General features: G+C 49.8%; 3 protein-coding genes across 5 annotated transcripts in view; 1 reads left to right on the forward strand and 2 right to left on the reverse strand.

Annotated features, from left to right (window-relative positions):
• The first annotated feature begins 1,715 nt into the window (after nt 1-1,715).
• On the forward strand, nt 1,716-34,818 carry trub2 (TruB pseudouridine (psi) synthase family member 2). Of its 2 annotated transcripts, XM_038782191.1 has the most exons (8): nt 1,716-1,956; nt 5,294-5,425; nt 13,224-13,298; nt 14,803-14,864; nt 16,381-16,462; nt 24,784-24,856; nt 26,153-26,289; nt 34,277-34,818. In XM_038782191.1, the coding sequence occupies exons 1-8, from the start codon at nt 1,812-1,814 to the stop codon at nt 34,597-34,599; spliced, it is 1,029 nt and encodes a 342-aa protein (XP_038638119.1). In that variant the 5' UTR covers nt 1,716-1,811; the 3' UTR covers nt 34,600-34,818. The 2 variants fall into 2 exon arrangements, with proteins under 2 accessions (XP_038638119.1, XP_038638120.1); XM_038782192.1 differs by lacking the exon at nt 13,224-13,298.
• A 1,737-nt stretch (nt 34,819-36,555) lies between these two features.
• Nucleotides 36,556-56,376, reverse strand: coq4 (coenzyme Q4 homolog (S. cerevisiae)). 2 transcript variants are annotated; one of them, XM_038782254.1, is made up of 7 exons: nt 56,168-56,372; nt 55,941-56,075; nt 52,315-52,411; nt 50,268-50,370; nt 46,944-47,073; nt 38,949-39,042; nt 36,556-37,069 (listed from the first exon to the last, which is right to left on the reverse strand). In XM_038782254.1, the coding sequence occupies exons 1-7, from the start codon at nt 56,274-56,276 to the stop codon at nt 36,907-36,909; spliced, it is 831 nt and encodes a 276-aa protein (XP_038638182.1). In that variant the 5' UTR covers nt 56,277-56,372; the 3' UTR covers nt 36,556-36,906. The 2 variants fall into 2 exon arrangements, with proteins under 2 accessions (XP_038638182.1, XP_038638183.1); XM_038782255.1 differs by lacking the exon at nt 55,941-56,075 and having other exon boundaries at nt 56,168-56,376.
• Nucleotides 56,377-67,282: 10,906 nt separating this feature from the next.
• The window catches only part of zgc:101858 (uncharacterized protein LOC449555 homolog), a 26,784-nt gene continuing 22,964 nt past the window's right edge, over nt 67,283-71,102 (reverse strand). Inside the window, exon 5 of the mRNA XM_038782162.1 lies at nt 67,283-67,705. Coding sequence (XP_038638090.1) covers nt 67,547-67,705 — 159 coding nt within the window. The 3' untranslated portion in view covers nt 67,283-67,546. The remainder of the gene's footprint in view (nt 67,706-71,102) is intronic.

Consider the following 71,102-nt stretch of genomic DNA (forward strand, 5'->3'; position numbering starts at 1 on the left):
ATCAGTTTAAAAGGGGGCTCATTGTCGCAGTTTGCTCCAGATACATGTCTGAATGTGTCCCCTTCGCTTATCAACATTCAAATGAGAAACCAAGCGAATTAATCACAACAATGACACAAAGTTCATCTTCAGATACCATTGGCATCTATTCAAATCCAGAATTTATTGGTTTCAGCAACATTTAATGAGTTGGAATCGGCGTTTATTTGAGCACAACAAGATCCCACAAACAGCATTGTGATAATGAAGACGATCAACTTTAGATTGTTGGTCATTGAACAAAACTGGGGAGAAGTGCCCTGATTTCCAAGAGGCATGGCATTCCCCTGAGGATGCCTCCCATCGAGTGGCCTGCATCTCTGGCAGTGCGGCTCCGTCTCTGTACTGCATTGGAGTGTGGGCCTGGATTCTGCTGGTCTCAAGTTTTTCGAGTGTGTCTTAAACACCTGATGTTCTGACCTTGATCTGCCCATTGATGTATAATCAGTGGTTTATAAAGTAGGCCTTGTGGTTCATCCCGATCATCCCGATCTCTGGATCAGATACTCCGTGTTCATAGAATCCCAACAGTGCAGAAGGCCATTCGGCCCATTGGGTCGGCACCGAATGGCCGGAAGAGCACCCTACCCAGACCCACTCCCCTGCCCCATCCCCCCCAACCCCACCTAACCCGCACATCTTTGGACTGTGGGAGGACGTCAGTGATTCTGCCGGGACTGCAGAGGGTGCTGTGCAAGGAGGTCAATGCACTGTTGCTTCACAGCGTAAGGGTCCCAGGTTCGACTTGCGGCTTGGGTCACTGTCTGTGTGGAGACTGCCCGTTATCCCCGTGTCTGCGTGGGTTTCCTCCGGGTGCTCCAGTTTCCTCCCACAAGTCCTGAAAGACGTGCTGTTAGGTGAATTGAACATTCTGAATTCTCCCTCAGTGTACCCGAACAGGCACTGGAATGTGGCGACTAGGGGATTTTCACAGTAATTTCATTGCAGTGTTAATGTAAGCCTACTTGTGACAATCAAGATTATTATTATTCGGTCGGGACTACAGAGGGCGCTGAGCGGGGAGGTCAGTGATTCCGCCGGGCTACAGAGGGCGCTGAGCGGGGAGGTCAGTGATTCCGCCGGGCTGCAGAGGGCGCTGCGCGGGGAGGTCAGTGATTCCGCCGGGACTGCAGAGGGCGCTGTGCGGTGAGGTCAGTGATTCCGCCGGGCTGCAGAGGGCGCTGTCCGTGTGGGAGGTTGTCAGTGATTCCGCCGGGACTACAGAGAGCGCTGTACGGGGAGGTCAGTGATTCAGCCGGGACTATAGAGGGCGCTGTGCGGTGAGGTCAGTGATTCCGCCGGGCTGCAGAGGGCGCTGTGCAGGGAGGCCAGTGATTCCGCCGGGACTGCAGAGGGCGCTGTGCGGGGCGGTTCAATGATTCCGCCGGGGCTGCAAAAAGCGTTGTCCGAGGGTGGGTCAGTGATTCCACCGGGGCTGCAGAGAGCGCTGTGCGGGGAGGTCACTTAGTCATCTGGACTGCAGAGGGCGCTGTGCGGGGAGGTCAGTGATTCCGCCGGGCTGCAGAGGGCGCTGTGCGGGGAGGCCAGTGAGTCCGCCGGGGCTGCAGAGGGCACTGTGCGGGGAGCTCAGTGATTCCGCCGGGGCTGCGGAGGGCGCTGTGCGAGGAGGTCAGCGACTGGGGCCCAAACAGCGAATCAACCAATGGGCGCCCAGGTAGGCGGGGCTCAGATTGGCGCCGGCGCAGTGCGGTTGGTCTGAGGTGAGTGATGGGGGTCTCTTTCCCCTCCCCGTGCCTGCACCCTGGTGTCTGATGGTTGTGTGTTTCCAGGCGGACAGGATGGTCAGACTGACATGGCCACTTTTCCAGACTTTGCGCGGTCTCTTTGCTGTGTACAAACCGCCAGGAGTTCACTGGAAGCGTCTTCGAGACACCGTGGAAACCAAACTGCTGAAAGGTGAAAGGCACTGATCCTTAACCGCTCTTTCTGACCCCTAATACTGGCTTCTGACCCCTAATACTGGCTTCTGACCCTTAACTCCAGCTTCTGACCCTTAACCCTTCCTTCTGAGCCCTTGCATTGACCGCAAACCTTGGTCGGTGACGCCTTACCCCCTGCCTGATGTTGAGCCTTACCCCCTGCCTGATGTTGAGCCTTACCCCCTGCCTGATGTTGAGCCTTACCCCCTGCCTGATGTTGAGCCTTACCCCCTGCCTGATGTTGAGCCTTACCCCCTGCCTGATGTTGAGCCTTACCCCCTGCCTGATGTTGACCCTTACCCCCTGCCTGATGTTGAGCCTTACCCCCTGCCTGATGTTGAGCCTTACCCCCTGCCTGATGTTGACCCTTACCCCCTGCCTGATGTTGAGCCTTACCCCCTGCCTGATGTTGAGCCTTACCCCCTGCCTGATGTTGACCCTTACCCCCTGCCTGATGTTGACCCTTGCCCCCTGCCTGATGTTGACCCTTACCCCCTGCCTGATGTTGACCCTTACCCCCTGCCTGATGTTGACCCTTACCCCCTGCCTGATGTTGACCCTTACCCCCTGCCTGATGTTGACCCTTACCCCCTGCCTGATGTTGACCCTTGCCCCCTGCCTGATGTTGACCCTTGCCCCCTGCCTGATGTTGAGCCTTACCCCCTGCCTGATGTTGAGCCTTACCCCCTGCCTGATGTTGAGCCTTACCCCCTGCCTGATGAGCCTTACCCCCACCTGATGTTGAGCGTTACCCCCTGCCTGATGTTGACCCTTACCCCCTGCCTGATGTTGACCCTTACCCCCGCCTGATGTTGACCCTTGCCGTCTGCCTGATGTTGACCCTTGCCGTCTGCCTGATGTTGACCCTTGCCGTCTGCCTGATGTTGACCCTTGCCGTCTGCCTGATGTTGACCCTTGCCGTCTGCCTGATGTTGACCCTTGCCGTCTGCCTGATGTTGACCCTTGCCGTCTGCCTGATGTTGACCCTTGCCGTCTGCCTGATGTTGACCCTTGCCGTCTGCCTGATGTTGACCCTTGCCGTCTGCCTGATGTTGACCCTTGCCGTCTGCCTGGTGCCACCTGACATTGACCCTTACCGTCTGCCTGGTGCCACCTGACATTGACCCTTACCGTCTGCCTGGTGCCACCTGACATTGACCCTTACCCCCTGTCTGGGGACTCCTGACATTGACCCTTACCCCATGTCTGGGGACTCCTGACATTGACCCTTACCCCCCTGTCTGGGGACTCCTGACATTGACCCTTACCCCATGTCTGGGGACTCCTGAGATTGACCCTTTCCCCATGTCTGGGGACTCCTGACATTGACCCTTACCCCCTGTTTGGGGACTCCTGACATTGACCCTTACCCCATGTCTGGGGACTCCTGACATTGACCCTTACCCCCTCTGTCTGGGGACTCCTGACATTGACCCTTACCCCATGTCTGGGGATTCCTGACATTGACCTTTACCCCCTCTGTCTGGGGACTCCTGACATTGACCTTTACCCCCTCTGTCTGGGGACTCCTGACATTGACCCTTACCCCCTCTGTCTGGGGACTCCTGACATTGACCCTTACCCCCTGTCTGGGGACTCCTGACATTGACCTTTACCTCCTGTCTTGAGACATAAGAACATAAGAACTAGGAGCAGGAGTAGGCCATCTGGCCCCTCGAGCCTGCTCCGCCATTCAATTAGATCATGGCTGATCTTTTGTGGACTCAGCTCCACTTTCCGGCCCGAACACCATAACCCTTAATCCCTTTATTCTTCAAAAAACTATCTATCTTTACCTTAAAAACATGTAATGAAGGAGCCTCAACTGCTTCACTGGGCAAGGAATTCCATAGATTCACAACCCTTTGGGTGAAGAAGTTCCTCCTAAACTCTGTCCTAAATCTACTTCCCCTTATTTTGAGGCTATGTCCCCTAGTTCTGCTGTCACCCGCCAGTGGAAACAACCTGCCCGCATCTATCCTATCTATTCCCTTCATAATTTTAAATGTTTCTATAAGATCCCCCCTCATCCTTCTAAATTCCAACGAGTACAGTCCCAGTCTACTCAACCTCTCCTCATAATCCAACCCCATCAGCTCTGGGATTAACCTAGTGAATCTCCTCTGCACACCCTCCAGTGCCAGTACGTCCTTTCTCAAGTAAGGAGACCAAAACTGAACACAATACTCCAGGTGTGGCCGCACTAACACCTTATACAATTGCAACATAACCTCCCTAGTCTTAAACTCCATCCCTCTAGCAATGAAGGACAAAATTCCATTTGCCTTCTTAATCACCTGTTGCACTTGTAAACCAACCTTCTGTGACTCATGCACTAGCACACCCAAGTCTCTCTGAACAGCGGCATGCTTTAATATTTTATCGTTTAAATAATAATCCCGTTTGCTGTTATTCCTACCAAAATGGATAACCTCACATTTGTCAACATTGTATTCCATCTGCCAGACCCGAGCCCATTCACTTAACCTATCCAAATCCCTCTGCAGACTTCCAGTATCCTCTGCACTTTTCGCTTTACCACTCATCTTAGTGTCATCTGCAAACTTGGACACATTGCCCTTGGTCCCCAACTCCAAATCATCAATGTAAATTGTGAACAATTGTGGGCCCAACACGGATCCCTGAAGGACACCACTAGCTACTGATTGCCAACCAGAGAAACACCCATTTATCCCAACTCTTTGCTTTCTATTAATTAACCAATCCTCTATCCATGCTACTACTTTACCCTTAATGCCATGCATCTTTATCTTATGCAGCAACCTTTTGTGTGGCACCTTGTCAAAGGCTTTCTGGAAATCCAGATATACCACATCCATCGGCTCCCCGTTATCTACTGCACTGGTAATGTCCTCAAGAAATTCCACTAAATTAGTTAGGCATGACCTGCCTTTAACGAACCCATGCTGCGTCTGCCCAATGGGACAATTTCTATCCAGATGCCTCGCAACTTCTTCCTTGATGATAGATTCCAGCATCTTCCCTATTACCGAAGTTAAACTCACTGGCCTATAATTTCCTGCTTTCTGCCTACCTCCTTTTTTAAACAGTGGCGTCACGTTTGCTAATTTCTCCTGAGACTCCTGACATTAACCCTTACCCTGTCTGGAGACTTCTAATGTTGACCTTTAACCCTGCCTGGAGACTCCTGACATTGACGCCCGTCCCAACCTGTGCTTGTGAACTCAGCCTTTTTTCTGCCCTGTACCAATTTACATTTTCTCTGATTTGGTGTTCATGATGTGAAGTGTCAGTGATGTGAACTCTCTCTAACTCTCCCATCCCTGTACCAGAACTCAATTCTTTGGAGCAACGAGTTCCTCGGCAGCAAATCCGGTTTCTGCCAAGCTTCACTGAGGGTGAGAACGGAGTTGAAACCAGTCTGACTGTGGCCCAGCTCCCTGTACTGGCTGATCACCCACGAGGTAAGGGGTTTAGGGCACTGAGTGGAGACTCCAATAGATGTGATGTATTTCAGGAATGGAGGTGGAGGGGAATTGAGGGCCTCCCCTGCCTCTTTGAGTGCTCCATCAACAAGTGGTGTTCAACATGGGGGACACAAATTCATCACTGAAAGAGGTAGTAATCAGCAAGAAGTTTCCTTGTTCATGTTGCATCTGATGCCATGAAAATGCTGGTGTCGTTCTGGTGGCGGCAATGCCAAAGGGTGAATATGTCAATTCTGGGGTTTGTGTGGGCGCGGAAGGCCCAGAGAGTAAGGAGGGTATTTTTGAAGCGAAGAAGAGAGGTAGGGGGCCGGGCGCTGCCCAACCTGTGTGGATATTATTGGGCGGTGAACGTGGCGATGATTCGCAGGAGGGTGACGGAAAGGGAGGGTGACGCATGGAAGATATTGGAGGTGGCGTCCTGTGCGGGTACGAGTCTGGAGGCCTTGGTGACGGCCCCACTTCCACACCCCCCGGCAAAGTACTCCACGAGTCCGGTGGTGGTTGCGTCCCTCAAAATCTGGGGACAGTGGAGGCGGCATAGGGGGGAAGTGAAGGCCTCCGTTTGGGCCCCGATACGGGGCAATCACCGTTTTGCGCCAGGGAGAACGGGTGGGGGATTTTGGAGTTGGCATAGGGCAGGCATCAGACAGTTTGGGGACCTCTTCTTGGATGGGAAGTTCGCGATCTTTGGGGTAGCTTCGGAGTCGGGAGTGCAGGAGGCGAGAGAGGGCGGCATTCTGGCCTTTGCGTCTCTAGTAGCCCGGCGCAGGATTCTGTTACAGTGGAGGGATACACGGCCCCCGAGGTCGGAGACCAGGTCAACGACATGGCTGGGTTCCTCAAGTTGGAGAGGATGAAATTTGCCCTGAGGGGGGGTCGGTACAGGGGTTCTTTTGGCGGCGGCAGCCCTTTCTCATTTCCTGGCGAAGGGGTAGAGAGTGGTCGGTCTCGGCAGCAACCCGGGGGGGGGGGGGGGGGGGGGGGGGGGGGAGTGGGTTTGGGATGGTTGGGGTGGTTTGTTTTTGCGGCGGTGGGTTTGTCATGTTATTTTCTTCTTGTATTGCTATTTGTTATTATTTATTTTGGGGGGAGAGTTCTTTTCTTGTTTTGGTGTGGAAGCACGCCTTGTTTGTTTTAAATTGCGGGGGGAAAATTTGTTATTGTTATTAAAAAAACTTGAATAAAAATTATTTAAAAAGAAAAAGAAAATATTGGTGTCTTCATGATTGTGGCCCATGACATGGAGGACTGCGGGACTGCAGCCTCCGGCACCGGGAGTGTGCGGCCTCCTCCACCGGGGGTGTGCGGCCTCCTCCACCGGGGGTGTGCGGCCTCCTCCACCGGGAGTGTGCGGCCCCCGGCACCGGGAGTGTGCGGCCCCCGGCACCGGGAGTGTGCGGCCTCCTCCACCGGGGGTGTGCGGCCTCCTCCACCGGGAGTGTGCGGCCCCCGGCACCGGGAGTGTGCGGCCCCCGGCACCGGGAGTGTGCGGCCCCCGGCACCGGGAGTGTGCGGCCCCCGGCACCGGGAGTGTGCGGCCCCCGGCACCGGGAGTGTGCGGCCTCCTCCACCGGGGGTGTGCGGCCTCCTCCACCGGGGGTGTGCGGCCTCCTCCACCGGGAGTGTGCGGCCCCCGGCACCGGGAGTGTGCGGCCCCCGGCACCGGGAGTGTGCGGCCCCCGGCACCGGGAGTGTGCGGCCTCCTCCACCGGGGGTGTGCGGCCTCCTCCACCGGGAGTGTGCGGCCCCCGGCACCGGGAGTGTGCGGCCCCCGGCACCGGGAGTGTGCGGCCCCCGGCACCGGGAGTGTGCGGCCCCCGGCACCGGGAGTGTGCGGCCCCCGGCACCGGGAGTGTGCGGCCCCCGGCACCGGGAGTGTGCGGCCTCCTCCACCGGGGGTGTGCGGCCTCCTCCACCGGGAGTGTGCGGCCTCCGGCACCGGGAGTGTGCGGCCTCCGGCACCGGGAGTGTGCGGCCCCCGGCACCGGGAGTGTGCGGCCCCCGGCACCGGGAGTGTGCGGCCCCCGGCACCGGGAGTGTGCGGCCCCCGGCACCGGGAGTGTGCGGCCCCCGGCACCGGGAGTGTGCGGCCCCCGGCACCGGGAGTGTGCGGCCCCCGGCACCGGGAAGTGTGCGGCCCCCGGCACCGGGAGTGTGCGGCCTCCTCCACCGGGGGTGTGCGGCCTCCTCCACCGGGGGTGTGCGGCCTCCGGCACCGGGAGTGTGCGGCCCCCGGCACCGGGATGTGTGCGGCCCCCGGCACCGGGAGTGTGCGCCCCCCGGCACCGGGAGTGTGCGGCCCCCGGCACCGGGAGTGTGCGGCCCCCGGCACCGGGAGTGTGCGGCCCCCGGCACCGGGAGTGTGCGGCCCCCGGCACCGGGAGTGTGCGGCCTCCTCCACCGGGGGTGTGCGGCCTCCTCCACCGGGAGTGTGCGGCCTCCGGCACCGGGAGTGAGCGGCCCCCGGCACCGGGAGTGTGCGGCCCCCGGCACCGGGAGTGTGCGGCCCCCGGCACCGGGGGTGTGCGGCCCCCGGCACCGGGGGTGTGCGGCCCCCGGCACCGGGGGTGTGCGGCCCCCGGCACCGGGAGCGTGCGGCCCCCGGCACCGGGGGCGTGCGGCCCCCGGCACCGGGGGCGTGCGGCCCCCGGCACCGGGGGCGTGCGGCCCCCTCCACCGGGGGCGTGCGGCCCCCTCCACCGGGGGCGTGCGGCCCCCTCCACCGGGGGCGTGCGGCCCCCTCCACCGGGGGCGTGCGGCCCCCTCCACCGGGGGCGTGCGGCCCCCGGCACCGGGGGTCTGAGGGACAGGGGCCTCTGACACCGAAGGTCAGCAGGACGGTGGCCTTTGACAGTATTGACAGACAGAGGGATCTGGGTGTACAGTCCAGAGGTCAACTTCGTCGTCCGGGGCATTGAGTATAAAAATTGGCAAGTCATGCTGCAGCTGTGTACACCCTTAGTTAGGCCATACTTGGAATATAGTGCTCAATTTGATTGCCAGAGGGATGTGGAGGTTTTGGAGAGGGTACAGAAGATGTTTACTCGGATGTTGTCTGGTATGGAGAGCATTGGCTATGAGGAGAGGTTGGATAAACTTGGTTTGTTCTTACTGGAATGACGGAATCTGAGGGTGACCTGATCAAAGTCAACAGAAGTATGAGAGACATGGACAGAATGGATAGAAGCTTTTTCCCAGGGTGGAAGAGTCTGGGGGGGACATAGGTTTAAGGTGCAAAGGGCAAAGCTTAGAGATGTGTGAGGGAAGTATTTTTTTACAGAGGATGCCTGGAGCCTCCTGTCAGAGGAGGTGGTAGAAGCAGGTACGATAGTGATGTTTAAGGGTTGTCTTGACAAATACCTGAATAGGATGGTGTGGTGATCACAAGTTAACCAGATGCAACACAACTGAGCGACCACTAGAGGGAGCACGGGAGAGCCATATAAGTAGATCAGGACAGGAAGTGAGGACACTCTACACAGCAGGCAGAGCTAATAGCTGGACACACAGCAGCTAGGATAGCACTGAAGGTAGCCGTACGTAGAGCTCTGAAGAATGAACGAACTCACAATAAAGCATCTTCTCCACATTTGAGACTGCGAGCTTTATTAAGACACGAGGAACAACACATGGTACCAGCAGTGGCTTCAGGACGCTTACTACAGGACAACTCAGCTGCAGATACAGAAAGCACAAAATGGCATGGAAATCTCCTACTGGACATTTGACTGGGGAAGACATCGCTAATTCGAGGATGTGGCATGGATACCCACCTCAGCTGGACACGACTGGTAATGTAAGAAATGTCTGGAAAAGGTTTAAACAAATGTTCGATTTTTATCTCATAGCTAATGATGTAGCAGAAGCCTCAGACAAAATTAAAATAGCAATTCTCATCGAAGGGCCTGTCAATAGGAAAGTGTATAATGGATTTAAATACTCAAAAGGTGAAGACAGGAACAGCTTACAAACGTTACTAAACAAATTTGAAGAGTACTGTGAGAAATTTGAACAGCAAGGCATGCTCACAGTCCAAACTGCACAGAGACTGAGTGATGCAAAACTTAAAAAATCACAAAAAGATCAGGAAATCGCGAATGCACAGTACAGATCAAAAAGAAGAAATAACATGAATTTTTCACAAAGCCAAAACGCTGAAATCCAGTCCAGATCGGAAAGAAAAGGTAACTTACAACTTTTAGAAAGAACAAACGCTGAAATCCGCGATAAAATGGCGTCGGAGCACATTTTGCAGTCTCGGGTAAGCAAAGAACTACAAATCGCGTCTGCGCATGCGCCGGAACCGGAAGTCGCGCATGCGCAATGGACACCGAACTGCACAAGGAAAGAAAGCCGATTTGCGCATGCGCAAGTCATGCCAACGCGTGACATCATGACGTCTGAGAATCCTGACCACGCCCACTTAAAAGGGAAATGCCTGAAAATTGAAACCAAGACACTTAAAGTGGTAAAACCAAATTTTCTTGCCTCAGAACACAGAAAAACGCCTGAACTTAAACCAACAGTGAAAAACAACTTGCACAAAACCTTGGAAAAAGCTGCCTTCACCACACACAGTGAAGCGAACAAAAAGAATTCCGAAACAACAAAAGATGATTTGTTTTTCGACGATTACCTCTCAGACCTGACTGAGTCAGTCGGATATGCTTATCACAGCATCAGCGACACGGTCGCAAAGTACAACACGAACCAACTCGTGGTAGATGAATCAAACCAAAATGCTTTGGTTTTCGAAGAATACTACTCAGACAGAGCTGAGTCAGTCGGATATGCTAATCACAGCATCGGCGACACGGTCGCAAAGTTCAACACGAACCAACTCGTGGTAGAAGAAGCCAACCAAGATGAAATGGCTTTCAAAGAATACTACTCAGACATGGAGGAGTTATTTGGACATGCTGATCACAGCATCAGCGACACCGTTGCAAAGCTCAACACGAATCTACTCATGGTGGATGAATCCAACACCATGGTGCCATGGCAGCTCGTCGATACATTGGATGACAGCAATACCCAAGACGAAGACGACGCCACACAGAGAGCACAGGAAGACTCCACGGAGCGAGCGATGACAGGCTCCACAGTGCGAGTGATGAAAGACGCCAACAGGGATGCAAGCAAACACTCCCGGGCGGACACCAAGCATGAACAAGACCATGAAGGTAAACCCGCTGTACCTGAGCAACCGCAAGCAGACTATGAAAGTCTACCAAGCTCACAGGAACAAGAAGAAAGAGCGGACTATGAAAGTCCAACACGCTCACAGGAACAAGAAGAAAAAGCAGACTATGAAAGTCCAACACGCTCACAGGAACAAGAAGAAAGAGCAGACTATGAAAGTCCAACACGCTCACAGGAACAAGAAGAAAGAGCGGACTATGAAAGTCCAACACGCTCACAGGAACAAGAAGAAGACAATGCACCTCTGCCCACTGCATGCGAAGACAATGACAAGGTGATCACACTCAACGTACAGGATCACAGTGAGACTGACAGTTCTCAGCTTGTCTGTACCGAAGCACAGAGCGAAAACAGTGACAAGGTGCTCGCACTCGACGTACAGGATCACAGTGAGACTGACAGTTCTCAGCTTGTCTGTACCGAAGCACAGAGCGAAAACAGTGACAAGGTGCTCGCACTCGACGTACAGGATCACAGTGAGACTGACAGTTCTCAGCTTGTCTGTACAGAAGCACAGAGTCGGGCCACCCAACAGTCCAGAGAGACGATGCCGAAAGAAAACATGCAGATTTTGACTCCAGAAGAGGAGCACCTGGAGCCCAGAGAGACAACGCCAAAAGAAAACATGCAGATTTTGACTCCAGAAGAGGAGCACCTGGAGTCCACAGAGACAATGCCGAAAGAAACCATGCAGATTCTGACTCCAGAAGAGGAGCACCTGGAGTCCAGAGACATCAAACAAAAAGAAACCATGCAGATTTTGACTCCAGAAGAGGAGCACCTGGAGTCCAGTGAGATAACATCAACAGAAATCATGAAGATTTTAACTCCAGAAGCGGAGCACCAAGAGTCTAGAGAATCCACGTCAACTGAAATCATGCAGATTTGGACTCCAGAAGAGGAACGCCGAGAGTCCACAGACACCGCGTCAAATGTAATCAAGAAGACTTTGACTCCGGAAGACGAGCACCAAGAAAGCAAAGATGCGGAATCCAATTCTCCACAACTGATTGATGTCACCTGCACCGATGCAACATCAGATCATTCGCACCACTCGCGAGAAGACGAGCACCAAGAAAGCAAAGATGCGGAATCCAATTCTCCACAACTGATTGATGTCACCTGCACCGATGCAACATCAGATCATTCGCACCACTCGCGAGACGGAATGCTCAATGACTCAAATTATCCACTCGGGACACTCATAGAGTATAACAAGACCAACAACAATAGCAAGAAGCACAGCAGAAACGAGAACGACAACAGCAAGAATAAAAGCAACATGAAGCGCAACAAGACAAACAACAACGTCAGGCACAAAGATAGCGACAACGACAGAGGCAGAAACAACAAGAATGGCAACAAACACAACAAAGTCAGGAGCAAAGATAGCGACAACAACAAAGACGGAAACGACAAAAACAGCGACAAGTACGGCAACGGAAACAACAAAAACAGGAACGACAGAAACAACAGCAATGAAACAACGACTTGTACACAATGGCACTACTTGGCACATGATGGACGATGCCACAGCACACTGCAAAACGATAACAAGACTACAAACATGTCATGGGATGACAACGAATCGCACAAACTCACGTCTGCTCCAGAACAAGCAAGCACACCAGCATCCAAGGCGGATGAGACAATAAATCAACACCACAAGCACAAAAAAAAAGTCCATGCCAGTCAACATCAGTGATGTGACCATGCAAACACCTCGGGATGACGCATTGGGTACTTAAGATAACAAGGAACACCAACAACATTCACAGCGGACTTGCAATATCAATATCACCACGTCATCAACAACAAAAAGAAAAAAAAAAAAAAGCTCTGAACAAATTCATCAAGTTTGGACTCATAAATGTGTTTATTAAGTTTGGACATATAAATACATTGGCTTTGTTAACTAAGGCAATAGCATCATCACTTGTATAGATACGCATATCATAAGTTACTGTTTTGTATAATTTTCCTTAATGATGTACAGAAACTATGTAATGAGAAAGAGGGGGATGTGGTGATCGTAGATTGACTAGATACAAAAACAACAGAGCAAACACGAGCGGGAGAGCTATAAATACACTGGGACAGGATGTACAATTTTCTTTAACGATGTTCAGAAAATATGTTAAGAGAAAAAGGGGGATGTGGTGATCACAAGTTAACCAGATGCAACACAACTGAGCGACCACTAGAGGGAGCACGGGAGAGCCATATAAATAGATCAGGACAGGAAGTGAGGACACTCTACACAGCAGGCAAAGGCTGGGAGCTGTGGACACAGCAGCAGATATAGCACTGAAGGTAGCCGTACGTAGAGCTCTGAAGAATGAACGAACTCACAATAAAGCATCTTCTCCACATTTGAGACTGCGAGCTTTATTAAGACACGAGGAACAACACAGATGGGAATAGAGGGATACGAATCCCGGAAGTGCAGAAGGTTTTAGGCACAGGTTTGGAGGGCCGAAGGGCCTGTTCCTGTGCTGTACTTTTCTTTGTTCTTTGGGGCACTGCGGCTTGTCACACAGATGGTTACTTATTGTTTGATGCTCTGTTCCAGTTAAAGGCCCTACGTTTGTTGGTCTGAAGGTGGGGGCTGGTCATCGCCTGGATTTGCGATCGTCTGGAGTCCTGGGTGAGTGTGTGTTACTGAGCCTCTTTGAAGGCAACAGCACTGAGGTTATGGAACTACCAACCATTTGGTAGAGAATGTCGGTGATTCAATTGCAATGAATTTAATCCTGAAGCTGTAGATTAACAGATCATTTGAATCAAGGTGGACTGGAGCCTGAGAAACATTTTGACAGTGTTTAGACATCTCCTCAATATGCACATAGAAACATAGAAAATAGGAGCAGGAGGAGGCCATTTGGCCTTTCAAGCCTGTTCTGCCGTTCGTTATGACCATGGCTGATCATCCAACTCAATAGCCTAATCCCGCTTTCCCCCCATAGCCTCTGATCCCCTTCATCCCCATAGCCTTTGATCCCCTTCATCCCCATAGCTTTTGATCCCGTTCACCCTAAGTGCTACATCTAACTGCTTCTTAAAAATATACAATGTTTTGGCTTCAACCACTTGCTGTGGTAAGGAATTCCACAGGCCAACCACTCTTTGGGTGAAGAAATTTCCCCTCATCTCAGGCCTAAATGTTCTACCCCCGTATCCTCAGACTGTGACCCCTGGTTCTGGACACATCCACCATCGGGAACATCCTTCTAGCATCAAGGCTGTCCAATCCTGTTAGAATTTTGTAGGTTTTTATGCGATCCTCCTCATTCTTCTGTCTCTCCTCATGCATCAGTCCCGCTTTCCCAGGAATCAGCCTGGTAAACTTTCGCTGCTCTCCCTCTAGAGCAAGAACATCCTTCCTCAGACAAGGAGACCAAAACTGCACACAGTATTCCAGGTCTGGTCTCATCAAGGCCCTGTATATTTGCAGTAGGACATCCCTGTGCCTATACTCAAATCCTCTCACTTGAAGCCCAACATACCATTTGCTTTCTTTAACACATGCTGTACCTGCACGATTACCTTCAATGCCAGGTGTACGAGGACACCCGAATTTTATTGCACATCCCCCACTCCTAATTTATGGCCATTCAGATAATCTGCCTTCTCGTTTTGCTCCAAATTATACTGCATCTGCCATTCATTTGCCCACTCACTCATATGAAGTTAGTCAATCCCTTGTACTGCTTGTCTCCCTGCTCCATCATCAGCACTGGTTACAGATGGCTCAGTACCACACACAACATTATCGGTAACCATTGGGTCACTGAGCAAACCCACTAATAAAACTGACCCCAGTGCACCTTCCAACTGTGTATGTGCAGTGGGGCCTATTCGGTGATTTAAGGATTTTTGGAAGGGTGAGTCAGATGGGCTGAATGGCCTCGTACGTTGCGGTAGATACATTGACACACATTAATGAGGGCTGGGAAGTAGACCATCTACCTTTGGACAGCCCAGCAGTCTCCAATACATCACCAGTGTTACACAGCCCCCGATATTGTGTGCTATTGAAACAAGTGTAACATTACAGTGTAGACCTGCTGAGGCATTGCCTCCAGCGTGGAATAGCCTTGTAAGATCGGGCTGAATCTCTAACAGACTGTTTACGGTTTTATCTCTTACAGTGCTGGGAGTGGGAAATGGAAACCAGCAGCTAGTCTGTCTCCACAACCGGCACCTGACTAAGGTAACACCACTCGGGCCTCTGTAAGAACAGGCTTAACTCCTGCACCAATACATAGCCTGTGGTCAACCAGCACCTCTCCTTCAACGAACTTCCGCTTCACCCACACTAGCTACTCACTGCTTAGCTTGGCACGGTAGCTGCTCTCAAGAGGCCAGCGGGTCAAACCCCATTCCAGAGTTTCAATTCATTCATCAGGTTCTCTGACAGTACCGAGGGAGTGCCGCATTGTCAGAGGGTCAGTACCGAGGGAGTGCTGCACCATCAGGGTCAGTACCGAGGGAGTGCCGCATTGTCAGAGGGTCAGTACTGAGGGAGTGCCGCATTGTCAGAGGGTCAGTACTGAGGGAGTGCCGCGTTGTCAGAGGGTCAGTACTGAGGGAGTGCCGCATTGTCAGAGGGTCAGTACTGAGGGAGCGCTGCACCATCAGAGGGTCAGTACCGAGGGAGTGCTGCACCATCAGGGTCAGTACCGAGGGAGTGCCGCATTGTCAGAGGGTCAGTACTGAGGGAGTGCCGCGTTGTCAGAGGGTCAGTACTGAGGGAGGGCCGCATTGTCAGAGGGTCAGTACTGAGGGAGTGCTGCACTGTCAGAGGGTCAGTACTGAGGGAGTGCTGCACTGTCAGAGAGTCAGTACTGAGGGAGCGCTGCACTGTCAGAGGGTCAGTACTGAGGGAGCGCTGCACTGTCAGAGGGTCAGTACTGAGGGAGTGCTGCACTGTCAGAGGGTCCGTACTGAGGGAGTGCTGCTCTGTCAGAGGGTCAGTACTGAGGGAGTGCTGCACTGTCAGAGGGTCAGGACTGAGGGAGTGCTGCACTGTCAGAGGGTCAGGACTGAGGGAGTGCTGCACTATCAGAAGGTCAGTACTGAGGGAGCCCCTCGCTGTTGGAGGGTCAGGACTGAGGGAATTCCTCGCTGTCAGAGGGTCAGGACTGAGGGAATCCCTTGCTGTCGGAGGTCTAGGACTGAAGGAACTTCAAACACTCACGGTGCTCTGAGCGAATAATTTCCTTCTCAACCCCATCCTAAACGGGAAACTCTTATTTGAAACTGTGCCCCACTAACTCTAGATTCCTCCAGAGGGGAGCATCCCCCTGTGAAGTCTCCACAGAATCTTATACAATTCAATCAGGTCACCTCTCATTTTCTAACTCCAATGAGTACTGACCACTGTCATAAAACAATCTCTTCATCCCAGGAATGAGCCTCGTGAACCTTCTCTGAACTGTTTCCAATGTGAGTCCATCCGTCTTCCGGTAAGGAGACCAGAATTGTACACAGTATCCAGATGTGGTCTCACCAATGCCTGTACAGTTGTAGCAAGACTTCCGACTTTTACACCCCAAACCCCTCCCCCTTCCATTAAATCATTGAGTTCCTAATGGTTTGCTTTATCTGCATATTGACTTTGTGCCATTTGTATTTCTGTGTGTGAATCACCAGTTGCTAAATGAGTCTCTCTCGATCTGTCTCAGTGGATGGATGCTATTCAGCTTTTGCTGGTTTTAATTTTTCAGGAATACACAGTTCAAGGCAGCTTCGGAACAGCAACTGAGGATTTCTCCGACACGGGCAGACTGATTGAGAGAACAACATATGGTGAGGATTGGAGATTCGGAGAGCTCAGCAGGACAGGGAGCCCAGGGCTCTGCATGTACACAATCAGCGGGAGGTATACCAGCTAATGAGTGAATAATGGAGCTCTGCATCCTGACACTCCCACTGGAATAGTGGAGTTTTGCATCCTGACACTTCCACTGGAATAACGAGTCAGGGTGGGGCGGTGTTTAAGGAACACCTCATCAGCATGGTCTCACTACAACTCCCACCTGCCCACCCTGTATCCCTCAATCCCACCTACCACCCTCTCCTCGTATCCCTCAATTCCACCTACCACTCTCTCCTCGTATCCCTCAATCCCTTCAATATGCAGGTGGGCTGAGAAATTCAGGTTGGTAGTGGATCCCAAGAAATAGCTCAGGTCAGACCCCATTTGGAGTATTGTGTGTAGTTTTGGGCCCCATATCTAAGGAAGGATGTGCTGGCTTTGGAAAGGGTCCAGAGGAGGCTCACAAGAGTGATCCCTGGAATTAAGAACTCGCGTATGAGGAACGTTTGAGGACTCTGGGTCTGTACCCGTTGGAGTTTAGAAGGATGAGAGGGGATCTTATTGAAACTTACAAGATATTCCGAGGCCTGGACAGAGTGGACGTGGAGAGGATCTTTCCACTTGTAGGAAAAACTACAACCAGAGGACACCATCTCAGATTAAAGGGACGATCCTTTAAAACAGAGATGAAGAGGAATTGTTTCAGCCAGAGGGCTTGAATCTTTGCTGCAGAAAGCTGTGGAGGCCTCGCACTGTGTCAATTCACATAGATAGGTTCATGATTAATAAGGAAATCGGGTTATGGGGAGAAGGCAGGAGAATGGGGATGAGAAAAATATCAGCCATGATTGAATTGCGGAGCAGACTCGAAGGACCAAGTGGCCTAATTCTGCTCCTATGTCTTATGGTTTTATAATCCCACCTACCACCCTCTCCCCGTATCCCTCAATCCCACCTACCACCCTCTTCCCATATCCCTCAATCCCACCTACCAGCCTCTCCCCGTATCCCTCAATCCTACCTACCCACCCTGTCCCCATATCCCTCAATCCCACCTACCACCCTCTTCCCGTATCCCTCAATCCCACCTACCACCCTCTCGCCGTATCCCTCAATCCCAGCTACATTCCCTCTCCCCGTATCCCTGAATCCCACCTACCACCCTCTCCCCGTATCCCTCATTCCCATCAACCACCCTGTCCCTGTATCCTTCAATCCCACCTACCCTTCCTCTCCCTATAGCCCCCTTGACACCAACCAGTCTCAGTTCTGCACCTTGATTCCCTCGGCCTGATATTTACTGTGTCTTGTCATATATTTTCACACTAAAATGTTTGAGGGAGTGTCTCTGATGTCCAAATGATTTAAGTTGGTTTGCTGTCCATGGTCTGTTTAATAGATTTTCTACAGTTTGCTGCATTACTGTGCGAGGAGGCCTGTGCTGAGGAATTAATTCCTCTGCGGCTCAGTTAGAAAATTGCATTTATTATATGAAATTAGGTTTGCAATCCTGTTGCTGAATGCTCCAGCCCTGTGATAGGATACTGCTGTCATCTACTTTATTTTAATTCATTTACAGGACGTGGGTGTTGTTGGTTAGGCCACCATTTATTGCTCATCCCTAGTTGCCCTTCAGAAGGTGGTGGTGAGTTGCCTTCTTGAACTGCTGCAGTCCTTGGGTGTAGGTACACCTACTGCTGTTAGGGAGGGAGTTCCAGGATTTTGCCCCAGCAACAGTGAAGGAACGGCGATATGTTTCCAAGTTCCCAGGTATCTGCTGCTGTTGTCCTCCTAGATGGTAGCGGTCGTGGGTTTGGAAGGTGCTGCCTAAGGAACCTTGGTGTGTTACTGCTGTGCATCAGTGCATCTTAGGGCAGCATGGCCGCATTGTGGTTAGCACAGTTGCTTCACAGCCCCAGGGTCCCAGGTTCGATTCCCGGATTGTGTCACTGAGCGGAGTCTGCACGTTCTCCCCGTGTCTGCGTGGGTTTTCCTCCGGGTATTCCGGTTTCCTCCCACAGTCTAAAGATGTGCAGGTTAGGTGGATTGGGCATTCTTAGTGTTCAAAAAAGGTTAGGTTGGGTTACGGGAGTAAAGGGGATAGGGTGGACGTTTGGGGCTTAAGTGGGGTGCTCTTTCCAAGGGCCGGTGCAGACACGATGGCCGAATGACCTCCTGCACTGTAAATTCAATGTTTCTATGTTGCAGATTGTACACACGGCTGCCACTGTTCGTCAGTGGTGGAGGGAGTGAATGTTTGTGGAAGGGGGAGCAATCAAACAGGCTGATTTGTCCTAGATGGTGTCGAGCTTCTTGAGTGTTGGAGCTGCACTCATCCAGACAGGTGGAGAGCATTCCATTACACTCCTGACTTGTGCCTTGTCGATGGTGGACAGGCTTTGGGGAGTCAGGAGGTGAATTACTAACCGCAAGATTCTCAGCCTTTGACCTGCCCTGGTAGCCACAGTATTAATGTGGCTGGGTCCAGTTCAGTTTCTGATCAATGGTAAACCCCCCCCCCCCCCCCCCCCCCCCCCCCCCCGCGCGTCCGGTTGTTGATTGAGGGGGGTTCAGCGATGGTGCTGCCGTTGAATGTCAAGGGATGATAGTTAGATCCTTTCATAGGAGCTGGTCATTGCCTGGCACTTGTGTGGTGCGAATATAACAGGTAAGGCAGATGAACTCAGAGCTTGGATTAGTACTTGGAACTATGATGTTGTTGCCATTACAGAGACCTGGTTGAGGGAAGGACAGGATTGGCAGCAAAACGTTCCAGGATTTAGATGTTTCAGGTGGGATAGAGGGGGATGTAAAAGGGGTGGAGGAGTTGCGCTAGTGGTTTGAGAGAATATCACAGCTGTACTGCAGGAGTATACCTCAGTGGCTATATGGGTAGAGATGAGGAATAAGAAGGGTGCAGTCACAATGTTGGGGGTTTACTACAGGCCTCCCAATAGCCAGCGGGAGATAGAGGAGCAGATAGGTAGACAGATTTTGGAAAGGAGCAAAAGCAACAGGGTTGTTGTGATGGGAGACTTCAACTTCCCCAATATTGACTGGGACTCACTTAGTGCTAGGGGCTTAGACGGGGCAGAGTTTGTAAGGAGCATCCAGGAGGGCTTCTTAAAACAATATGTGGACAGTCCAACTAGGGAAGGGGCTGGACTGGACCTGGTATTGGGGAATGAGCCCGGCCTGGTGGTAGAAGTTTCAGTAGGGGAGCATTTTGGGAACAGTGACCACAATTCAGAACATTTTAAAGTACTTTTGGACAAGGATAAGTGTGGTCCTAGGGTGAATGTGCTAAATTAGGGGAAGGCCTATAACCTAGATTGGGGGCAGATGTTTGAGAGTAAATCAACATCTGACATGTGGGAGGCTTTCAAATGTCAGTTGAAAGGAATTCAGGACCGGCATGTTCTTGTGAGAAAGAAGGACAAATATGATAAATTTCGGGAACCTTGGATAACGAGAGATATTGTAGGCCTCGTCAAAAAGAAAAAGGAGGCTATTGTCAGGGCTAGAAGGCTGGGAACAGACCAGGCCTGTGTGGAATATAAGGAAAGTAGGAAGGAACTTAAGCAAGGGGTCATGAAAAGTCATTGGCAAATCGGGTTAAGGAAAACCCCATGGCTTTTTACACGTATATAAAAAGCAAGAGGGTAGCCAGGGAAAGGGTTGGCCTACTGAAGGACAGGGGAGGGAACCTATGTGTGGAGCCAGAGGAAATGGGTGAGGTACTAAATGAATACTTTGCATCAGTATTCACCAAAGAGAAGGAATTGGTGGATGTTGAGTCTGGAGAAGGGTGTGTCATCTTGAAAAATATTAAAGTAGATAAGTCCCCAGGGCCTGATGGGATCTACCCCAGAATACTGAAGGACGCTAGCGAGGAAATTGCTGAGGCCTTGACAGAAATCTTTGGATCCTCATTGTCTTCAGGTGATGTCACGGAGGACTGGAGAATAGCCAATGTTGTTCCTTTGTTTAAGAAGGGTAGCAAGGATAATCCAGGGAACTACAGGCTGGTGAGCCTTATGTCAGTGGTAGGGAAATTACTGGAGAGAATTCTTTGAGACAGGATCTACTCCCATTTGGAAGCAAGTGGACGTATTGTCGGGAGGCAACACGGTTTTGTGAAGGGGAGGTCGTGTCTCACTAACTTGATAGAGTTTTTTGAGGAGGTCACAAAGGTGATTGATGCAGGTAGGGCAGTGGATGTTGTCTATATGGACTTCAGTAAGGCCTTTGACACGGTCCCTCATGACAGACTGGTACAAAAGGTGAAGTCACACGGGATCAGAGGTGAGCTGGCAAGGTGGATACAGAACTGGCTAGATTATAGAAGGCAGAGAGTAGCAATGGAAGGTTGCTTTTCTGATCGGAGGGCTGTGACTAGTGGTGTTCCGCAGGGATCAGTGCTGGGACCTTTGCTGTTCGTAATATATATAAATGATTTGGAGGAATATTTAACTGGTCTGATTAGTAAGTCTGTGGAAGACACAAAGGTTGGTGGAATTGCAGATAGCGATGAGGACTGTAGGAGGCTACAGCAGGATTTAGATCGTTTGGAGATTTGGGCGGAGTGATGGCAGATGGAGTTTAATCCGGACAAAAGTGAGGTAGTGCATTTTGGAAGGTCTAATGCAGGTAGGGAATATACAGTGAATGGTAGAACCCTCAAGAGTATTGACAGTCAGAGAGATCTCGGTGTACAGGTCCACAGGTCACTGAAAGGAGCAAGACAGGTGGAGAAGGTAGTCAAGAAGGCATATGGCATGCTTGCCTTCATTGGCCGGGGCATTGAGTATAAAAATTGGCAAGTCATGTTGCAGCTGTACAGAACCTTAGTTAGACCACACTTGGAGTATAGTGTTCAATTCTGGTCGCCACACTACCAGAAGGATGTGGAGGCTTTAGAGGGTGCAGAAGAGATTTACCAGGATGTTGCCTGGTCTGGAGGGCATTAGCTATGAGAAGAGGTTAAATAAACTCGGTTTGTTCTCACTGGAACGACGGAGGTTGAGGGGCAACCTGATGGAGGTCTACATAATTATGAGGGGCATAGACAGAGTGGATAGTCAGAGGCTTTTCCCCAGGGTAGAGGGGTCAATTACTAGGGGGAATAGATTTAAGGTGCGAGGGGCAAGCTTTAGAGGAGATGGATGAGGCACGTTTTTTTACACAGGTTAGTGAGTGCCTGGCCATCGGAGGAGGTGGTGGAAGCGCCGCCGGAGGAGGTGGTGGAAGCAGGGACAATAGTGACGTTTAAGGGGTGTCTTGACAAATACATGAATGTATGGGAATAGAGGGATACGGACCCCGGAAGATCTGTGTAGAAGATTTTAGTTTAGACGGGCAGCATGGTCAGCGCAGGCTTGGAGGGCCGAAGGGCCTGTTCCTGTGCTGTACTTTTCTTTGTTCTTTTCTTTCTTTGAATGTAACTTGTCAATTGCCAGCCCAAGCCTGGATATTGTCCAGGTCTTGCTGCTTTTGGGCATGGACTCTTTGTTACCTGAGGAGTCGCGAATGGTGCTGAACATTGTGTAGTCATCTACAAACATCCCCACTTCTGATCTTATGATGGAAGGCAGGTCATTGATGAAGCAGCTGAAGATGTTTGGGCATAGAACACTACCCTGAGGAACTCCTGCAGTGATGTCCTGGAGCTGAGATGATTGACCTCCAACCACCTCAACCATCTTCCTTTATGCCAGGTATAACTCCAACCAGTGGAGAGTTTTCTCCCCGATTCCCATTGACTCCAGTTTAGATAGGGCTCCTTGATGCCATACTCAGTCAAATGCTGCCTTGATGTCAAGGGCACTCATTCACCTCTGGCATTCAGCTCTTTTGTCCATGTTTGAACCAAGGCTGTCATGTGGTCAGGAGCTGAGAGACCCTGGTGGAACCCAAACTGAGCGTCTGTGAGCAGGTTATTGCTGAGTAAGTGCCGCTTGATAACACTGTTGATGACTCCTTCCATGACTTTGCTGATGATGGAGGGTAGACTGATAGGGCGGTAATTGGCTGGGTTGGATGTGTCCTCTTTCTTGCTGGGTAGATGCCAGTGTTCTAACTACTGGGACAGCTTGGCTAGGGGTGCGGCATGTTCTGGAGCACATGTTTGCAGCACTATTGCTGGAATATTATCATGACCCACAGCCTTTGCAGGATCCAGTGCTTTCAGCCTTTTCTTAATATCACGTGGAGTGAATCGTATTGGCTGCAGACTGATGTCTGTGATGCTGGGGACCTCAGGAGACCGAGATGGATCATCCACTCGACACTCCTGGCTGAAGATTGTTGCGAATGCCTCAGCTTTGTCTTTTGCAGGCAGCACAGTGGCACAGTGGTTAGCACTGCTGCCTCACGGCGCCGAGGTCCCAGGTTCGATCCCAGCCCCTAGGTCACTGTCCGTGTGGAGTTTGCACATTCTCCCTGTGTTTGCGTGGGTTTCACCCCCACAGCCCAAAGATGTGCAGAGTAGGTGGATTGGTCTCGCTAAATTGACCCTTAATTGGAACAAAATGAATTGGGTACTCTAAATTTTTTTTAAATATTGCCTTTTGCACATATATGTGCTGGGCTCCTCCAACATTCGGGTTGTGGATATTTTTGGAGCTGCCTTCTCCAGTGAGTTTAATTGTCTACCACTATTCACGGCTGGATGTGACAGGACTACAGAGCTTAGATCTGATGTGTTGGTTCTGGAATCGCTTAGATCTATTACTTGCTGCTTATGCTGTTTGACACACAAGTAGTCCTGTGTTGTATCTTCACCAGGTTGACACCTCATTTTTCGTTATGTCTGATGTTGCTCCTGGCATGCTCTCCTGCACTCTCCATTGAACCAGGGTTGATCCTGTGGCTTGGTGGTAATGGTAGAGTGGGGGATGTGCCGGGCCATGAGGTTGCAGATTGCGGTTGAACACAATTCTGATGCTGCTGATGGCCCACAGTGCCTCGTGGATGCCCAGTCTTCAGTTGCTAGATCTGTTCGAAGTCTAACCCATTTAGCATGATGGTAGTGCCACACAACACGATGGTGTGTATCCTCAATGTGAAACATAGACATAGAAGACGGGACTTTGTCTCCACAAGGACGTGTGGTGGTCAGTTCTCCCGATACGGTCAAGCAGCAGGCAGATGAGGTCAAGTATGTATTTCCCTCTTGTTGGTTCCCTCATCACCTGCTGCAGTCCCAGTCTAGCAGCTATGTCCTTTTGGACCTGGCCAGCTCGGTCTGTGGTGGTACAACTGACCCACTCTTCGTGATGGACATTGAAGTCTCCCAGAGTATAGTCTGTTCCCTTGCCACCCTCAGTGCTTCCTCCAAGTGGTGTTCAATATGGAGGAGTATTGATTCATCAACTCCCTCCCGACTGTCTATCACTGTGCCACCACCTCTCCTTAGTCTATCCTGCCGGTGAGATAGGACATTACCAGGAAGGATGATAGTGATGTCTGAAACACTGTACGGTATAGTTCTGTGAGTATGACAAAGTCAGGCTGTTGCTTAACTACTCTGTGAAACAACTCTCCCAACTTTGGCACAAGCCCCTGATGTTAGTAAGAAGAACTTTGCAGGGTCGGCAAGGCTGGGTTTGTCGTCATTTCCGGTGCCTGGTTCGATGCCGGGTAGTCCGTCCGGTTTCATTTCCTTTTTGTGTTTTGTAGCAGTTGAATACAACTGAGTGGCTTGCTGGGCCATTTCAGAGGGCATTTAGGAGTCAACGTTGCTGTGGGTCTGGAGTCAAATGTAGGCCTGACCAGGTAAGGACAGCAGATTTCCTTCCCTAAAGGACATTAGTGAACCAGACGGGTTTTTACGACAATCGACAATCATTTCATGGTCATCATTTGACTTTTAAGTCCAGATGTTTTATTGAGTTGAAATTCTACTACCTGCCGTGGTGGGTTCGTACCCGGGTCCCCAGATCATGATCCTGGGTCTCTGGATTACTAGTCCAGAGACATTACCAGAGTGTCCCAGCATTTTCACCCCCCCCCCCGACCCGAGTCGACCCTGCCCTGACCCAGACCTCTAACATGTATGTAGCAGCAGTTTATAACCAGATTGTGATGAACACTAGGAACCTTCCCCTACCCAGGGGCACTGGCAGTAACCTACCAACCCCCATCTCGGCACAGGGTGACCAGCACAACCCACAGCCGAGGATCCTACTGGCACCTTACCGCCCACTCCCTGAACTCCCTGAGGCGATTCTGCAGGGAAATGAGCTCCTGATTGGGTTCTGGTCACTCTGGGAGCCTCGCCTGTACTGAGACTGGATAATTTGTATTGCAGATCACATCACGTTGGAGAGGCTGGAGCGCATCATTGCAGTGATTCAGGGAATCCATCAGCGAGCGCTGCTAACGTACGTATGTGAACCAGAGGGTACAGAGGACAAGGCAAACTCCTGTTGTCAGCCCCTCACTGGGCTATTATTGAGTAGCCCAACTGATGGTACTTCCCAGGGTAATGCAAGTTCCTCTGACTATAGCAGTGAAAATTGTAGAGTTCCCAAAGGATGTCATTCAGCCAATCATATCTGTGCTAGCCCTTTGAAAGGGCTATCCAATTAGTCTAACTCCCCCGTTCGATCCAGATAACTGTAAATTTCTCATTCTCCAATTCTGTTCTGTAATGTTAACTGAATCTGCTCCTTACTGTGAGAATTCTCATCGGCACCTCTTCGCCAATTCCCTTCAGCCTGTTCTCTCTGGCTGCTGCTCACCTTCGTTAATCGATCAAATCGTCTTGTCATTTAGAACACTTATTAAATCTCTCCTTAACCTGCTTTGCTCAAAGGACAATCCCAGTCTCTCCGCATTCACTGAGTCTCTCATTCCGGATCCCATTCAAAATGAAACAGGAGATGGTGAAGAACTCCGTGTGAGATATGCCCGGTGCTGAAAAGTTCCTTGTGTGGGATCAAGGACCCTGGTCAATTTCTGTCCCACCTCAGTTATCCTGGGACACTAAGCCTTGTTGTATCGCTCCACTGCGACCCAGCAGAGGATGTAAACCTGGACCCTGCTCCCTGATGACACAGTGGGCGTAAAAGGTAGTTCTAGGGCAGCACGGTGGCACAGTGGTTAGCATTGCTGCCTCACGGCGCCGAGGTCCCAGGCTCGATCCTGGCTCTGGGTCACTGTCCGTGTGGAGTTTGCACATTCTCCCCATGTTTGCGTGGGTTTTGCCCCCACAACCCAAAGATGTGCAGGGTAGGTGGATTGGCCATGCTAAATTGCCCCTTAATTGGAAAAAATGAATTGGGTACTCTAAATTTATAAAAACAAAAGTTGGTTCTGTCGAAAACACAGCAGGCCCTCAATGTGGCTGGGCTGGGCTGCACACTGGGCTAAATCGCTGGCTTTAAAAGCAGACCAAGGGCAGGCCAGCAGCACGGTTCAATTCCCGTACCAGCCTCCCCGAACAGGCGCTGGAATGTGGGGAATAGGGGCTTTTCGCAGTAACTTCATTTGAAGCCTACTTGTGACAATAAGCAATTTTCATTTCATTTCATTTTCATTTCATGTGAGAACTGTGTGACTGATGCTGGTGGGGGTACCAGTGTTCTGGTGCCAGTGCACACTGGGTTAGTGGCAGAATAGTGAGCTGGTTGGATTAATGATTATTCTCTCAGTGCAGTAACTGTTTTCTGTTCCAGGTATTCCGGAATCGATTTGAAAAGCCAAGAGGCGTATGAGCTGGCGTCCCGTGGGTTGTTACGGCCAATGCACAAATCCCCTCCCATCATCACAGCCATTCGATGTGTACACCTTTCCCCTCCGAAATTTACACTGGGTACGTCAGTACAGTTCAGTACAGTCCCACTGAGCCAGGGGTTTGAGCTGGTTCCTCTCAGCGTCTGCATTTCTCACTTATTTTGCATGTTGTTTTCCTCCTGCCCTGAAGGAGCAGATCTTTCCTGCATTACAGACAAAAGATTCAATCATACTGCCTCACAGTTCATTCACCAACACAGCACAGACCAATCACCGCTCCTCGACTGGCAGCCCGTTCTGTGACCTGCTTAGCACACACTATCACTGGGGGAGGGGGGGTAGTGTAAGGACAGCCTCCTTCCCAACCCTGTATTTAAAAAGATGAACGAGGGAAGATTCACTATTGGATCTAGTAATGGGGAATGAACCAGAGCAAATAAAACAAGTAAAAGTAAGAGAACATCTGGGTAATAGCGACCATAATATAATATACTTTGAGATAAATGAGAAATATAACAATGAATAATGAGTCAGCATGGATTTCAAAAGAAAAAAGCCTTGTTTCACTGACCTTATTGAATTTTTTGAGGAGGTAATTGAGAGAGTGGACAATGGGTCATGCATTTCAGTAATATCAGCCACTTTTGCCTCTTTCCCAGCCCACTGTAATGCCCCCCATGCTCAAGCTCTGAACCCCATGTTTCTCTCCGATCTCCCATCATGTCCTCTTTGAGCTTGCCTTGTCTATACCAATCTCCAGCTCCCTTGATCAAATTCCAACTAAACTGGTCATCATCCAACTCTCCTTTCAACTACCACCCACCTCCAACCTCCCGAATGTCTTGTTGCCTCCCGCAACTCCATGTTTAAATCCATCCAATCAGGTTTACTACTCCTGTCACAGTATCAAAATAACTCTTAACATCACAAATGATATCCTGTGTGACTGTGACAAAGGTCAACTTTTCACCCCTCAGCCTTCTCGACCTGCTTGCTGCCTTTAACATGTTGACTATGCCATCCTCTTCCAACATCTCTCCATTGTCGTCCAGCTGGCTGGCACTGCTATTCTTTTCTATGTAATTGTAGCCAGGGGATCACGTGCAGTGGCTTCTCTTCCCTGATCCCGCACTGTTACCTCGATGTCCAAGAGCCTGTCGTTGGGACCCCTCAATGACACCATCAGAAAGGTGTCCGTTTCGATGTATAATGCAAACACCCAGCTCTACCTTACCTATCACTTCTCTCAACTCCACCACTGTCTTGAAACGATGAGACTGATGAAGAGAAATACCATTCGGAAAACTGAAGCCATCCCTGACAGCTAGAAACTTAATTCATCCCTCTCCCTAGCAAGAGTCTGAGACTAAACCAGTTTGTTGCAAATTTAGTGTCATGTTTGAACCCTGAGATGAATTTCTGACCACATCGGCACCATCAATAAGGCTGCTTATTTCCATCTCTAATATCACTTAGCCCAGCTTGGCTCATCCGCTGCTGAATCACTCACCCATCCCTCGTTAACTGCTGGACTAATTTATTCCAATGGATTTTTGACTGCTCCCCCACATTCTTCCCTCTGTAAACTCCAGCTAACCCAAACACTCCTGCCCCAAGTCCTGTTCGCTCATTGATCTACACTGGCACCGAGTTGAACATTACCTCCGTTTTAAAATTCCCATTCTTGTTTTAAAATCCTTCCCTGGCCTCACCCCTCCTAATTTCTGTAATATCATCCAGCCCCACAACCCTCTGCGATATCTGTGCTCATCTAATACTGGCCCCCTTGAGCATTTCCCATTTTAATTGTTCCACCAATAGTGGCTTTGCCCCCAGCTGTCTGACTCCTAATCTCCAGATTCCCTCCTTAAATCTCGGGACGTCTTTTGGATTGGATATGTTCATTGTCATGTGTACCGAGGTACAGTGAAAAGTATTTTTCTGTGAGCAGCTCAAACAGATAATTTAGTACATGAGGGTCATTTAGGATCTGATAAGAGCAGGGAAGAAGCTGTTTTTGAGTCTGTTAGTGCGAATTCTCAGACTTTTGAAAAAAGTTGGAAGAGTAAGCCAGGTGGGAGGGGTCTTTGATTATGCTGCCCGCTTTCCCCCGGCAGCGGGAGGTGTAAATGGAGTCAATGGATGGGAGGCAGGTTCATGTGACAGACTGGGCGTTGTTCACGACTCTCTGAAGTTTCTTGCAGTCTTGGGCCGAGCAGTTGCTATACCAGGCTGTGATGCAGCCAGATAGTGGTGCATCAGACACTCCTTAACTCTTTTTAACCAAACTTTTGTCATCCTAGTCAGTAAAGTCTTCATAGGCTGCCTTCCCCTTTGAGGAGGTGGGGGGGAGAGAGAGAGAGACAGGTGGTGACTTAACCTGAGGATCACCACACTTCAAGCGAGGGGCAAGGTTGAGTAGGCAACCTTCATGAATAACCTGAGCCGGCACGGGAATTGAACGCACGTTGCTGGTCTTGCTCTGCATCACAAACCAGTTGTCCAGCCAACTGAGCTAAACCAGCCACCCTTCTAGTGTCACTTGTGGCTTGATGTTCAATTATGTTTTGTAAAGTTCCTGTGCACTTCTTTGGGAAATATCGGTGTGCTGCATTAAGGCTGAACTGTTCAGAGATCTATGTCATAGACTCATAGGATCTCTAGTGCAGAAGGAGGCGCCATCGAGTCTGCACCAACCATCTGAAAGAGCACCGAGGCTCACTCCCCCAATCCCTGTAATCCCACCTAACCTGTACATCCCTGGACACTAAAGAAGTTTTATCATGGCCAATCTACCTAACCTGCACATCTTTGGACTGTGGGAGGAAACCGGAGTATCCGGAGGAAACCCACACAGACATGGGAGGAACGTGCAAACTCCAGTCACCCGAGGCCGGAATTGAACTCGGGATCCTGGAGCTGAGAGGCAGCAGTGCTAACCACTGTGCCACCATGAGGGTTACAGCACGAAAGAAGGCCATTCAGACAATCTTGTCCCAGCTCTCTGAAAGATAAATTAACCATGTCCCCTTCCCTGTAGTTCTGCACATTTTTTCCTATTCAGATTTCCCTTTCCAATTCCCAATGAAAGCCTTGATTGAATCTGCCTCCAGGCATCCCAAACCCTATCCACTCGATGGATCAAAAGTTTTTCAAGACTCGATGAGTCGAATGACCTCCTTCTGCACTAGAGATTCTAGGAGTCTATGACACAGATCTCTGAACAGTTCACCCTTAATGCAGCACAGTGATATTTCCCAAAGGACTGCACAGGATCTTTACAAAACATAATTGAACATCAAGCCACACAACACTAGCAGCTTTGACAAAGGGTCATCGAAACGTTAGCTCTTTTCTCTCCCTGCAGATGTTGCCAGACCCGCTGAGATTTTCCAGCATTTTCTCTTTGGTTTCAGATTCCAGCATCTGCAATAATTTGCTTTTATTAAGAAGTTTTTCTTAATGTCCCATTGCTGCTTTTGACAATTATCTAAATCTGTCTCTTCCGGTCCTTCCACCAATGGGAACAGTTTCTCCCTGTTTGCTCCGTCCAGCCACCCTCATGATTGTGAACATAGAACATTACAGCGCAGTACAGGCCCTTCGGCCCACGATGTTGCACCGTCCTGTGAAACCCTTCTAAAGTCCCTCTACACTATTCCCTTATCGTCCATATGCCTATCCAATGACCATTTGAATGCGTTTAGTGTTGGCGAGTCCACTACTGTTGCAGGCAGGGCATTCCACGCCCTTACTACTCTCTGAGTAAAGAACCTACCTCTGACATCTGTCCTGTATCTATCTCCCCTCAATTTAAAGCTATGTCCCCTCGTGCTGGACATCACCACCCGAGGAAAAAGGCTCTCACTGTCCACCCTATCTAATCCTCTGATCATCTTGTATGTCTCAATTAAGTCCCCTCTTAGCCTTCTTCTCTCTAACGAAAACAGCCTCAAGTCCTTCAGCCTTTCCTCATATGATCTTCCCTCCATACCAGGCAACATTCTTGTAAATCTCCTCTGTACCCTTTCCAATGCTTCCACATCCTTCCTATAATGTGGCGACCAGAACTGCATACAATACTCCAAATGCGGCCGCACCAGAGTTTTGTACAACTGCAACATGACCTCATGGCTCCGAAACTCAATTCCTCTACCAATAAAAGCTAACACACCTTACGCTTTCTTAACAACCCTCTCAATCTGGGTGGCAACTTTCAGGGACCTATGGACATGGACACCGAGATCTCTCTGCTCGTCCACACTACCAAGAATCTTACCATTAGCCCAGTACTCTGCCTTCCTGTTATTCCTTCCAAAATGAATCACCTCACACTTTTATGCATTAAACTCCATTTGCCACCTGTCAGCCCAGCTCTGCAGCTTATCTATGTCCCTCTGTAACTTGTAACATCCTTCTGCACTGTCCACAACTCCACCGACTTTAGTGTCATCTGCAAATTTACGCACCCATCCTTCTACGCCCTCCTCCAGGTCATTTATAAAAATGACAAACAACAACGGCCCCAAAACAGATCCTTGTGGCACACCACTAGTAACTGGACACCAGTCAGAGCATTTCCCATGAAATCCCATACCTCTGTATTTTCTGCAATAGCCTACCGTGGGGAACCTTATCAAACGCTTTACTGAAATCCATATACACCACATCAACTGCTTTACCCTCATCCACCTGTTTGGTCACCTTCTCGCAGAACTCAATGAGATTTGTGAGGCACGACCTACCCTTCACAAAATCATGTTGACTATCTCTAATCAAATTATTCCTTTCCAGATGATCATACATCCTATCTCTTACAAACCTTTCCAAGACTTTTCCCACAACAGAAGTAAGGCTCACTGGTCTATAGTTACCGGGGTTATCTCTACTCCCGTTCTTGTACAAGGGGACAACATTTGCTATCCTTCAGTCCTCTGGCACTATTCCTGTAGACAGAGATGACTTAAAGATCAAAGCCAAAGGCTCAGCAATCTCCTCCCTAGCTTCCCAGAGAATCCTAGGATAAATCCCATCCGGCCCAGGGGACTTATCTATTTTCACACTTTCCAGAATCGCTAACACCTCCTCCTTATGAACCTCAAGCCCTTCTAGTCTAGTAGCCTGTATCTCAGTATTCTCCTCGACAACTTTGTCTTTTTCCTGTGTGAATACTGACGAAGAATATTCATTTAGCACCTCTCCTATCTCCTCGGACTCTACGCATAACTTCCCACTACTGTCCTTGACTGGCCCTACTCTTACCTTAGTCATTCTTTTATTCTTGACATACCTATAGAAAGTTTTAGGGTTATCCTTGATCCTACCTGCCAAAGACTTCTCATGTCCTCGCTTGGCTCTTCTTAGCTCTCTCTTTAGAGCCTTCCTAGCTAACTTGTAACTCTCAAGCAACCCAACTGAACCATCACGTCTCATCTTCACATAAGCCTCCTTCTTCCTCTTGACAAGTGTTTCAAGTGCTTTAGTAACCCATGGCTCCCTCACTCGACCACTTCCTCCCTGCCTAACAGGTACATACTTATCAAGGACACGCAGTAGCTGTTCCTTGAACATGGTCCACATTTCCATTGTGTCCATCCCCTGCAGTTTTCCTCTCCAGGCGATGCATCCTAAGCCTTGCCTCATCGCATCATAATTGCCTTTCCCCCAGCAATAACTCTTGCCCTGCGGTTTATACCTGTCCCTTTCCATCGCTAAAGTAAACATAATCGAATTGTGGTCACTATCACCAAAATGCTCACCTACCTCCAAATCTAACACCTCTCCTGGTTCATTACCCAGTATCAAATCCAATACGGCCTCGCCTCTTGTTGGCCTATCTACATACTGCATCAGGATACCCTCCTGCTCACATTGGACAAAAACGGATCCATCTAAAGTACTCGAACTATAGTGTTTCCAGTCAATATTTGGAAAGTTAAAGTCCCCCATAACAACTACCCTGTTATTTTCGCTCCTATCCAGAATCATCTTTGCAATCCTTTCCTCTACATCTCTGGCCTATAGAAAAGCCCTAACAGGGTGACCTCTCCTTTCCTGTTTCTTAACTCAGCCCATACTACCTCAGTATTCGAGTCCTCATCAAATGTCCTCTCAGCCACCGTAATACTGTCCTTGACTAACAATGCCACCCCTCCCCCTCTCTTACCACCTTCCCTGAACTTCCTGAAATATCTAAACCCCAGCACCTGCAACGACCATTCCTCGCCCTGCTCTATCCATGTCTCCGAAATGGCCACAACATCGAAGTCCCAGGTACTAAGGAAGGCTCAAGAGGAAGTTAGCTAGAAAAGCTCACCCACCTTATTCCGGATGCTCCTGGCATTGAAGTAGACGCACTTTAGACCACCTTCCTTCCTGCCGGTACACTCCTGCAACTTTGAAACCTTACTCATGACCTCACTACGCTCAGCTTCTTGTGTACTGGAGCTACAATTCAGGTTCCCAATCCCCTGCTGAACTAGTTTAAACCCTCCCGAAGAGCATTAGCAAACCTTCCCCCGAGGATATTAGTACCCCTCTGGTCCAGGTGTAGACCATCCTGTTTGTAGAGGTCCCACCTACCCCAGAATGAGCCCCAATTGTCCAGGAATCTGAAACCCTCCCTCCTGCACCATCCCTGCAGCCACGTGTTCAACTGCTCTCTCTCCCTATTCCTCGACTCACTAGCACGTGGCACGGGTAACAACCCAGAGATAATAACTCTTGTTTGTTCTAGCTCTAAGTTTCCACCCTAGCTCCCTGAACTCCTGCCTTACATCCCTATCCCTTTTCCTACCTATGTCGTTGGTACCTATGTGGACCACGACTTGGGGCTGCTCCCCCTCCCCCTTAAGGATCCCGAAAACACGATCTGAGACATCTCCAACAAACCTCTCAATCTTCTCATTTCCAAGGAAAAGAGTCCCAACTTGTTTATCCATATAACTGATGTTCCTCATCCCTTGAACAGTTCTGAATTATTCTGCAGTACTTTCACTGTCTTCCTGACATGTAGCACCCGGAACTGGGCACAGCACTCCAGCTTGTACTCCCTGCCCCTATTTCTAAAGCCCAGGAGGACGCTGCTTTATTGACCACGCTTTAAAGCTTATCCTGTCAATGCTTTGTGTACCGATATCCCCAGGTCTTCCTGCTCCTGAACCCCCTTTAGAATTGTACCTTTTATGTCTCATCCAACTAAAATGAATCACTCTGTTCCTCTGCATTAAATTTCATCTGTCATTTGTCCACCTTTTCCACCAAATAGTCTATTGTCCTCTTGTATTTTATGTAGAACTCCTCACAGTTCACTACTTCCAAGTATCATTTCAGCTGCAGATTCTGAAATTGTGCCCTGTACACCAAAGTTTATGTCATTATTTATATATCAGGAAGAACAAAGGTCCTAACGCTGACCCCAGGGGAGCTCCATCAGCCCGAACAGCCATTAACCACAGCAGTTTCCTGTCACTCAGAATTCCGTATCCACGTTGCTCCTGTCGCTTTTAATCCCTTTTCTCGCAAGTCTGTTGTGTGGCACTTTATCAAAAGCCCGTCGGGAGTCCCATCTTCATCACATCAACCATATGACCCTCATCAACCCTCTCTTCAAAAAAACTCTCCAAGTTGATTAGATGCTATCCATGCTGGCTTTCCTTCATTAATCCACACTTCTCCAAATGACAATTAATTTTTCCCTGAATTATCGTCGGTAAAAACTTCCCCACCATCAATATTAAAACTATTTGCGGGCTTATCTCCACACCCTTTTTTAAATGAGGGTTGTAACGTTTGCAATTCTCCAGTCCTCTGGAACCACCTGAGACTAAGGTGTGGAGGATTATGGCCAGTGTCTCTGCAGTGCCTTATCGGCCTTGAGTATAGCCAGCATATCTAATACCTCCTCACTCAATTTTAAACCCTTCTCCTGTCTGAATTACCTCCTTTCACTATGGCCTCAGCAGCATATTTTTCCCTCCCTCCAGGCATAAATCTCCTTTCTGGTCCCGAATCCACTCCGCTCCTTTTACCAGTAGATGCTGATAATGTTTTCCCTTTTTCCTCAGCGATCCAGTGTCTACACGAGACCCAGCAGTACTTGCGAAAGATGGTTCATGAAATAGGTTTGGAGCTGAAGTCGTCAGCAGTCTGTACCCACGTGCGGCGAACACGTGATGGTATTTTCACAGTGGAAGACGCATTGGTCAGGACACGGTGGGACCTGCAGAGTATACAGGCTGCAATCCAAGACAGCCGCTCAAAAGTAAACGCCACACTTGGAGAGGACAGCTCGGGCTACAGTGCCATCCTGGGGGAAGACATGCCCACTGGGGTCAAAGGCCAGGAGAGGAGGAGCAGGCGTTCTGGACCCAGACCAGTGGGGGACTGATGTGGACCCTCTCCTGGGTTGCCGTATGCACTGTCCATGGATTTTAGTTTGCTTACTGAAGGAATTGGTCGGTAGAGTTGATTTTAAATAGGAACTGCCGGATTTGTGTACGAGAAGAAACAGGAATGTTTCAAAATGCGTTCTTTATACAAAGGAGGAGTAGCTACGTAAATTGTTAAGTTATTATGTTGAAGCAATAAAAAGACTTTCGGACACTGGTGCAGAGTGCTGTCCACGAATACACCTTGAAGTTAAAACTCACCACTATTCTTAGAATTCCCCTATACCAAAAAAGGGTCGATATTCTAAATGGTGAACAGGGATTCTCACTCCCCGACTCCGATGCAGGCTTTGGTGGGTGCTATTCAGGTCAAACTATATTTTCGAGTTATCCCCCAGTATAACCCATACCTTCACCGAAGAATTTTACCTACTTACCCCTTAGTAGCATCGATGTCCTGGGTCCTGCGTTGCTAAGTGAGTAAAGTAGGCTAATAACCACTGTTTCAGGTTAATATTTTTAAGTTATTTTATTATTATTTTTTTTTAAGCTGTAAACACTTTCTTAACAGAAAGGTAAAAAGATCTTGCTTCTGGATCCTTCCTGTTGGTTGAAGGGACCTTCAGGCCCACCTTGACAATCAATCTTCTTTAAAGTCTGGTCTTCTTGAGTTGTATTCGCTGGTGAACTCGGTTGCTGTGTCCTATCCTTCCCATGTACCGAGCTGTGAGAACTGGCTCTGCTGGCTGTCCCCTTTCTTCGGGTTTATATTCTCTTTCGAAGAGTTATTAAGTTTTAATGACGTTATTGTAAATGAGGTTGTTTCACTTTTATTGTTAAAAAGTATCTTTGATGTAAACATTTGAATACAACTAATTATTCATTTTGGGCATAACGTCACCTCTCATGTGATTTAAAAACAGTAAGAAGTCTTACAACACCAGGTTAAAGTCCAACAGGTTTGTTTCAAACACGAGCTTTCGGAGCACGGCTCCTTCTTCAGGAGCCGTGCTGAAGTAGAAGGAGCCGTGCTCCGAAAGCTCGTGTTTGAAACAAACCTGTTGGACTTTAACCTGGTGTTGTAAGACTTCTTACTGTGCTCACCCCAGTCCAACGCCGGCATCTCCACATCGTGATTTAAAAAGGCTTTGGTTTCAATAGGTGTTACTTTTATTTCTGTGATTTCGAATTGTTTAATTTTCCAATTGTCCCCAGCTCATAACTTTGCCTTTGATTTTGACTTTAAATTATGTCTCTCGTAGACAGGTCGTCTCCAATTTTCTTTTAATTGACTTGATGTTCGTAGAATTTTACACTTAGAATTGACACCAAATTCAACTGAGCATCATCCATCCTTTCCAGCTGTTTACTAAGAGAGTTTATTTCAATTAAGGTGTGAGACTTTGCTTTTAGCTGTATGCTAAAATTTTACTTGGTTATGACTTGAAAGACCTGCCTGCTTTAAACATTCGTCACTTAATTCAATTGAAACTCTCATGAAATGAAATGAAAATCGCTTATTGTCACGAGTAAGCTTCAATGAAGTTACTGTGAAAAGTCCCTAGTCGCCACATTCCGGCACCTGTCCGGGGAGGCTGGTACGGGAATCGAACCGTGCTGCTGGCCTGCTTTATAAGCCAGCGATTTAGCCTTGTGAGCTAAACCAGCCCCTTTCATGCCTTTCTAGATGCTTCCTGAGATAGTTACATTCAATGAAGGCGAGAGCCATTGTTTTAGCTTACCACAAGGATCCTGTGTGTTTGATAAGCCTGCTTGTTGAAACGAATCTGAATTTTATAATCCTGCTCTTTGCAGCTGCTATTAACCTTTTGTGGGATCTTTCCCTGTATCCTCTCAGACCAGATATTGCCAGACCTTTCCATGTTTCAAATGACCCATTTTTCTGTATTTTCAATTACAACCTGTAGATGGCAGTCAAGAACCAACACTGGGAACAGCAGACAATCAGGTGTCAGTTTATTCAGCAGTAACCAGTCTTGAGACAAACTGATATAATCTGTCCCCCAGCAGCCTCTGAAGGAGAAGGTGTGAATGTCAGTGTTATATTTATTCTCGAAGCAGTCCTGCAGATGTCCAACAGATACAGTAAGCACTCAATCCACAGGGGCAGCCTGAAGGGAGTGAATTACTTGGTTAGTTCCTTCCTCAACAGGAAGGACTGGGTCTGCTTGTGTCTGTCTCGGTCCTCTGCCCCAACACCCCCTCCCTCAGTGACTGCTGGAAGGGATTCACGTTTAATAGCAAAATTAAGTTCATCCTCTGTCTTTGTTATCTGCACCTGGCTGTTACGTTTGAACAGGGGGACAAGGTAGAATCCCAATCTCTTCCCTCAGTGACTCCAGGTTCTGTTCCCATCGATTTTCATAGTAGAAGTTCATCACACAATGAGCAGACCTGCCACATCGCACAGCCCACGGGATTAAGTCTGTTACCAAAACCTGGATATTCCTGTTAGGGAAACGAGAATGAGTAAGTTATCAGCAATCGAGTGTGTCCTCGCCTCTAACTCTGTACTTGACCCTTGCTCTCCCAGTCCTGTCGGTGAAGATTCTCGCACTATTTTTGAACACATGACCATGGCCTCACGGTAGCATGGTGGTTAGCATCAATGCTTCACAGCTCCAGGGTCCCAGGTTCGATTCCCGGCTGGGTCACTGTCTGTGTGGAGTCTGCACGTCCTCCCCGTGTGTGCGTGGGTTTCCTCCGGGTGCTCCGGTTTCCTCCCACAGTCCAAAGATGTGCGGGTTAGGTGGATTGGCCATGCTAAATTGCCCGTAGTGTAAGGTTAATGGGGGGGATTGTTGGGTTACGGGTATACGGGTTACGTGGGTTTAAAGTAGGGTGATCATTGCTCGGCACAACATCGAGGGCCGAAGGGCCTGTTCTGTGCTGTACTGTTCTATGTTCTAAAACCTAACTGGTGGTGTTCAATGTGGCCAATACAAACCAATTCCATTCTGAGACCCTTGCGCTGTGAAGCCACAGTGCTAACCACTATGCTACCGTGCTGCCGAGGTTAAGAGTGCCACGCATTTGAGAATGAATTTCATACTTTTTAGAAGACCAGTCAGACCAGTGGTCTGATTAGCAAGTTTGCAGATGATACTAAGATTGGTGGAGTTGTAGATAGCGAGGAGGACTGTCAGAGAATACAGCAAAATATAGATAGATTGGAGATTTGGGCAGAGAAATGGCAGATGGAGTTCAATCCAGGCAAAGCAAGGTGATACATTTTGGAAGATCTAATTCAAGAGCGGACTATCTGGTCAATGGAAGGGTCTTGGGGAAAATTGATGTACAGAGAGATCTGGGAGTTCAGGTCCATTGCACCCTGAAGGTGGCAATGCAGGTCGGTAGAGTGCTCAAGAAAGTATACAGCATGCTTGCCTTCATCGGACAGGGTATTGAGTACAAGAGTCGGCAGGTCATGTTACAGTTGTATAGGACTTTGGTTCGGCCACATTTGGAATACTGCGTGCAGTTCTGGTCGCCACATTACCAGAAGGATGTGGATGCTTTAGAGAGGGTGCAGAGGAGGTTCACCAGGATGTTGCCTGGTATGGAGGGTGCTAGCTATGAAGAAAGGTTGAGTAGATTAGGATTGTTTTCGTTGGAAAGACGGAGGTTGAGGGGGGACCTGATTGAGGTCTACAAAATTATGAGAGGTATGGACAACAAGCTTTTTCCAAGAGTGTAAGTCAGTTACAAGGGGCCACGATTTCAAGGTGAGAAGGGGAAAGTTTAAGGGAGATATGCGCGGGAAGTTTTTTACGCAGAGGGTGGTGGGTGCCTGGAACGCTTTACCAGCGGAGGTGGTAGAGGCGGGCACGATAGCATCATTTAAGAAGCATCTAGACAGATATATGAACGGTGGAGAACAGAGGGAAGTAGATCCTTGGAAAATAGGCGACAGGTTTAGATAAAGGATCTGGATCGGCGCAGGCTGGGAGGGCCGAAGGGCCTGTTCCTGTGCTGTAATTTTCTTTGTTTGTTCAGTTCAAGGGCTCCTGCTTCTGGTCTCGACATCCAGTAACAACTGGATCATTATCCATTCGACAAGTATGGCTGCAAGGCCAGGACCAGAGCGAGTGAGCTGCGAGTCTCCCTCTGCTCCAGGACTGAGAATTATTAATAGTAGAGATGCTCTGTGTAACTATACAGGCAAAGAGCAATACTTCTCAAGATAAAGAGGAATGCAGTGGGATGCCTCAGCAAGGATCGTTAGTGACTGGAACAGTATCTGGAAAACGCCAAGCCTCCCTTCAGGAGGAGGTCTAACTCACACTCGCAAATTTAAACAGATTCTCAAAAACCAAAGAATACTCACCTGGCAGAAAGGTGCAGTGGGCCAAACACAGCTCCCAGAATGCACATGGGCAGACCAGTCTGCACTGCCTCAAACCATTTCACTGCAACCTCACCTGTTAAATACAACAAAAGGACAGTGTCACAGACAGTGAACAGAGAGTATCGGGGACAGGGACCGGACAATGTCGGGGGCAACGAAAGGACTGAACGGACAGTGTCGGGGACAGTGAATGGACAGTGTCGGGTGGAGGGAATGGACAGTGTCGGGGACAGTGAATGGACAGTGTCGGGGAGAGGGAATGGACAGTGTCGGGTGGAGGGAATGGACAGTGTCGGGGACAGTGAATGAACAGTGTCGGGTGGAGGGAATGGACAGTGTCGGGGACAGTGAATGGACAGTGTCGGGGACAGGGAATGGACAGTGTCGGGGACAGGGAATGGACAGTGTCGGGGACAGGGAATGGACAGTGTCGGGGACAGTGAATGGACAGTGTAGGGGACAATGAATGGACAGTGTCGGGGACAGTGAATGAACAGTGTCGGGTGGAGGGAATGGACAGTGTCGGGGACAGTGAATGAACAGTGTCGGGTGGAGGGAATGGACAGTGTCGGGGACAGTGAATGGACAGTGTCGGGGACAGGGAATGGACAGTGTCGGGGACAGGGAATGGACAGTGTCGGGGAGAGGGAATGGACAGTGTCGGGGAGAGGGAATGGACAGTGTCGGGGAGAGGGAATGGACAGTGTCGGGGACAGTGAATGGACAGTGTCGGGGACAGTGAATGGACAGTGTCGGGGACAGTGAATGGACAGTGTCGGGGAGAGTGAATGGACAGTGTCGGGGAGAGTGAATGGACAGTGTCGGGGACAGTGAATGGACAGTGTCGGGGACAGTGAATGGACAGTGTCGGGGACAGGGAATGGACAGTGTCGGGGAGAGGGAATGGACAGTGTCGGGGACAGTGAATGGACAGTGTCGGGGACAGTGAATGGACAGTGTCGGGGAGAGGGAATGGACAGTGTCGGGGAGAGGGAATGGACAGTGTCGGGGACAGTGAATGGACAGTGTCGGGGACAGTGAATGGACAGTGTCGGGGACAGTGAATGGACAGTGTCGGGGACAGTGAATGGACAGTGTCGGGGACAGTGAATGGACAGTGTCGGGGACAGTGAATGGACAGTGTCGGGGACAGTGAATGGACAGTGTCGGGGAGAGGGAATGGACAGTGTCGGGGAGAGGGAATGGACAGTCGGGGAGAGGGAATGGACAGTGTCGGGGAGAGGGAATGGACAGTGTCGGGGAGAGGGAATGGACAGTGTCGGGGAGAGGGAATGGACAGTGTCGGGGAGAGGGAATGGACAGTGTCGGGGAGAGGGAATGGACAGTGTCGGGGAGAGGGAATGGACAGTGTCGGGGACAGGGAATGGACAGTGTCGGGGACAGGGAATGGACAGTGTCGGGGACAGGGAATGGACAGTGTCGGGGAGAGGGAATGGACAGTGTCGGGGAGAGGGAATGGACAGTGTCGGGGAGAGGGAATGGACAGTGTCGGGGAGAGGGAATGGACAGTGTCGGGGACAGGGAATGGACAGTGTCGGGGACAGGGAATGGACAGTGTCGGGGACAGGGAATGGACAGTGTCGGGGACAGGGAATGGACAGTGTCGGGGACAGTGAATGGACAGTGTAGGGGACAATGAATGGACAGTGTCGGGGAGAGGGAATGGACAGTCTCGGGGAGAGGGAATGGACAGTGTCGGGGAGAGGGAATGGACAGTGTCGGGGAGAGGGAATGGACAGTGTCGGGGACAGTGAATGGACAGTGTCGGGGACAGTGAATGGACAGTGTCGGGGACAGTGAATGGACAGTGTCGGGGAGAGTGAATGGACAGTGTCGGGGAGAGTGAATGGACAGTGTCGGGGACAGTGAATGGACAGTGTCGGGGACAGTGAATGGACAGTGTCGGGGACAGTGAATGGACAGTGTCGGGGAGAGGGAATGGACAGTGTCGGGGACAGTGAATGGACAGTGTCGGGGACAGTGAATGGACAGTGTCGGGGACAGTGAATGGACAGTGTCGGGTAGAGGGAATGAACAGTGTCGGGGAGAGGGAATGGACAGTGTCGGGTAGAGGGAATGGACAGTGTCGGGGACAGTGAATGGACAGTGTCGGGGAGAGGGAATGGACAGTGTCGGGGAGAGGGAATGGACAGTGTCGGGGAGAGGGAATGGACAGTGTCGGGGAGAGGGAATGGACAGTGTCGGGGAGAGGGAATGGACAGTGTCGGGGAGAGGGAATGGACAGTGTCGGGGCAGTGAATGGACAGTGTCGGGGACAGTGAATGGACAGTGTCGGGGAGAGGGAATGGACAGTGTCGGGGAGAGGGAATGGACAGTGTCGGGGACAGTGAATGGACAGTGTCGGGGACAGTGAATGGACAGTGTCGGGGACAGTGAATGGACAGTGTCGGGGACAGTGAATGGACAGTGTCGGGGACAGGGAATGGACAGTGTCGGGGACAGTGAATGGACAGTGTCGGGGACAGTGAATGGACAGTGTCGGGGAGAGTGAATGGACAGTGTCGGGGAGAGTGAATGGACAGTGTCGGGGACAGTGAATGGACAGTGTCGGGGACAGTGAATGGACAGTGTCGGGGACAGTGAATGGACAGTGTCGGGGAGAGGGAATGGACAGTGTCGGGGACAGTGAATGGACAGTGTCGGGGACAGTGAATGGACAGTGTCGGGGACAGTGAATGGACAGTGTCGGGTAGAGGGAATGAACAGTGTCGGGGAGAGGGAATGGACAGTGTCGGGGACAGTGAATGGACAGTGTCGGGGAGAGGGAATGGACAGTGTCGGGGAGAGGGAATGGACAGTGTCGGGGAGAGGGAATGGACAGTGTCGGGGAGAGGGAATGGACAGTGTCGGGGAGAGGGAATGGACAGTGTCGGGGAGAGGGAATGGACAGTGTCGGGGCAGTGAATGGACAGTGTCGGGGACAGTGAATGGACAGTGTCGGGGAGAGGGAATGGACAGTGTCGGGGAGAGGGAATGGACAGTGTCGGGGACAGTGAATGGACAGTGTCGGGGACAGTGAATGGACAGTGTCGGGGACAGTGAATGGACAGTGTCGGGGACAGTGAATGGACAGTGTCGGGGACAGTGAATGGACAGTGTCGGGGACAGGGAATGGACAGTGTCGGGGACAGTGAATGGACAGTGTCGGGGAGAGGGAATGGACAGTGTCGGGGAGAGGGAATGGACAGTGTCGGGGAGAGGGAATGGACAGTGTCGGGGACAGTGAATGGACAGTGTCGGGGAGAGGGAATGGACAGTGTCGGGGAGAGGGAATGGACAGTGTCGGGGAGAGGGAATGGACAGTGTCGGGGAGAGGGAATGGACAGTGTCGGGGAGAGGGAATGGACAGTGTCGGGGACAGTGAATGGACAGTGTCGGGGACAGTGAATGGACAGTGTCGGGGAGAGGGAATGGACAGTGTCGGGGAGAGGGAATGGACAGTGTCGGGGAGAGGGAATGGACAGTGTCGGGGACAGTGAATGGACAGTGTCGGGGAGATGGAATGGGGAGAGGGAATGGACAGTGTCAGGGACAGTGAATGGACAGTGTCGGGGAGAGGGAATGGACAGTGTCGGGGACAGTGAATGGACAGTGTCGGGGAGAGGGAATGGACAGTGTCGGGGACAGTGAATGGACAGTGTCGGAGACAGTGAATGGACAGTGTCGGGGACAGTGAATGGACAGTGTCGGGGAGAGGGAATGGAGTGTCGGGGACAGTATACAACAGCTCCAGGTAGCCCAAATACTTTGTAAATTCCAGATTAAACCAGCCAGCAAACACTTGAGGGACATTCCTTCATTGAAGGCATATTGATATTAATCTCCCAAAGGAGTGATCGTTCAAAGAGAGATTGCTAGCGACATGATGAAATTGGAACAGCTTTCTGTGCTGCACCCAGCCATCCTGCAAAATGCCCACATTTGTTGTACCAGCCAGCAATGTATAAAAGGAGCCTCACTGACTTGTATTAAATCATCTATCTCACCCCTCCGAGAGTGCCAACTGTGTCTTTCTATAACTCCGGGGATGTTGGCTCCAACACCGTGAGAAATTCCTTGTGTCAATTTCTCTGGATGCATCGAGGAATTTCCTGATGTCAGGTCCTAAATTCATCTCCACTAGTTTGAACTTGTCCTGTTCTTACAATATAAGATATTGTATCTCCAATTCCTTTCACAATTTCGTTTCTCTATCAAAACACATCCATGTTTCCAAAATGAATCATTGTTTCTGCAGCTTTCCCCAATATCACACTCCGAACACTGACCATCTTTGTCTGATTAGCAACATTCAGAAATTCAACAACTTACAGGATGTTTCTGAGTCTGTATACGGGTATACTGCTGCCTGCTCCCAGCCGTGAAGCTTAACACTGGGTATTCCATACACCAGCCCACCTCTTTTCCAACTCAGTACACTCCTCACCTTTCATTCTTCTCCCACTAAACCTTTGCTCTTACTCCTCCACCACCCCCAACCCCAATAAACTACTCTTAGGCCAGCACACTGTCTTCATTGTTTTCTCTGCCTCCAGAGAGCTGCTCAGGGTGGATAAAGTCCAGAATTGGATCCTGTGCTCAGATCAGGGACTGTCCAGACCTGGACCCAGTGCTCTGGGTAGGGACTGTCCAGAACTGGACCCAGTGCTCTGGGTAGGGACTGTCCAGAACTGTACCCAGTGCTCTGGGTGGGGACTGTCCAGAACGGGACCCAGTGCTCTGGGTGGGGACTGTCCAGAACTGGACCCAGTGCTTTGGGTAGGCAATGTCCAGAACTGGACCCAGTGCTCTGGGTGGGGACTGTCCAGAACTGGACCCAGTGCTTTGGGTAGGCAATGTCCAGAACTGGACCCAGTGCTCTGGGTAGGGACTGTCCAGAACTGGACCCAGTGCTCAGGGTGGGGACTGTCCAGAACTGGACCCAGTGGTCAGTGGCCACTGAAACTGTATAGTTAAAGATTTTCGTTTTCTGATACTAGTTCCACATATGGTTAGTTTTGTTGGTTGGTGTTCTGTTTAGTTGAACTTGTTAAAACGTTGTCATCTTGGACTTCTTAGTTCCTGCAAAGAACAAAGAAATGTACAGCACAGGAACACGGCCTTCAGCCTTCCAAGCCTGCGGCGACCATGCTGCCCGTCTAAACTAAAACCTTTTACACTTCAATGGTCTGTATCCCACTAATAATAATAATAACCTTTATTGTCACATGTAGGCTTACATTAACACTGCAATGAAGTTACTGTGAAAATCCCCTAGTCGCCACACTCCGGCGCCTGTTCGGGTACACTGAGGGAGAATTCAGAATGTCCAAATCACCTAACAAGCACATCTTTCGGGACTTGTGGGGGGAAACCGGAGCACCCGGAAGAAACCCACGCAGACACGGGGAGAACGGGCAGTCTCCACACAGACAGTGACCCAAACCGGAATCGAACCTGGGACCCTGGTGTTGTGAAACAACAGTGCTAACCACTGTGCTACCGTGCTACCCCAACGTATTCATGTATTTGTCTTTTTATTTTTTAATTTTAAATTTTTTAAAATATAAATTTAGTGCACCCAATTCATTTTTTTCCAATTAAGGGGCAATTTAGCGTATTCAATCCACCTACCCTGCACATATTTGGGTTGTGGTGGCGAAACCCACGCAACCATGGGGAGAATGTGCAAACTCCACACGGACAGTGACCCAGAGCCGGGATCGAACCTGGGACTTCGGCGCCGTGAGGCAACAGGGCCACCGTGCTGCCCTATATTTGTCAAGACGCCCCTTGAACATCGCTATTGTACCTGTTTCCACCATCGCCTCTGGCAGCCAGTTCCTGACACTTATCTTTTGTGTAAAAAACTTGCCTCACACATCTCCTCTAAACTTTGCCCCGAATTCATCCTGAATTATTTCACTGTCCAGATTGTGTGTGTGTGTGTTGTTCATTTCTCCTTCTACACATCAGCCTTGGTCAGTAGTTTATTATCCCTGGTCTGCCCACTCACATATTTTATCCAATTCATTCTGTGATGCCTGAAATCCCAGTTTGACAATTAGCCAGAGTCCACAAAAGACCATGGGAATCTCTCTCCATTCGAGAAGACAATTGTTTTTTGATATCTTGAGGGAATCACCACTCTGGAAACATAGGACAAAGCGAGGAGGCCGGGTCTCCACGAACTCCCACAGCCGGCACCGGTATTAAACCAGTGCTGCTGGCGTGGTTCAGCATCATGATCTAGTCAGCTTAACGAACTGACCTCAGGCTGCTATCATCAGTAATATTTACCACTTTGCTCTGAGCTTTGCAGTCAAGCTCACTGATGTCAATTAGATACAATGCTGACTTTGTCTGGGTTGTGTAGCTCTGTTCCTCCAGTCTCTCTTATCCTGTTTCTTCACATCTCCTATCATTACTGTCATTGAACTGGCTCCTATTTTACACCAATCACTATCCTTGTGCACCATTTATGATTTTATTTTCTGTCAATTACTTTCTTTTTCTAAACCTGGAAGGTTTTTGGAGTTTCGATGAAGAGGAGTGTCTGAACTTTGCTCCAATGCAGTCACTGCAGTGACCTGTTTCAGCTTCCCTGTAGCTGCTTGGTTTTGTTGCTTGCCCCTGTCTGTTTTGTCTCCTGCTTCAGGATCACATTGTCCGATCGCCAATATGCCACTGCCGCCTCAGTCTCTAGTAATTTGCTCATAGTATCATAGAATATACAGTGCGGAAGGAGGCCATTGGGCCCATCGAGTCCACATTGGAAAGACCAACCCACCTAAGTCCACACCTCCACCCTATCCCCATAACCCAGTAACCCCACCTAACCTTTTTGACACTATGGGCAATTTAGTATGGCCAATCAGTGTCAGGACCTCACAACTCTCTCGTTCGCCTTCACCAGCATTAATCCCATCTCTGCCTGGACATTGATTTGTTTACAACTGATGAGCCCGTCAAGAACTTTGATCTCAGACATGGAGGTTGCTGATTATGGTGTTCGTCAGCCTCCTGTTTGGACTAAGCGAACATTCACTGTCTCTTGAGCTTTGAATCTGGTTCCATCTGCCTTTACTTTGACTGCTCGTCTGGTTGTGGGTGCGGGAGGAATGTTATAACAAAGAACAATACAGCACAGGAACAGGCCCTTCGGCCCTCCAAGCCTGGACCGGTCATGATACCACCCTTGTCCAAAACTCTCAGCACTTCCTTGTGCCGTATCTCTGATGTTTCGCTTCTGCTGTTCCTGGCTCGCCTTTTTCCTCTTTTAATGCATTTCTATGTTTTCTGGAATTTATGCCAGTCGCTTAATCGCTGCAGGAAGTCTCTAGACTTTTCAATCTGTTGTTAATCATTTGTTTAGTCTGATTTTCTGCATATATTTGCCCCGTTTTCTTGAAATTATACTTTTAACATCGTTTCACACATGCGCTACTCAGGCTTTGTTCAATGACTTCCTCCAATCTATTGCCTTTCATTGTTCCTATAACCCCTTACAACCAGCAGAGAAAGGGGATTTTTAATCCATTAGTTTTCGCTGCCATTTCAATCCACGAGATAGAAAACTGGCACAATTTTGTGGCCTATCATTTATAATTGCTAATTAGGATATGGATGGAGTTTGAAAGACTCTCTGTTAAAGGCTAAGGAAGAGTTTATTGCAGTTAACTATCAATGCAGGTACTCAAAGTTAGTTAACCTGAGAAATTATCTTACAAGAAGGTCATATGTTCTAATCCTGATCAATAGAAGGTTGTCTTCTTGAGTCAGAAACATTAGGGACCTTCAAGTGGCTATTGGTTAGGTACATGGATTACGGTAGAATGATGGGGTATAGATTAATTTGTTCTTAATCTAGGACAAAGGTTCGGCACAACTTTGTGGGCCGAAGGGCCTGTTCTGTATTTTTCTATATTCTATGTCTCAGATGATCAGACTTACCGAGTATGTTAGTGGGCATGCCCAGCAATGTGTGCATGAAGTCATGTACTTCGCGGTACCGCTGGATCACATAGGCAAGTTCCTCGTCATCAACAAACTTCACAGGCATCCGACTGTCCGGAGTGACTCGCTGGAAAACAAAAAGGAACTGATGTGTGCTGACGATCCGCGATAGACCCAGCGGGCACACCACCGCCACGGACCCAGCGGGCACTCCTCCGCCACGGACCCAGCGAGCACGCCTCCGCCACGGACCCAGCAAGCACGCCTCCGCCACGGACCCAGCGGGCACGCCACCGCCACGGACCCAGCGAGCACGCCTCCGCCACGGACCCAGCGAGCACGCCACCGCCACGGACCCAGCGGGCACGCCTCTGCCACGGACCCAGCGAGCACGCCTCCGCCACGGACCCAGCGGGCACGCCTCCGCCACGGACCCAGCGAGCACGCCTCCGCCACGGACCCAGCGAGCACGTCACCGCCACGGACCCAGCGGGCACGCCTCCGCCACGGACCCAGCGAGCACGCCTCCGCCACGGACCCAGCGAGCACGCCTCCGCCACGGACCCAGCGGGCACGCCTCCGCCACGGACCCAGCGGGCACGCCTCCGCCACGGACCCAGCGGGCACGCCTCCGCCACGGACCCAGCGAGCACGCCTCCGCCACGGACCCAGCGAGCACGTCACCGCCACGGACCCAGCGAGCACGCCTCCGCCACGGACCCAGCGGGCACGACACCGCCACGGACCCAGCGGGCACGTCACCGCCACGGACCCAGCGAGCACGCCTCCGCCACGGACCCAGCAAGCACGCCACCGCCACGGACCCAGCGGGCACTCCTCCGCCACGGACCCAGCGGGCACGCCTCCCCCACGGACCCAGCGGGCACGCCACCGCCACGGACCCAGCGGGCACGCCTCCGCCACGGACCCAGCGGGCACGCCTCCGCCACGGACCCAGCGGGCACGACACCGCCACGGACCCAGCGGGCACTCCTCCGCCACGGACCCAGCGAGCACGCCTCCGCCACGGACCCAGCGAGCACGCCTCCGCCACGGACCCAGCAAGCACGCCTCCGCCACGGACCCAGCGGGAACGCCTCCGCCACGGACCCAGCGAGCACGCCTCCGCCACACACCCAGCGAGCACGCCTCCGCCACGGACCCAGTGGGCACGCCTCCGCCACGGACCCAGCGAGCACGCCTCCGCCACGGACCCAGCGGGCACGCCTCCGCCACACACCCAGCGAGCACGCCTCCGCCACGGACCCAGTGGGCACGCCTCCGCCACGGACCCAGCGAGCACGCCTCCGCCACGGACCCAGCGGGCACGCCTCCGCCACGGACCCAGCGAGCACGCCTCCGCCACGGACCCAGTGGGCACGCCTCCGCCACGGACCCAGCGAGCACGCCTCCGCCACGGACCCAGCGGGCACGCCTCCGCCACGGACCCAGCGGGCACGCCACCGCCACGGACCCAGCAAGCACGCCACCGCCACGGACCCAGCGAGCACGTCACCGCCACGGACCCAGCGGGCACGCCACCGCCACGGACCCAGCGAGCACGCCACCGCCACGGACCCAGCGAGCACGCCTCCGCCACGGACCCAGTGCGCTGGTCACATACAGTAAACCCGTCTTGGAGTTGCAATATAATAACAATCTTTATTGTCAGCCCCTAGTCGCCACATTCCAGCACCTGTTCGGGTACACAGAGACAATTCAGAATGCCCAAATTACCATACAGCACGTCTTTCGGGACTAGTGGGAGGAAACCGGAGCACCCGGAGGAAACCCAGGCAGACACGGGGAGAACGTGCAGACTCCGCGCAGACAGTGACCCAGCCGAGAATTGAACCTCGGACATTGGAGCTGTGAAGCAACATTGTTAGCCAATGTGCTACCGTGTTGCACCTGATCTGAGAATTGTAGATGAGCCAGGCAATACAGCCCATCTAAATTCATCAACCCAGAGTCCACCACTCCACATTGCTACCTGATCCTCTTCAACCACATTTTTCTGTAGTTATTCTTCTCAGAAATGCCATCCTCTTTCATCTGCCCAATATTTTACAGTTTGTTTCATGGGATGTGGGTATTGCTGACAGGATCATTCCTGAGCCCTGGGCCATTTCAGAACACGTAAAGATGTCAGCTTTCCTTCTCTAAAGGACCTCACTTTATTACGATAATGGATGGTAGAACTTTATATTCCAGATTTACTGACTGAATTTTCACCAGCTGCCGTGGTGGGATTTGAACTAGGGTTCCCAAAGAATTAGCCAGAGCCTTTGGATTATTGGTACAGTGACATTATGGGCTGCACGGTAGCATAGTGGTTAGCACTGTCGCTTCACAGCTCCAGGGTTCCAGGTTCGATTCCCAGCTTGAGTCACTGGGTTTCCTCTGGGTGCTCAAGTTTCCTCCCACAGTCCAAAGACCTGCAGGTTAGGTGGATTGGCCATGATAAATTGCCCTTAGAGTCCAAAAGTGTTGAGTGGCGTTGCTGGGTTGCGGGGATTGGGTACAGGTGTGGGCTTAAGTGGGGTGCAGATTCGATGGGCCAAACAGCCTCCTTCTAGTCTAGGCCACCTAACCTGCACAGTCCAAAGACGTGCAGGTTAGGTGGATTGGCCATGATAAATTGTCCTTAGTGACCAAAAAGGTTAGGGAGGGGTTATTGGGTTACGGGGATAGGGTGGAAGTGAGGGCTTAAATAGGTTGGTGCAGACTCGATGGGTGAATGGCCTCTTTCTGCACTGTATGTTCTCTGCTCTATACTGTAAATTCTATGATTCTATGATTAGCACGAGGCCACAGTCTCCCCCTAGCTTTGAGCCAGTTCTCTGTTATTACCACCATATCGAAGTCCAATGTGGTGACTTGTGCCTGCAGCTCTTCCAGCTTATTGAGAATGCTCCAGCAATTTACATTTCTTCACTCCCTCCCATTTGCCCGCTCTGATCCCTCTTATTTCTTTAGAGCTGTCTGCTTATCGCAGTATTCTGTGCATCTAGTTTCTGCTGCCCAAGCCTCTGCCAAATCAGATTAAACTTTCCCCATTCTCTCTCTGACATGCCGAGCAGAAACTATTAGATAGATAATACACCCTTCACTGAAACTTGCCCTATGTGGTACAGATGTATGTGTACACTGCAGTGACTTGATGCCTATCCTCTATGAATATTACAGTAAGCGCTCATTTTTTATTTACAAAGCCACTTATCCAGCTAAAGTTGGTAATGGTGACTGGTGCTAGATACAGTAGCATTCTCTCACTTCCCCAGGTAGGTTTGGGACTGGTCAGGAAAACATCACACTCACATTAACATCAAGGAAGCGGACGTACTCTTTGCCAAACGTTCCTTCAGGTAACTCTCTCAGGCTGGCCAAATCCAATGTGGATGTACTGATCCGAGGTCTCTCCCTACAAGCAAGAACGCCAGGGTCACAGTAAAATCCTGACCTTGGGAATGGAGTGAACAGCGTGGAATGACGACAATACACTGTGCTGACATTGAGACCCAGTTACCCAGTCTCCTCTCCCCTCAATCACTACCTTATCAATGTGAATATACATTTTCTTTTATAAATTTAGAGTACCCAACATCATTTCTTCAAATTAAGGGGCAACTTAGGCATGGCCAATCCACCTACCCTGCACATCTTTGTGTTGTGGGGGCGAAACCCATGCAAACACGGGGAGAATGTGCAAACTCCACACGGACAGTGACCCAGAGCCATGTAGCCATCTGGGATGGCCACTTCCAGAATACAAAATGGATGTTTGCGAAGACTATAGCTTTAGCATTAGAGATAGTTTAGTCTGGAGTATTTCATGCATGAGTAGATATTGCTGTGTGTGTAAATAAATAGTATTGACTTTGAACTAACTGACGTATTGTCTCTTTGATCAGTATCCAGTATCGAAAGATACCTGGCGACTCTAAAGCAAACGTAATTAGGGTTAAGGAAAGCAGCCATATTGACCGCCATATTTAGAACCAGAGAAACAGAGCAACAGCCAGGATCGAACCTGGGACCTTGGCACTGAGAGGCAGCAGTGCTAACCACTGCACCACCGTGCTGCCTTCAATGTGAATATACGTAACTCCCTCTGTTCCCGAGGAGATCGGAAGCTGCAATCCTAACATATTCTCCTCCCTCTGCTGAAATCCAAAGAAACATGCTCGCTTCACCGAATGTCAAACTATGGCATCTTTCACCTGAATCATTGTCCGGCCCTCTGACCCCTGTACTCACTCAGTGTCCTGTCCTCTGACTCCTGCTCTTCACCCAGTGTCCAGCCTGCTGACCCCGTACCTCACGCTGTGTCCTGCCCGCTGACCCCTGTACCTCACGCTGTGTCCTGCCCGCTGACCCATGTACCTCATGCTGTGTCCTGCCCGCTGACCCCTGTACCCCACGCTGTGTCTTACCCGCTGACCCCTGTACCTCACGCTGTGTCCTGTCCTCTGACTCCTGTACCTCACGCTGTGTCCTGTCCTCTGACTCCTGTACCTCACGCTGTGTCCTGCCCGCTGACCCCTGTACCTCACGCTGTGTCCTGCCCGCTGACCCCTGTACCTCACGCTGTGTCCTTCCCGCTGACCCTTGTACCTCACGCCGTGTCCTGTACTCTGACTCCTGTACCTCACGCTGTGTCCTGCCCATTGACCCCTGTACCTCATGCTGTGTCCTTCCCACTGACCCTTGTACCTCACGCTGTGTCCTGTACTCTGACCCCTGTACCTCACGCTGTGTCCTTCCCGCTGACCCCTGTACCTCACGCTGTGTCCTGTCCTCTGACTCCTGTACCTCACGCTGTGTCCTGCCCGCTGACCCCTGTACCTCACGCTGTGTCCTTCCCGCTGACCCTTGTACCTCACGCTGTGTCCTGTACTCTGACTCCTGTACCTCACGCTGTGTCCTGCCCACTGACCCCTGTACCTCACGCTGTGTCCTGTCCTCTGACTCCTGTACCTCACACTGTGTCCTGCCCGCTGACCCCTGTACCTCACGCTGTGTCCTGCCCGCTGACCCCTGTACCTCACGCTGTGTCCTGCCCGCTGACCCCTGTACCTCACGCTGTGTCCTGCCCGCTGACCCCTGTACCTCACGCTGTGTCCTTCCCGCTGACCCTTGTACCTCACGCTGTGTCCTGTACTCTGACTCCTGTACCTCACGCTGTGTCCTGCCCACTGACCCCTGTACCTCACGCTGTGTCCTCTGGTTCCTATCCCGTTTTGCATTCTTAACTCCTCCTGCTTCCGTTTCAGCTTCTCACTGTTACAGAGAATCAATAAAAGCACCTGTGCATTTTAGTGTCTCTAACACCTTTACCCCAGTCTGGATATCCAGTTGCACTTACTGCAGAATCTGGTTTCCCTCTGGATGGTTTTGCATCCTGTTCCTCAGTTTCTGGATTGCAGGCAGCCCTGTGGTTTCTGCCAGGACAGCCACCATATCTGCAACAAAAAAGAGAAGAGACCATATTAAATAACAGGCGTGGATATGACGTGCCGACACATTGACTGTGCTGCACAATAAATCCACAGGGAAACTAGGGGCAGCACGGTAGCATTGTGGATAGCACAAATGCTTCACAGCTCCAGGGTCCCAGGTTCGATTCCGGCTTGGGTCACTGTCTGTGCAGAGTCTGCACATCCTCCCCGTGTGAGCGTGGGTTTCCTCCGGGTGCTCCGGTTTCCTCCCACAGTCCAAAGATGTGCAGGTTAGGTGGATTGGCCATGATAAATTGCCCTTAGCGTCCAAAATTACCCTTAGTGTTGGGTGGGGTTACTGGGTTATGGGGATAGGGTGGAGGTGTTGACCTTGAGTAGGGTGCTCTTTCCAAGAGCCGTTGCAGACTCGATGGGCGAAATGGCCTCCTTCTGCACTGTAAATTCTATGATAAATCTATGATAAATCCCTTCGGCATAGTCACACTCCAAACCTTCGACAACAAAATCCAGGCTGATACCCCAGTGCACTCCTGAGGTAGCACTGACTGTCAGAGAGTCAGTACTGAGGGAGTGCTGCACTGTCAGAGGGTCAGTGCTGAGGGAGTGCTGCATTCTCAGAGGGTCAGTGCTGAGGGAGTGCTGCATTCTCAGAGGGTCAGTACTGAGGGCGTGCTGCACTGTCAGAGGGTCAGTACTGAGGTAGCACTGACTGTCAGAGAGTCAGTACTGAGGGAGTGCTGCACTGTCAGAGGGTCAGTGCTGAGGGAGTGCTGCACTGTCAGAGGGTCAGTACTGAGGGAGTGCTGCACTGTCAGAGGGTCAGTACTGAGGGAGTGCTGCACTGTCGGAGAGTCAGTACTGAAGGAGTGCTGCACTGTCAGAGGTTCAGTACTGAGAGAGCACTGTGGGTATCGGGAGGGTCGCGGAGCGATTGGTTGTGGCGTTCCCGATCGCGGGAAAAAAGTTCTCAACCGGCATTTAAGAATGCTGGCGGCAGGCAGTCACCAATTGACTGCGCCGTTTGTGGGGGCAGGCGGCGCAAGTCTGGGCCGTGTGCTGGTCACCGCGCGCAGAGTGGTGGGGGGAGGGGGGAAATGGGCTGATAGGCATCCACTGGACGCAATGCTAACAGTGGTGGCCCCAGCTTGGAGCTCTGCTCTATTGCTCATCCTTTGCGCGCTGCTCGGCTCGTCCCCAGCCACCGATTGGCAGTATGCAACCTGCGGCTACTTGGTCCATCTGTTCAACGGCCAGCACAACGTCCTTTTGCACTCCCACAACAGTAAGTACTGGTCGGGAAGTACGGTTACTGGGGTGGATACAGTGGAAGCCAGGCCAGGTTTGTCAGAATACTGATTAAACAAGGGCTGATATATGTGAATACCGAAACCTACAGCCATCACTTAGTGTCGACACTCTCTGGAAAGCAGGAAGTAAGTGATTTTGGTGAGGCTGGAGCAGAAGGTGACTTGGATGTGGAACCAGTAAGAAATAGTGTGACATTGTGTGTGTTTGACAAGTTACTTCATCTCCCCTAAAGTCGTAGTTTGTAAAGTAAAACCAAGATTGTATGTTTTTGTACAATTGGTTAATTTTCTAAAGAAATGGAAATATATTTAAAACAAAGTTGGTGTGTAAATGTAAGGATACACATGTTCAACTGACATTGTTTTAATTTTAGCAGTAAAAAGTCATAAATTTGGAAAAATTAGGTCTTAGAAATAAAGTTTCAAAGTAAAAAAAAGAATGCCGGCCACAAACGGCCTTTAAATATGAATGATGGAGCCTTTCTGCCAGAGGCAGTGGCAGAGAGAAGGTCACGCTTTGGGTACAAAATCATAGAGGTGAGATTCCTCCATTTTGTAGCTTCCAGCAAGCAAGCAACAGGACTGTGTGAAGAACTGAAGATGGGTAATTTATTGATAATAAGGTAGAGAGGGCCAGAATACAAACAGACCAGGATCTCTCAACTAAATCTGCAGGAAAGAGCTTCACAGGAGAGTCCACTGTAGGACTCCCTGGTGTGAGCTGTATTCCGAGCTCCAGGGCCTCTGGTGAACGAACAATTAAGAACAAACTGAAATCGGGAACAAAGCAGTCTGAAGATGATTACTTGAGGTGTGGCTTTAATTTTGCCAATGCAAATCAGGATGCAATGCTCATGTGTGTTATATGCAGGGAAGCATTGACAAATGAAGTTTAAAACCCTCAAATCTTCAAAGGCATTTGAAGACGAAGCATGGAGAGTGTGAGGACAAACATCTTGATTTTTTTCAAAGCATGCAGCAAGAAGTCATCAGCTGAAGTCCTTAGCAGAAATGTAACATTGAATGACGAAGCGAGAGATCGTGAGGACCAAGCAGACCCACCTGCCACATTAAAAGTAAGCAATAATGGTGTTTCGCAAAGGTCGACCAGAGTGGGTCGTAAACGTCAGCCGGCATGTCTCGCGAACGTCAGCCAGTATGGATCTCGAAGGTCCACTAGTTGGTAAAAGTGGGTGCCGGGGAAAAAAGTTTGAAAAACACTGATCTCGAAGAGCAGCAGATACCTGTGAACACCATCACCTGGAGGTTCCCCTGACTTGGAAATATATCGCTGTTCCTTCTGTGTCATTTGGGGAAACATCCTGGTATTCCCTCCCTAACAGCACAGTGGGAATACCCGCACTTTAAGGACTGCAACGGTTCAAGTAAGCAACTCACCACCACCTTCTGAAGGGCAACTAGGGAAGGCCAATAAATGCTGGCCTTACCAGCAACACCTACATCCCATAAATTAATAAAATGTGTGACCTCTCACCCCGGCTAGTCCACAAGCAGAGTGATCCCCTCACCTCATCTAGTCCAGGCTCAGAGTGAGTCCCTCACCCCGGTCTAGGGTCAGTGTGACCCCCTCACCCTGGTCCAGCGTCAGTGTGACCCCCTCACCCCTGTCCATGGTCAGTGTGACTCCCTCACCCGGATTATTCCTCACCCCGGTCCAAGTTCACAAGTTCAGTGTGACCCCTCACCCCGGTCCAGGGTCGGTGTGACCCCCTCACCTCTGTCCATGGTCAGTGTGACCCTCACCCGGTCCTGGGTGATTCCTCACCCCGGTCCAAGTTCAGTGTGACCCCTCACCTCTGTCCATGGTCAGTGTGACTCCCTCACCCGGTCCTGGGTGATTCCTCACCCCGGTCCAAGTTCAGTGTGACCCCCTCACCCTGGTCCAAGTTCAGTGTGACCCCCTCACCTCTGTCCATGGTCAGTGTGACTCCCTCACCCGGTCCTGGGTGATTCCTCACCCCCGGTCCAAGTTCTGTGTGACCCATTCACCGCGGTCCAGGGTCAGTGTGACCCCGGCAAGTCCAGGATCAGTGTGACCCCCTCACCCCTGTCCAGGGTCACTGTGACCCCGGCAAGTCCAGGATCAGTGTGACCCCCTGAACCCTGTCCAGGGTCACTGTGTCCTCCTCACGCCAGTGCCGCTCAGTGGGGGTGAGGCTGACTCTCGCCCCAGGCTCTCCCATCTCCCTCCCCCGGGCTCTCACCGTGCCGGTACGGGTTGTAAAGCGCCATGAGGGCGGATCCTGAGGCCAGCAGTAGTTTCTGGAGCGGGCTGCTGTCGATGTGACTCTGGTATGGGCGGTAATGGTTGTCCTGAGCAGCGGCCTCCTCCCCGGCACCTGTGGAGACAGAGAGTCCGGTCAATGGAGCGGCTGAAGCGGCGGCGGGGGAGAGGTTGCGGGAGACCCGGCCCGGCCCAGGCCTCACTTACCGTGGGAGAGCGCGGCTCCGGGCCACACAGAACCTCCCCCCGGCCGCGGGCCAGGCCTCCCGCTCACAGCCCGCAGAGCCCGGGCCCCGCTCCTCAGCACCGGCAGCATGACTGCTCCCTCCCTCCGCCTCACCAACCGGTACTGGGAGCGCCCTCGGCACCGCCCACTGCCAGTGTCCAGAGCAACTTTACAGTGCTCCGAGGAACTGTCCAGTGTTAGAGGAACTGTCTAGTGTTAAAGAAACTGTCCAGTGCCCAGAGGTGCCTTCCAGAGGAACTGTCCAGTGTTAAAGGAACTGTTCAGTGCTCTGAAGAACTGGCCAGTCTTAAAGAAACTGTCCAGTGCCCAGAGGAGCTTTCCAGAGGAACTGTCCAGTATCCAGAGGAACTGACAGTACTAGTATCCAAGCTAACTGCCCAGTACCAAGGCTAATAATAATGTTTTTATTGTCACAAGTAGGCTTACATTAACACTGCAAATGATGTTACTGTTAAAAGCACCTGGTCACCACATTCCAGCGCCTGTCCGGCTAACTGTTCAGTCCCAGTGTCCAATCTGTGCCCTGTATCAGGTTAACCATCTAGTGCCAGTTTCCAGACTGTGCCCAGGATTACTGTCTATGCCAAACATGTTTCTGCAACTTCCCTTTACACAAATAAAACAAAATAAAAACTGCTAACATTCTGAAATAGAGAGGGGTTTATCCTGATATTAACAGTGGCACAGTGGTTAGCACTGCTACCTCCCGGGTTCAATTCTGGCATTGGGATGACTGGACAGTAAGAAGTCTTACAACACCAGGGTAAAGTCCAACAGGAGCTTTCAGAGCACTGCTCCTTCCTCAGGTGAATTCCTTCGGAGCAGTGCTCCGAAAGCTCGTGTTTGAAACAAACCTGTTGGACTTTAACCTGGTGTTGTAAGACTTCTTACTGTGCTCACCCCAGTCCAACGCCGGCATCTCCACATCATGTCTGTGTGGAGTTTGCACTTTCTCCCCGTGTCTGCGTGGGTTTTCTCTGGGTGCTCCGGTTTCCTCCCACAGTTCAAAGATGTGCGGGTTAGGTGGATTGGCGATGCTAAATTGCCCGTAGTGTCCGAGGAAGTAAGGTTAAGGGGGGTGGTTGTTGGGTTAAGGTTATAGGGTGGCTACATGGATTTGAGTAGAGTGATCATTGCTCGGCACAACATCGAGGGCCGAAGGGCCTGTTCTGTGCTGTACTGTTCTATGTGACGGTTCGGTGGATTGGCTATTCTAAGTTACCCATATTGTCCAAGGATGTGCAGGTTAGCTGGGTTATGGGGATGGAGCAGGGGTGTGGGCTTGAGTAGAGTGCTCTTTTACAGAGTTAGCGCAGACACAATGGGCCGAATGGCCTCCTTCTGCACTTTAGGGATTTTAATTCTCTGGTACAGGGGCTGCTCATCCTGGGAGACAGAACAGTTACAGGAACAATTTCCTGATATTTTTCCATCATGTGTGGTGACCAGGGCAATGGATGAACAAAATCCAGCATCAGAAATTGAAGTCACGCCACCATTGGATGGTAGAATAGCTGAAACTTACATTGAGGACGAGGATAATTCCGAGGAAATGTTTGGGAGGACTTCATTAAATGAAGCCCATGTGGTATATCCAGAGATACATGGACCACCACAGTCGGCTCTCACAGAAGTTGAGGCTGAGGAGGGTTCCAGAATGCTCTTACATTAAGAACAGAGTTCTGATGAGGAAGTAGAAAAATTCTCATAGACCTGCGGACGAGGAATGGAAGGCTGTTGATCAGATAGTGATACCACCTAAATATCGTAGGGAAGTTACTGCGGATTGCACATGAGATACAAATGGCAGGACATGTGGGAATTCGGAAAACTCGGGCAACAGTCAACAGGCATTTCTGGCTAAGACTGCATACGAATGTAGTGTGATGCTGTAGAACCTGTCATACATGTCAGGTAATAGGTAAACCGCAACATTGGATTTAAGCAGCACCATTACTAACCATATCAGATTTTTGGGACATTGGAACCGGTTCTGGGGACGGTGGGACCATTACAAATCGGACGGTCTACACCTGGGCAGGACTGGAACCAAAGTCCTAGGGGGTGCCTTTGCTAACACTGTTGGGGAGGTTTTAAACTAATGTGGCAGGGGGATGGGAACTAGATTAGGAAGTTAGAGGTCAGTAAAGAGGCAGCAACTAAAGCCAGTAAGGTACTAGATAATAAACTCAATATGACTAAGGGGAAGAGTAGACAGGGGAGAGATGATGAACGCAAATGGACAGATGGTCTGAGGTGCATTTGTTTTAATGCAAGAAGTGTAGCAGGTAAGGCAGATGAATTTAGGGCTTGGATTAGTACCTGGGAATATGATGTTATTGGTATTACTGAGACTTGGTTGAGGGAAGGGCAAGACTGGCAACTAAATATCCCAGGGTATAGATCATGGGTGGGCAAACTACGGCCCGCGGGCCGCATGCGGCCCGCCAAAGGTCTTTATGCGGCCCACTAAGATCAAGTCATTAAAAAAAAAATGTTTTTTTATTTTTTTTAAATTAAGGTTAATGGGGTGGGCTGTTGGGTTACTGGTATAGGGTGGATACGTTGACTTGAATAGGGTGATCATTGCTCAGCACAACATGTGATTCATGTGAAGTTTCTACTTTAAAATATTAATTAATAAAAATTAATTGCTTTTTTTTCTTTAAACTGAGTTACTTTGTTTTTCAAATAAATGTGTTTCATGTAAAGTTTCTACTTTAAAATATTAATTAATAAAAATTAATTGCTTTTTTTTCTTTAAAATTGTGAATTTCTGAATGTGGCCCTTGCACAGAAAAGTTTGCCCACCCCTGGTATAGATGCTTCAGGGGGGATAGAGAGGGCGGTAAAAGGGGTGGAGGAGTTGTATTACTGGTTAGAGATGATATCACAGCTGTGATTAAGGAGGGCACGATGGAGAATTGAAATGAAATGAAAAATGAAAATCGCTTATTGTCACAAGTAGGCTTCAAATGAAGTTACTGTGAAAAGCCCCTAGTCGCCACATACCGGCGCCTGTTCTGGGAGGCTGTTACGGGAATTCGAGCACTGAGGCAATATGGGTAGAGCTAAGAAATAGGAAGGGTGCAGTAACATTGTTGGGACTTTACTATAGGCCGCCCAAAAGCGAGTGTGAAGTACAACAAAGAACAAAGAAAATTACAGCACAGGAACAGGCCCTTCGGCCCTTCCAGCCTGCGCCGATCCAGATCCTTTATCTAAACCTGTCTCCTATTTTCCCTCTGTTCCCGCCCGTTTATATACCTGACTAGATGCCTCTTAAATGATGCTATCGTGCCCGCCTCCAACCACCTCCGCTGGTAAAGCGTTCCAGGCACCCACCACCCTCTGCGTAAAAAACTTCACACGCACATCTCCCTTAAACTTTCCCCCTCTCACCTTGAAATCATGACCCCTTGTAACTGACACCCCCACTCTTGGAAAAAGCTTGTCGCTATCCACCCTGTCCATACCTCTCATAATTTTGTAGATCTCAATCAGGTCCCCCCTCAACCTCCGTATTTCCAATGAAAACAATCCTAGTCTACTCAACCTTTCTTCATAGCTAGCACCCTCCATACCAGGCAACATCTTGGTGAACTTCCTCTGCACCCTCTCCAAAGCATCCACATCCTTCTGGTAATGTGGTGACCAGAACTGCACGCAGTATTCCAAATGTGGCCGAACCAAAGTCCTATACAACTGTAACATGACCTGCCGACTCTTGTACTCAATACCCCGTCCGATGAAGGCGAGCATGCTGTATGCCTTCTTGAGGTAGAGGTACAAATATGTAGGAGCAATAGGGTGGTCGTGATGGGAGATTTTAACTTCCCCAACATTGAATGGGACTCTTGTAGTGTTGGAGGAGTAGATGGAGCAGAATTTGTAAGGAGCATCCAGGAGAGTTTTTTAGAGCAGTATGTAAATAGTCCAACTCGGGAAGGGGCCATACGGGACCTGGTATTGGGGAGTGATCCTGGCCAGGTGTTTGAAGTTTCAGTCGGTGATTACTTTGGGAATAGCGTTCACAGTTCCGTAATTTTTAGAATACTCATGGACAAAGAAGAGAGTGGTCCTAAAGGAAGAGTGCTGAATAGGGGAAAGGCCAAGTATAACAAAATTCGGCAGGAGCTAGGGAATGTGGATTGGAGCAGCTGTTTAAGGGTAAATCCACATTTGAAATGCGGGAGTCTTTTAATGAAAGGTTGATTAGAGTGCAGGACAGACATGTCCCTGTGAAAATGAGGGATAGAAATGGCAAGATTAGGGAACCATGGATGACGGGTGGAATTGTGAGACTAGCTAAGGTGAAAAAGGAAGCATACATAAGATCTAGGCGACTTAAAACTGATGAAGCTTTGGAGGAATATCGGGAAAGTAGGACAAATCTCAATAAAGAGGGCTAAAAGGTGTCATGAACTATCTTTGGCTAACAGGGTTAAGGAAAATCCCAAAGCCTTTTATTCGTATATAAGCAACTAGAGAAAGGATTGGCCCACTCAAAGACAAAAGAGGGAATTTATGCGGGGAGTCAGAGGAAATGGGTGAGATTCTTAATGAGTACTTTGCATCGGTATTCACCAAGGAGAGGGTCATGACTTATGTTGAGGCTGGGGATGGATGTTTAAATACTCTAGGTCAAGTCGGCATAAGGAAGGGGGAAGTTTTGGGTATTCTTAAAGTCATTAAGGTGGACATGTCCCCAGGTCCGGATGGGATCTATCCCAGGTTACTGAGGGAAGCGAGGGACAAAATAGCTGGGGCCTTAACAGATATCTTTGCAGCATCCTTGAGCACAGGTGAGGTCCCGGAGGACTGGAGAATTTCTAATGTTGTCCCTTTGTTTAAGAAGGGTAGCAGGGATAATCCAGGGAATTATAGACCTGTGAGCTTGACGTAAGTGGTAGGCAAACTGTTGGAGAAGATACTGACGGATAGGATCTATTCACAGTTGGAAGAAAATAGACTTATCAGTGATAGGCAGCATGGTTTTGTGCAGGGAAGGTCATGTCTTACAAACCTAATACAAACCTAATAAAGTTAATTGATGAGGGAAGGGCTGTTGATGTCATATACATGGACTTCAGTAAGGCGTTTGATAAAGTTTCCCATGGCAGGTTGATGGAAAAAGTGAAGTTGTATGGGGTTCAGGGTGTACTAGCTAGATGGGTAAAGAACTGGCTGGGCAACAGAAGACACAGAGTAGTGGTGGAAGGGAGTGTCTCAAAATGGAGAAAGGTGACTAGTGGTGTTCCACAGGGATCCGTGCTCGGACCACTGTTGTTTGTGATCTACATAAATGATCTGGAGGAAGGTATAGGTGGTCTGATTAGCAAGTTTGCAGAGGATACTAAGATTGGTGGAGTTGCAGATAGCAAGGAGGACTGTCAGAGAATACGGCAAAATATAGATAGATTGGAGAGTTGGGCAGAGAAATGGCAGATGGAGTTCAATCCAGGCAAATGCGAGGTGATGCATTTTGGAAGATCAAATTCAAGAGCGGACTATATGGTCAATGGAAGGGTCTTGGGGAAAATTGATGTACAGAGAGATCTGGGAGTTCAGGTCCATTGTACCCTGAAGGTGGCAACGCAGGTCGATAGAGTGGTCAAGAAGGCATACAGCATGCTTGCCTTCATCGGACAGGGTATTGAGTACAAGAGTTGGCAGGTCATGTTACAGTTGTATATGACTTTGGTTAGGCCACATTTGGAATACTGCATGCAGTTCTGGTCACCACATTATCAGAAGGATGTGGATGCTTTAGAGAGGATGCAGAGGAGGTGCCAGGGTGTTGCCTGGTATGGAGGTTGCGAACTATGAAGAAAGGTTGAGTAGATTAGGATTGTTTTCATTGGAAAGACGGAGGTTGAGGGGGGACCTGATTGAGGTCTACAAAATTATGAGAGGTATGGACACGGTGGATAGCAACAAGATTTTTCCAAGAGTGGGGGTGTCAATTACAAGAGGTCACGATTTCAAGGTGAGAGGGGGAAAGTTTAAGGGAGATGTGCGTGGGAAATTTTTTATGCAGAGGGTGGTGGGTGCCTGGAACGCTTTGCCAACGGAGGTGGTAGAGGCGGGCACGATAGCATCATTTAAGATGCATCTAGACAGATATATGAACGGGCGGGGAAGAGAGGGAAGTAGATCCTTGGAAAATAGGCAACAGGTTTAGATAAAGGATCTGGATCGGCGCAGGCTGGGAGGGCCGAAGGGCCTGTTCCTGTGCTGTAATTTTCTTTGTTCTATATCAATGTTTGAAGAATTATTTAGTCAGTGTCATGAATCTGCCAGGAGAAAGCAGTATATAGTATTCAAAGGGCCGCAATTGGTATGTGTCTCCCTCGGTAACGAGGTTAGAATGGCAGTTTAGATAATAATCAAGTGTGAATAGTTTTTGGAGGAGAAACAGATTATAGATGATTGGGAAGGTCCCTAATATCCACATATGTTATTGTATAGTCAAGGAAGCTGATGGGAAGTAGATAGCCGAATACACAGAAGGCATTATCAAAGAACAACAAAGGTATAATTAGCCAATCCCGGAGAAGGAATTTTTCACCCACCACTTCTCAAAATCAGTCTACTTCCCTGCATATAACACACATGGGCTTTGCACCCTTATTTGCATTGGCAGAATTGACAAAAGTATAACTCAAGAAATCATCTTTATTCCCGAACATTCTCCTTTGTTCCCGAGTTAGGTTTCTTCTTAGTAGGCTGTTCACCAGAGGCCGAGGAGCTCCGGACAGGGTACAGCTCCGGACACTGCTCTGTCCTGCTGTGAATTCTCAAGCGCAGCTCTCACCATCAGATTCAGAAGTGAGATCCTGTCCAGTTGGTACACTGCCGATTTGTCTCACTGGCCATCTCTTCCTTTTAAGAAAATGATCCATCTTCAGTCCTCATGCCTTGCCTGCTAGCATCTAGAAAATGGAAGATGCTCACCTCCGTGATTTGCTGCCAAAAAACAGGTACATACAGGACACTTGACTTCAAATGTACATGCAGGGTATGCTAACCTGCTCACTGCTGCCGCTTATGGTCAGACGACTGCACACAGCCTCATTTCATTCTCAATTTAAATGCCAGTTACGGCTGTTGTGCACTTCTCAGTCGATTGGGACCACTGCAGGAACATCATGACCAATCGCTCCGCGACCCTCCTGCCACCCACCAGCATCCTACTTAGGGGCCGTAACCCATACTGTAACCCTGGTATAAACTACCCAAAAGTCAATGCCATCATCAAAACGGATTTGTATCCAATTCCAAGGTTGGAGGACTATCGATAGGATAGGTAGCGCCTCATTCCTTGCAAAAATTAGGGGTATTGGCAGGTTCCTTTAACACCCAGGGCTGGCTAAAGAGATAGCCGCCTTTGTGACTCCAGGAGATTGTATTAATGTAAGGTGAAGCCTTTTGAATTTTAAAAGCGGCAGCTACATTTCTTAAGGTGCAGGATCAGTCGGCAATTAGGAAGGCAAATGCAACCTTAGCATTCATGTCAAGAGGGTGAGAATACAAGGCCAGTGATGTACTTCTGAGGCTATATAAGGCTCTGGTCAGTCCCCATTTGGAGAATTGTGAGCAGTTTTGGGCCCCGTATCTAAGGAAGGATTTGCTGGCCTTGGAAAGGGTCCAGTAGAGGTTCACAAGAACGATTGCTAATGTTGTTGCCCCTTTGTTTAAGAAGGGTAGCAGGGATAATCCAGGGAATTATAGTCCTGTGAGCTTGACATCAGTGGTAGGCAAATTGTTGGAGAAGATACTGAGGGATAGGATCTATTCACATCTGGAAGAAAATAGACTTATCAGTGATAGGCAGCATGGTTTTGTGGAGGGAAGGTCATGTCTTACAAACCTAATAGAATTCTTTGAGGAAGTGACAAAGTTAATTGATGAGGGAAGGGCTGTAGATGTCATATACATGGACTTTAGTAAGGCGTTTGATAAGGTTTCCCATGGCAAGTTGATGGAAAAGTGAAGTCGTATGGGGTTCAGGGTGTACTAGCTAGATGGATAAAGAACTGGCTGGGCAACAGGAGACAGAGAACAGTGGTGGAAGGGAGTGTCTCAAAATGGAGAAAGGTGACTAGTGGTGTTCCACAGGGATCCGTACTCGGACCACTGTTGTTTGTGATCTGCATAAATGACCTGGAGGAAGGTATAGGTGGTCTGATTAGCAAGTTTGCAGATGATATTAAGATTGGTGGAGTTGCAGATAGCGAGGAGGACTGTCAGAGAATACAACAAAATATAGATTGGAGAGTTGGGCAGAGAAATGGCAGATGGAGTTCAATCCAGGCAAATGCGAGGTGATGCATTTTGGAAGATCAAATTCAAGAGCGGACTATATGGTCAATGGAAGGGTCTTGGGGAAAATTGATGTACAGAGAGATCTGAGAGTTCAGGTCCATTGTACCCTGAAGGTGGCAACGCAGGTCGATAGAGTGGTCAAGAAGGCATACAGCATGCTTGCCTTCATCGGACAGGGTATTGAGTACAAGAGTTGGCAGGTCATGTTACAGTTGTATAGGACTTTGGTTCGGCCATATTTGGAATACTGCGTGCAGTTCTGGTCGCCACATTACCAGAAGGATGTGGATGCTTTGGAGAGGGTGCAGAGGAGGTTCACCAGGATGTTGCCTGGTATGGAGGGTGCTAGCTATGAAGAAAGGTTGAGTAGATTAGGATTGTTTTCGTTGGAAAGACGGAGGTTGAGGGGGGACCTGATTGAGGACCCTTTTGTATCTCTTCCCTTTCATCTTAAACCTATGCCCTCTAGTTTTAGGGAACTAGCTTCCCTACCTTTGGGAAAAGATCTACCTTATCTATGCCAGTCATTATTTTATAGACCTCTATAAGAATACCCCTAATCCTCCTATGCTCCAGGGAAAATAGTCCCAGTCCATCCAGCCTCCTTATAACTCAAACCATCAAGACCCGCTATCATCCTCGTAAATCTTTTCTGCTCTCTTTCTAATTTAATATCCTTTCTATAATAGGATGACCAGAACTATACACCGTATTCCAAATGTGGCCTAACTTATGTCTTGTACAACTTCAGCAAGACGTCTCAACTCCTGTATTCAATGTTCTGACCAATGAAACCAAGCATGCTGAATGCCTTCTTCACCACCCTGTCCACCTGTGACTCCACTTTCAAGGAGCTATGAACCTGTACTCCTAGATCTCTTTGTTCTATAACTCTCCCCAACTCCTTACCATTAACAGAGTCGGTCCTGCCCCGATTTGATCTACCAAAATGCATCACCTCACATTTATCTAAATTAAACTTCATGTCATTCATCAGATTAAGATCCCGTTGCAATCCTAGATAACCTCCTTCACTGTCCACTATGCCACCAATCTTGGTGTCATCTGCAAACTTACTCACCATGCCGCCTAAATTCTCATCCAAATCATTAATATACAAAAACAGTGGACCCTGACTGATCCCTAATGCACACCGCTGATTACAGGCCTCCAGTTTGAAAAACAACACTCTACAACCACCCTTTGCCTTCTGTCATCAAGCCGATTTTGTATACAATTGGCTCCCTCACCCTGGATCCTGTGAGATTTAACCTAATGCAACAACATACCATGCGGTACCTGTCCATGTAGACAACATTGACTGCCCTGCCCTCATCTACCTTCTTGGTTACCCCTTTATTTTATTTTATTATTTTTAGTCCATGGACCCCTAATTGGAATGTGCCTTTAAGTAGAAGAGTGCTTTCCAGGACAGTGTGTTCCTGGTTTATATTTTGGAGGAGAAACTAGACTTGTCGGCACAGAGTGCATCTTAGGAACTGGATTTGGAGGAAGTTGGTTTGATTGGCTAAATGGCAACCAGTGAGATGGCTAGGGACAGTGTTCTGCCTGACAACAGTCAGCAATTGGTTCCTGCCAGATGATTTTTTGGGAAAGTATCTGCCAGAAGTCTCGAAGGAAGAGGAACTGTAGATTTTCCCTCTCTCAGCTGCCGCTTGCCTGCTGTCTCAGTGAGTCTGCAGTGAAGATCATTACAAAAAGTGAAGGAAAAGAAAGTACCCAACTGACGGCCTAACTTTCAGAAATAAACTGACTGGAAGACATCCATCTAAATCAAAGATCCTTTATCCTTTTATTTTATTAATATTTTCTGTCTCAGGGGTTCTGGCGGGCCTCCAAAAATTGATAATATAATTCATAAGGAGTTGTCTGGTCAGGTAAGATGTCTGTGTCACATGTCTACATTACAGGTCAGTGTGATTACACCAATAACAAGCTAGCATTTATACAGCTCCTTTAGCATTGTAAAACATCTGAGAAATGTCACAGGAGCATTATCAAACAACATCTGACATCAAACTGCACAATGCGCTATTAGCGCAGGTGGCCAAAAGCTCAATTAAAAAGGAAAGTTTTAAAAACTGTTTGAAAGGTGGCGGGTGTTGAGAGTTGAAGAGGTCTGGTGAGGGAATTCCCGAGATCAGGGCCTCAGTAACTAAAGGGACAGCCACCAATGGTGGAGCGATGAACACAACGAGCCAGGATTAGAGGAGTGCCGAGATCTGAGGGAGTTGTGGAGATGGAGGAGATTACGGAGATAGGGAGGCCTTGGAGGGTTTTGAAAACAAGGATGAGATTTTTAAAATCAAGGCTTTGGTTAACCGGGAGCCAATGTACGTCAATGAGCACGGGGTGAAAGGGGGACAGGACTTTGGTGTGAGGTCGGACACGAGCAGAAGAGTTTTGGATCAGGTTTATGGAGGGTGGAACATGGGGGCCAACGAGGAGGCATTGAAATAGTCAGGTCTACAGACATTTGGCAGGAGAACCAAGAGGCTGACCCAAACAACAACAGCAGCTAAAACATAAACCAAAATCAGCCAGAGCACAAAGCAGCTGCGTAAAGGGATTGACTGACTTGGGGCCCAAAGAGTTGAAGGGGAGCAGAATAAGACCTGTCTATGCCTGGTTTGAAGGTCTTAAACTGGAGACTGCGGAAAGGGCCCTGAGAAAGAAGTAATTCAATCACAATTTGTGCCAAACTGTGATGAAAATAAAACAACAGCTTCAGAACAGGAGTGTTTGCATTTTATTGAGTTTGATCCAACTGACAGGAGACATTGAGTGGAATGGAAATGCTTCCAGCCTTGTTACACTTTGATCTGTACCCTGCAGTTTCTCTGGAAATTGTTCAAAAATGTCACAGATCCAAAAACCTGGAAAGCCATTTCCTCACCAGTGATTTCAAATCGATGAACCTGCACGAACACCTACGTGAACGGGTTCCATATCTCCTCCTTTGGGATCCAGTCTGTCACATGTTTCTTCGCTCACCGAGGGCACATGGCATGGCGCCCACCATCCACCGGCAGTGCAACACCAGTGATGAAAGAGGCTGCATCAGAGGCCAAGAAGGCGATGGCTTGTGCCACTTCATGCACCTCTCCAGGACGCCCCAATGCATGGGTCACCTTGCATTTATTCAAGAACTGAAAGGAAAAAGCTGCGGTCAGAGCTGGCATAAACACCCAGAATTTCACCCCTCTCTTGAATCAATAACTCATTCACCACTGCAACTACCCCTGCTGCATTCAACCCCAGGGGATGTTACAGCAGTGAGGGCCATAAAAAGGGGGCATGACCTTTGTCACTTTGATGCAGCTATACTTCGATTCTGGCCTTCAAGATGAGTTGCGCTGCCTAGATCTTTGTGAGGGGAAGCAAGGGAGTGAGTAGCCATTTCTATTTTCCGGCATGCAACTCAAGGGCACCAGAGCAGATGCTCCAGTGCTCAGGAGGGCTTGGTGGGGGGGGGGGGGGGGGGGGGGGGGGGGTAATTGGCAGGCGAGTTGTGGAAGCAGATTAATTAACGCCGTTCAAAAGGCATCTTGCAAATACATGGGTAGGATGGGTTTGGAGGGATAACGCACTAAGAAGTGCTTAGGATTTTGGCCAAAGGTGGTATCATGACAAGTACAGACTTGGAGGGCCAAACTACCTGTTCCAATGCTGTATTGTTCTTTGTTGACCTCTTGAGTGCCCCCCTAACACCTCCAGGATAAAGTCTTGCTCTTGGTTCTATGAAGGTCACTTTAACTTTCTTCGACTGCCTGTGAGCAGCCTCGAGCTTCACAGCTGAAGGCTATTGCTCATGGTGGCCGTTGTTTAGAAATGTGAGTAATTCCAGCTGCAGGATGTGTTTGCTGTTGTTGAGAGCTTGTTTCCTGCTTGCTGCTGCCTTTTCTGTTTGCCTGCTGTCTCTTCCCCTTGGGCTTACTTGCTGCTTTCTGGATGGAGAGAAGGAAGAAAGAAAGTAGTTGCCTTTCGATCGTTGCTAATAACCAGAACGGGGACAGGGAGGCAGTGAAGGCTGTAATTAGGGGAGAGATTAGGGCAGCACAATGGTTTGCACTGTTGTTTCACAGCAACAGGGACCGGGTTCGATTCCCACCTTGGTTCACAGTCTGTGCAGAGTCTGCATGCTCTCCCAGTGTGTGCTTGGGTTTCCTCTGGATGCTCCCGTTTCCTCCCACAAGTCCCCAAAGACGTGCTTGTTAGGCGAATTAGTTATTCAGAATTCGCCCTCAGCGTACCCGAACAGACGCCCGAGTGTGGCGACTAGGGGATTTTCACAGGAACTTAATTACAGTGTTAATATAAGCCTACTTGTGACACGAAAAGATTATTACTTTTATAGCCTACAAGGTGAGTAGAGACAAGGAAGAGGGGGCGGCCAAGCAACAACTAATCAACTCCATTCTGGAGGTCAACAGAAAGTACTCCGAGACCCTAACCGTGGAGCTTCTGGCGAAGAGGCTACAAATGGACTTTAGCCTGCTATCCACCAGGAAAGCAGTGCACCAACTCCACCAGACACGAGGGACCTTCTATGAACACTGAGAAAAGGCTGGCCACCTACTGGCTCACCAGTTAAGAAAGTCGGCAGCCACGAGAGAGATAGCACAGGTGAAAATAGCAGAAGCAGACTGGTAATCGAACAAAGAGGTCAACCGAGCGCATGAGACCTTCTACTGGGGACTGTACACCTCAAAACTCCCCGGCAGAGACGCAGGGATGAAACGGTTCCTCAATGGACTGGACATGCCAGTCGTGGGGGGGGGGGGCAACAGGTGAGGGAACTGGAAGCACCAATAGGACTGGGAGAGATCATGGATCAAGAACTGCGTACCAGAGGTGGTCGCAGAGGACCAGATAGGCTTTGTCAAGGGTAGACAGCTAACTTCGAACGTCAGGAGGCTGCTGAATGTAATTTTAAAAAAATTTAGTACACCCAATTACTTTTTTCCAATTAAGGGGCTATTAGCGTGGCCAATCCACCTACCCTGCACATCTTTGGGTTGTGGGGGCGAAACCCACGCAAACATGGGGAGAATGTGCAAACTCCACACCGACAGTGACCCAGAGCCGGGATCGAACCTGGGACCTCGGCGCCGTGAGACCGCAGAGCCAAAATGCTGCCTACTGAATGTAATAATGACCCCATCCGGGGAGAGAACACTGGAGGTGATCGTCTCCCCAAAAGCAGAAAAGGCCTTGGACAGAGTCGAATGGAAGTATCTCTTTGAGGTACATCTCGGGCTACAAACTCAACCTGGGCAAGGGTGAGGGATTCCCGGTGAACCCGAACGGGGGAGGGACAGAGCTGGAGGGTCTACCATTCAAACGGGAGAAGCTACTGGTGGGCACATTCTAGCTGATTAAATTGATACCAATCAATGCAGTCGAAACGGTAGTTAACAAGAACTGTGGTTTTAATCAGCTAGAATGTGCCCACCAGTAGTTTCTCCTGCACTGAGAGGCTGTCCCAGATCGATGGGTTATATACCTTCTCAAAGGGGCAGAGGCACAGGCGGAGCCAACAACAACATCAACACAACAGTAACAGTGAGTAAATACAATAATATATACAACAGCCGTGAGTAAATACAATAATATATACAACAGCCATATTGATCAAGGGCAGCACGGTAGCATGGTGGTTAGCCTAAATGCTTCACAGCTCCAGGATCCCAGGTTCGATTCCCGGCTGGGTCGCTGTCTGTGCGGAGTCTGCACATCCTCCCCGTGTGTGCGTGGGTTTCCTCCGGGTGCTCCGGTTTCCTCCCACAGTCCAAAGATGAGCGGGTTAGGTGGATTGGCCATGCTAAATTGCCCGTAGTGTCCTAAAAAGTAAGGTTAAGGGGGGGGGGGGTTGTTGGGTTACGGGTATAGGGTGGATACGTGGGTTTGAGTAGAGTGATCATTGCTCGGCACAACATCGAGGGCCGAAGCGCCTGTTCTGTGCTGTACTGTTCTATGTTCTATGATCAACATTGTATTCCATCCGCCAGACCCTTGCCCATTTACTTAACCTATCCAAATCCCTCTGCAGACTTCTAGTATCCTCTGCACTTTTTGCTTTACCACTCATCTTAATGTCGACTGCAAACTTGGACACATTGCACTTGGTCCCCAACTCCAAATCATCTATGTAAATTGTGAACAACACTGGGCCCAACACTGATCCCTGAGGGACACTGATTGCCAACCAGAGAAACACGCATTAAGCCCCACTCTTTGCTTTCTATTAATTAACCAATCCTCTATCTATACTACTACTTTATCCTGAACACCATGCATCTTTATCTGATGCAGCAACCTTTTGTGTGGCACCTTGTCAAAAACTTTCTGGAAATCCAGATATACCACATCCATTGGTTCCCCGTTGTCTACCGCAGTGGTAATGTCCTCAAAAAATTCCACTAAATTAGTTAGGCACAACCTGCCCTTTATGAACCCATGCTGCGTCTGTCCAATGGGACAATTTCCATCCAGATGCCTCGTTATTTCTTCTTTGATGATAGATTCCAGCATCTTCCCGACTAC

The sequence above is a fragment of the Scyliorhinus canicula genome, chromosome 21 (assembly GCF_902713615.1).
Source record: "Scyliorhinus canicula chromosome 21, sScyCan1.1, whole genome shotgun sequence".
Lineage (NCBI taxonomy): Eukaryota > Metazoa > Chordata > Chondrichthyes > Carcharhiniformes > Scyliorhinidae > Scyliorhinus > Scyliorhinus canicula.

Bases quoted from the DNA above. Each gene is read 5' to 3' on its own strand.
- trub2 (XM_038782191.1), top strand. From the start codon at position 1,812: ATGGTTGTGTGTTTCCAGGCGGACAGGATGGTCAGACTGACATGGCCA. The intron at 1,957-5,293 runs GTGAAAGGCACT...TCCCTGTACCAG, and splicing joins GGAAACCAAACTGCTGAAAG to AACTCAATTCTTTGGAGCAA. The intron at 14,865-16,380 runs GTAACACCACTC...TTAATTTTTCAG, and splicing joins ACAACCGGCACCTGACTAAG to GAATACACAGTTCAAGGCAG.
- coq4 (XM_038782254.1), bottom strand. From the start codon at position 56,276: ATGCTGCCGGTGCTGAGGAGCGGGGCCCGGGCTCTGCGGGCTGTGAGC. The intron at 52,412-55,940 runs GTGAGAGCCCGG...TTTTTGTTGCAG, and splicing joins TTACAACCCGTACCGGCACG to ATATGGTGGCTGTCCTGGCA. The intron at 47,074-50,267 runs GTGAGTGTGATG...TTTGTTTTCCAG, and splicing joins TCCGCTTCCTTGATGTTAAT to CGAGTCACTCCGGACAGTCG.